The sequence below is a fragment of the Pteropus medius genome, unplaced genomic scaffold (genome assembly GCF_902729225.1).
Source record: "Pteropus medius unplaced genomic scaffold, Ma_sr-lr_union100, whole genome shotgun sequence".
In the NCBI taxonomy this organism is placed as follows: domain Eukaryota; kingdom Metazoa; phylum Chordata; class Mammalia; order Chiroptera; family Pteropodidae; genus Pteropus; species Pteropus medius.
Window position 1 is genome coordinate 5,423,556 of NW_024340700.1, and position 62,985 is coordinate 5,486,540.

Sequence of the window (62,985 nt, forward strand, 5' to 3'; positions counted from 1 at the left end):
CCCGCAGCTCCGTCATCTCGCTGTCCGCCCCCCGCCCAGCGGCTCGTGGCCGAGCTCGCGGCCCCGCGTCCACGCTGGGTCATGTTCTCGCTCTTTCCAGAGTCCTTCCTCTGCAGGCTCCTTGGGTTTCGGCTCCGTGGCTTAGCGGGCGCTCAGGGACGCCCCGTGCCCGCCTCCGTCGTGAACAGCTGCGTGCACAACCTGTGACCGTTAGAATCACACTAAACGCAGCCTTGGGCTGGTCACGGGGACACGGAGTCGTTCTCTGTGTTTGTCACCGGTCACTCGCCTCATGCCGTTCTTCAGGAGCTCTCAGGGGTCCGCGCCCGGCCCCAGCAGGGCAAGCCGCGTGACCGGGAACAAGGGACACGTGAGAGAGGCCTGTCCACGTCGGGCACGGGCCCGGCGGTACGAAGGCCCCCAGGGGCTGCTGCTTTCCGCACGGAGTTCGCTCGCTCCAGCCGGGATCGGCGGGTCCCTGGAGCGAGACGCGGAGGCTCCATCACCCCACCGCGGGCCCCGTCCGCTCGGCTCTGCGGGGCCGGGGCAGAGCGCTGACCCAACAGGAAGGAAAACGGTTTGGAATTCCTGCCGTGACCGCGGAGCCACAGCCCCTGCCCGCCACGCCTGAAGTCCCGAGACTGCCCGGGTGGCGGCCGTGAGCAGCAGGCCCGCGAGGTCCGCGTCTCGGCCCCACACCGCCACTGTGTGACAGCGGGCAAGCCGACCGGCCTTCCCGGGCCTCGGTCTTCTCATCTGCAAAACGGTGCCTGCCTCACAGGCACGTCGAGGCGGTCACATGAGTCCATGTGCGCACGGTGTTTGGCGTCGAGAAAATTACTCCGGTGCCTCGTCAGAACAGGGAGGAAGGCTCTACTCAGGGCACGGCCTCGGGTGTCAAGACTCACAGGACGGGAGACAGTGGCCTCAACTGGGAATACAGCAAAGGCAGCTGGGGACCTAGAGCCGAGGAGCAGAGCAGGGGGAATGATGGGAAATTACTAAGAGGAGGCATCGAGGGGGAGGTTCTAGCTGAGGGCAGGGCAGGCGGTCAGGTGCCAAGGGTGGGGATCTCTCTAAGCTGACAGAGCAGGACACGCGAACGAGGCGAGCCAAGGACAGGACCAGGCGGGCCAAGGCCCAGGACCACGCAGGCCGAGGACCGGACCAGGCAGGCCGAGGACCGCGCCCGTGGACGAGGTCCAGTCTTGTTTGGTCAATAAGAAAATGAAGTCTAGTACACGCCGATACTTTATAAATGTGAGGAATTAGTGTCACCTTCCACATGCTGAATAGAATACTTCTAAAAACCGCAAGGCAAAGAATTTATCGAAGAAGACATACGAATGCTCACCACGTAAAAACAAATAAAAACTTCGACTTCGTTATTATCCAGTTCCGACCAGATATCTTTTTATTGGCCACCAAATTAACATTTTAAAAAGCAGCGATACTGTGCGTTTTGCGGGTGAAGGGAGGGGCGTTCCCAGACCCCGCACTGGAGTGCACCTTGGCGCAAACTCGCCGGAGGAAAAGTCATCAGAACCAATTCAATATATTCGTACTCTCAGCTCCCTTTTCCAGAAGTTTGTCCCAAGAAAACCCGGAGATGTGCACGAACACAGGTGAGCAGCTCTGCCAGCGGAAGCGCCGTTTCCAGCCCGTGAATACATGTGTGGAGGACTCGGCCGCGCACCTGCTGGCGTTTATAACGCCCAAAGTGCGGGCAAACTGAGCGTTTGTTTAGGAAATTAGCTTTAAAAATTATGGCAATGATGGAAAGCTGCACAGCTAATAAAATAATGTGGTAAGGAAATATTTAATAATGTGAGAAAATTCTTATGATAATTTTAATGTGAATAGACACTTTCTATACGAATAGACACTAACCGGGAAATGCATAAAGGTCATAAAGAAGGCAAGATCCAGAGAGTAGAAACATGAATGGTCTTTATTTCCTAATTTATACCTCTCGGATCTGTACAAGCAGGAAAAATCTAATTATTAAGGAACAAAAGCCCCACCGTTCCACTTCGATGTTTAGAAGGAATGATCGCTTTGGGTCAATAGGTCCTTCGCAAGCCTGGGGGCCTCCCCCCCGCGCCCAGAAAGTGAACCATGTACAGGTGTCAGAATGTGGGGGTTGCATTACCCGGTTCCGATTAGTGAATTGAGTGAGACTCATGGACCACGCAATGAAAAAGCCTCCATCCTTCCCTCTCTCCCTTCCTCCCTCCCTCCTTCCCTCCCTCCTTCCTTCCCTCTCCTTCAAGAGATCTTCTACGCACTGATGATGTTCAAGCAAGGACCAGGACGGGTACCGGGTGTGATGATGAGCTCCGGTCCCGCAGCTCCCGCCCCCGGGAAGAGGCGTCCGACAGCACGGAAGACACAAGGGCAGAGACTGCTCCGGCTCACGGCAGGATGTGGGCTACGTGGGGTGAGCGTGGCAGGAAGGGACGCCGGGCGAGGAGGTGACACTGAGTTTTCAGGTGTGACAGTGACTTCAACAAGTCCAAGCGAAGGGCGAAGCAAGGGGGCGCCTTGGCGTAGGCATCACTGCAGAGCCGTCGGTGGCTGCGATGAGGAGTTTGTGCAGGAAGCGGCTGGGGTGACGGTGAGCGAGAGGCTGAGGGGTGGGGACCGACCCCGAGGACAGCCCTGAGACCTGCGCTCACGCCCGTGCGGGGCAAGCCCTGCACACGTGTCCCCGGGCTACGCTCTGCCTTTACAACCTCCACGGACTGTTACGTTTAAAGAATGAGCTAACTGTGAGTGCAAGCATGAATGAATGAGTTTATAGGCGTGAAAAGTGCCAAACAAGGGCTTCGAATATTAATTACAGGGGAAAAAAGAGGGTCACTAACCATTCTTTCTGTCTCCCAAAGCAACGGAAAGATTAGGGACAAATTAATCTGAAGCAGTTCATCCTCAGGACTTAAATGTGCACCACATTCCTGTTCGAATCTGAATTGATGTTTAATTCCAGGCACATAATGCCTGAGGAAATTGCCTCAAATACTATTTCTTTCCCAGAAAAGGGAAGACAAGAGGACACTAATCTTTCAGCCAAGACGACGATGATTATGGAGCTTTCTCATTTTCTTTGCCCCTAAGTGACCCTTCACTTCTGAAGTCCCACTGTTAGAGGCCCCGAGAGGTTTTAAGTGTCACTTAGAGAGCTAGTATTTCAGTTTACCGTAAATCGTGACGTACTCGAAAACTGTGGCGGTCTCGTATCTATTTAATGGTTTCTCATGTATTTGTTTCTATGGCAGCTTTAAGCCAGAGAGCACAGGGTGTGACTTGCCCCGGGCTCATTTTTTATTGTGGTTTTTGTTATTTTTAAGAAATAATTATTTGACTAAGAACCAGAGAAATTTGAATAATGGCAATTATTTTCTCCCTTTGGGTTTATTGTGCCCTGAAAGGTCCCTTATTTATTCCAAATGAGCTAAGAGGCTACTCCTGATGAATGTGAGGGGAAGCTGAGCCTTCTAGGTCCTGGCAGCCACTGGAGGAGGGGACGCCCACCACCCATACTCAGTGCCTGTGACGGCCGCCTGTTGGCTCGCGACGTGAAATTAACGGTGATGTGGAGGAGGATCTTACTGAGCCAGAATCCCCTGGAAAATCTGGAGTTTACGGTCACGCTGACTGTGCAACTTTGCATTTATCTCCATCCAGGAGCGAGATGGCTCATCAAGAGACATCTGAGCGTGGCTCCCAGCCCAGGTGATGCTCACCGCCCCTGATGAACGCCTCGTGGGGAGGCAAGGTCTCCTCACCGTGCCCCCAGGGACTTCCCTTACTAAGAGAAGGGGCCACAGAGCAAGTCACACGTCCATAGTGACACTGACCATGTGCGCCACAGGAAACCACAGGTGTGCAAGCTGCCTGCTAGGAATAGTTTGTTCCCAGGACAGTGGGCAGGTGCTCCTGGTGGCAGGGACCTTGACAACTACTGCTGAGCTTGCCGAAGTCCTGGGGGACGGCCCTTTGATCAAAGTCTTTTTCTGAGTGAATAGGCAAGTCTTTTTTCTACTATCGGATAAATATTTTTAAATAAACTTAAAAAAAAATCTCATTGTCTTCAGTTTTTTTAACTGCAAAACACTCAGTATAATAGGACAACCATCGAGGGTAATAGGCAAGCCGATGGCACATGGAGATGACGTTGGCCTCTTAGTGAGGGGTCAAGGGAGCGCAGGGCACGCGAATCCCTAACTTGTTCTTCAAATATGTGGCACCCCAGGTCACAGTGAGCACGTGTGACTTTGTGATTTTCAGAGCCCTGACCAGGAAGCTTTAATGAAAACCGTTCCAGTCGGCGGCGCCCGACACTCTGCTGCTCGGGGCAGAATGTCGTCTTTCCGTCTGTCGAGTCCCTGGGATGGAAGAAAGGCAGGGGCAGCTTCCGGGTGCCCCAGGCCTAGTGGTGAACGAGCACGTGTCACATCAGCACGACCCACTGCAAACACACCTTCGCGGCTCAGCGATGCCGGGAGCAGATGCTGGGAACGTGCCCCATCTAAGCTTCCTGAGGGGCATCTGGGCGCGTCTCCTGGCTGCACCCGCCCCCCGTCACTGGCACCTGCCCCGGGTGTCCACGAGGCCAAGCACTGGAATTCTTAATCTCCTGCTGTGCTGAACAAGTCAGGGTCAGGGGCACGTTCTGGAACAGGCACAGGCTCTCCGGCCCCCGCGGAAGGACCAGCCCCGCACTCTCTGCAGCCCACGTGCGGATGCTCACGGTTCTGTTCCAGTTTCAGAAGGGGGGGCCTACGGGCCGGCGAGCCTCGGAGGCATGCCAGCTCTGCTGTCCTGTCCTGCAGAACAGAAGAGGGACTCGGGATGTGTCACCAAATCCGGTTGACGTGAAGTGATCTAAGCGCATTCACCCCAGCACGGCCGGCAAAGAACGCAGACTGCGCCCGGCCTCCTCTTCGTGCAGGTCGGCGAACGGGGCCCACAGGTGTTCCTTTTGCTCAGTATGTCTGAGTAGTGACATGATACTGGCTTAGGTTTGCCCCTGGAAAACGGACTCTGGAGGCGTTTCCCATAGAGAAGTATCGTAACTATTTTAAGCTTTGGGGAGTTTGGCTGGACCTACAGGATGAGGATGAGGGGAGGTATCTGGAGAGGGGGCTGGTCTGGGCCCTGTCCCGGAGGGTGACCAAGAGGACCCCTGGCCCTTTACAAAGCCCACACCACGCGGGCCCTCCCCGACTCCCTGCTCACCAGCCCCGCCGCTGCGGAGGTGGAGGTGGGGGGGCTGACCCCATTCCTTCCATTCACATCGCCCCTCTCCTGTTCTGCTACCCCACCCCCGCCCCCTACTCCTTTTCAAATGCTTCCTGCCTCCCCTCTGCCCTTGCGAAAGGCATTCCCACAGCTTTTTCTGGAACAAACGAGCCACCTTCAGTCGGCGGGCACCCATGCCGCATAAACACTCCCTGTGTCTTCGGGCAAAAACAGGACCTTGGTGCCAGTGACAGCAGCGCATGCAGGCCGAGTCCCGAGACAGGTGGCTCCAGAAATCCGGCCACCAGGCCCCCTCCCCGGTCTGCGGCTCGGAGGAAACAGCTTCTGTGGTCAGGAAGCCCAGGTCTCTCCCTCCCGGCCGACCTCACGACCTCACGAAGGGCAGGAGCTCTCCCCTTGCGAGCCAGCGCCTCACCTGTGCCCCTAACAAGGGCGACTCCAGAACACGGGGAAGCATAACGACGCGGCTGCACTCGGCAGAACGTGACACCGTGACCCTTCTCACTGGCCACCCCCGTCCTTGCCCGTGCTGCTGGCGCGCGGACCCTTCACCTGGCTGCACTTGTAACATGTTAACACACTTTCTAGAACTCGGCGAATGTTCCACCGTTTGTGGAAAGTGGGTATCATCTCCGGCTATCGGCACGGATAGGTGTGCCAAGGAAAGGTGCCCGTGACTTTCAGATACACCTGATGTGGAGACGGGAAGCTAAGCGTTCAGCCAGAATCGCCTTGCCGCGGGCGCCCCGTGGAGGCGTCGGGCGCCCCGTGGAGGCCTCGGCCGCCCGCGGGCCGTCGCAAACTCGTGCTGCGGTGCGGCGTCCCGCCGTGGGGTTCCAGCCCACCCTCCCGCCGCTCCCGGTGTGTCTCCGCAGACCCTCGGGCGATTCGGAAGTGGGCGCTCAGGGCACTGAAGTCACGAACGGGCCTTTGTTTCCGTCTCTGTCTCCACAGATGGAGGATGGAGGATGGTCCCGGAACCCCGCCAGCCCCGCACTGCGTGAGCGGGCTTGCCGTCAGGGTCTGAGCCCCGCCGCAGGGCCGACGAGGACCGACCATGGCGAACATCACGTGCCACCTGCCAGGCTCGTCCCCGGCAGCCACCCGCCCCGGGCAGCACCCATCACCCTCGTCCGGGTGGGGACATAGAGCGGAGCAGTGGTCCTCACCATGGCTCAGGTCGACCCTTCGCCTCTGCTTGCTGTGCCCCCCCCCGGTTTGAAATTACGTCCGGTGACAGAAAAATGTTCTAGTGAGCGTGTGCTGAAGGAATTCTTATTCTGGGCCCACGAGCTCCCTAAAATACACGAGAATTGTCACTGTGGTGCGCATTCTCAGGGAATGCCTGGAACAGAGCTCTCGTGGGGCTTCCGACCCGACAAAATGTTAAACCGCGTTGCCTAACGGCCTCGTCACGGTCATGATTACCGTTAGTTTTTAAATCCTGGTTGCTAACGACGATTAAAGCCGGCCACGCCTGGCCGACCCCTGGGGGTCCCGGGCCTCGCGTGGGGTGGCGCCACGGAGATGGCATCTCGGACGAATCCTGAACACCTCGGAGATCTCGTCCTGGCCAATTTTTAATAACTTCCTCAAAAAGCAACACGAGGCAATGAATTTCCGTTTTATTTCAACATTAAGAAATTGCAACACGACTTAGAAAACTTCCTCGGAACGGCGGCGGCAGCACAGGGAGAAGTCGCGAGTCGCCCGTGCGACTTTTTTTTACTGACACAGCCATCGACCGAGCGACGTGAATGTTCCACTCATCTGCTGTTTGAGTGAAGAACAAGGCACACGAAACTCTACTCGACAAACGCAAATGAAAAGAAAGTGCTTAGTGTCATACTGTGGCCAGTTAAGGGATAGAGACGGGGTGCGGGGCCCAGAGAAAGTGGAGGTGAGGGGAGGGAGATGAAGAAAGAGACGGGGACCCCACGGGCAGACCCACAGAGGAAGAGAGCCCCACGCACCGTCACGGCAACAGGACCGGGCAGACACACAAGGGCAGAGACAGAAAGATGCTTTGCAAAGCCCGTGGCCTTAGGAGAGCCATTTAAATGTTATTGCAGCGACGGGCAGAAGCACGGGTCCCCCCATTACCGGTACCTGCGCTAAGTGCAAACGAGACCAAGTTACGACACTGCTCACCCTGAACTCACGGTCAGTCCCCTCTCTACCTGCGAGTGACTGTCCACAATGAGTGTTCCTCCCACAGGACTGAGCTCTGCAGTCTGCACTGGGGACAGCCCGGGCTGTCGGGAGACAGACGTCCCAACGTCACCTCAGGAAGATGGCTAGCTTTGCCTCTCTGGTATTAATGCATCCAGTTCGGATAAAATGCATTCAGACGGGGCCAGAAAAGACACCCTCTTCAGTGGGGAGGCGCTTTGTTTTTGCAGCTCATCTGTGGCTGCCCAGGCGCCCTATGAATCAAACGCTTCATGTCCAAGTACACTTGTGCCTGGCACGAGGTGGGCGGGGATTAGCACAATGATCTTGACAGCAAACACAGAAAACCGGTTTTCAAAAATGTAAGGCTTCAATGTGAAATGTAATTAAGACTTGACACGTTAAAATCTAACAAGGTGAACACTAAACTATTTATCGACCTTTACAAAATAAGTCCCAAACTGAGGTAATACATTATTTTTCTACGGCCAGCCTTATCTGGTTATAACATTTGTTTCCTCTTCAACCTCACGTGAGTTAAGTATACGCGGATGCACGGGGCTGGCCTGGAGTTAGCAGCGGGGCAGGGGGTGGGGGGACAGCCCCTACGAGGCGGAGGGGTTTTACCTTTTATCCAAATGATAAATAGAATTTTCTTTCTTAAAATCACTATATACAACTGTACAAAGCCACCGTGCCACTGATTTCCAAGCAGTGATTAAACACTGAAAACGCACTCGCCTACCTGCGCCCGCCCAGCAACTTCCCAGCTTCTCCCTCAAACGCACCCCGCCCAGAACGTCTGTCCTCGTCTGGGACAGCTTTCTGTTTCCCGTCTGCGCTGGGTCACGCTTGCTTTCCGCAGCACGAAAGGCATTTTGAGAGCAGCGCTTCAAAGACGATGGCCGACCCCTGAATTTGGGCAGAAGCTGCCCCTCACTCTTGCCGACACCTTAGCCCAGCCGTTGGGGACACCTGCAGCTGTGCTTCAGAACTGTACGTGAGGCTGTGAGTGTGCATGTGCGAGTGTGTGAGCTGTGTGAATGTGAGCGATTGTGCAAGGGTGAGAGCATGTGTGAGAATGAGTGTGAGCACGTATGTGCGTGGGACTGGGTACATAAGCGCATGTAAAAGCGTGAATATGTATGCATTTTAGCGCGTGCGTGAGCACGCACGTGCGTGTAGCATGTGTGGCATGTCTGTAAGTGTGAAGGGTGAGAGCTGTGTGTGTGTGCACGTGAGCGTGTATGGGCCTGCACCTGGCTCACAGCAGGGAGCACTGCCCACTGCACCAAGCCAGGATGAGCCAGCTGGTGACAACCGCACTGTTCCCAGGCCAGCTCCATCCACCAGGAGGAGATTCCAGTGACACCCGCCCCTCCGGAGTTGGAAGCTGAGGTTATCTGCTTCCAGGCCTTCCAATTCCAACACGTCTTTGGAGAAACAAAATCCTAAATGCAGCACCACGCCCAGGTCTAGGACAGAGGCCAGCTGCCAGTGCCCCTCTCCCTCCTGGCTGATGCCCACCGCTAGGCCCAGGGCGCCCGCGGACAGACATCAAGAGGGTCTCAGAGACCTGACCCACCTCAGGGGTGGGGATTGAGAGGCATTTCCACTCCCCCGGGCGAGCAAGGTCACCTGCGGGAGGCAGAGGAGGCCATGATGGTGCAGAAGGCAGACCTGGGGGGCGCGGGGGCAGAACCCGGTGTGGGGGATGCGGAGAGAAAAGGTCGTGGGGCTGTCACGGCTGGGGAGTGTGCAGGGCCTGGGCAGGCGGTGGGCCCTGGGGCCGGGGACTCGTGTGTCCCACGCAGGCCCTTGGCTCACTGGAGTCCGACATGTGTGGTGGACGTCAGTTGAGGCCGCGCGTCTCCCACGAGGGCGCCCAGGGGGCCCACTCGGCTCCCAGGTGCCCGGAGGCGGCCGGCGGCGGGCGGGGTCCGGCCAGCCCCGCTCACAGCGTGCCCAGGTGCGGCAGCGCGTCCAGGGGCCCCGTACGGTCCCGCGCGGCGGCCGCCGACTGCACGCCGCGCAGCCACTCGGTGCACTTGCGGACCAGGCCCTCGTCCACGGCCGCGGGCTCCTCCTCGTACTCCACGTCGTCGTACTTGTGCCGGTCGTTGAGCAGCGACACCTTGAGCACGCGGCGCAGGTCGGTGGGCTGCGGGCCGGGGTCAGAGGCCTGCGGGCCGCGGGGCGGCAGCGGGGCACACGGCGGGCGCGCGTCCGGGCCTCCGGGGTCGCCGGCCCTGCACGGGCCCGCGGGCCTGGCCCGCGGACCGGGCACCAGCAGGCGCCGGGCGTCGGCCGAGGGCGCAGGGAGCGGCCGGCGGGGCCGCGCCAGCAGCTGCTTCTCCAGGTGGCGCCTCTGGATGACCAGGACGGCCTCGGGGGTGAGGCTCAGGGAGAAGCGCACGGCGGCGTCGGGCCCGGGCCCCGAGGCGGCGCGCCCCAAAGCCGCGGGCCCGGCCGGTCTGTCGCCGGCGCCGGCCGTGACCGGGGCGCGCGGCCGGCCGGGCGCAGCCAGGACCGGGGTGCGCGGGGGGGCCGGGCCGGGGGCGCGGCGGGCCTGTGGTCTCTTCAGGGTGGCCGAAGGCCAGGAGCGGGACAGCAGCGGCTCGGGACGCTCCGGGGCGCCCCTCTTCTCCCCGGCCGCGGTCGGCGGCGAGGGCCCGGACAGGGCGCAGGCGGGCGCCGGCACCTTCCGGGGGGCGCCGGGCCTGCGGGGCGGCGGGCGCGCGGCGGGGACCCCCGGGCCAGGCGCGGGCGGCGTTGGCGGGAAGGGCATGGTGCCGCCCAGGCGGCGGAGCATCAGCGCCCTGAAAGGAGAGGGGCGGCCCTTAGTCCCAGGGGCGCGGAGCCCGGCGCTCTCCCCCTGGGCGGCGGGGGGCGCCCCGCGTCCGCCATCCGCACCCACCTCCGTCCAGCCGCGGCATCTCCGGCGCCCTCACGTCCCGACGCCAGCACCCGGGGCTGTGAGCCGAGGCGCCCCTCGTCCCCTGCTTCGGGGCCGGGGCGTCCCCCGACTCCGGGGCTCCTCGGCGGAGCAGCCGCTCAGCCCCCGGCGCCCCGCCCCTGAGCGGACGCGGGAGGAGGAGCCGCGCGCCGGCCCGCGGAGGACGCGGTCGCGACCGCCCGCTGCGCGCGGATGCGCGGCGGGTACGGCGGGGGCGGGCGCGGGCTGCCCGCGGGTCCCCCGGCGCCCAGGCCGGTGGCAATCCACCGGTCAGGGGCGCCGGGCGCGTCCTCGGGGCTGGGCGGAGTCCGCTCGCTGGAGCGACAGCCCTGCCCAGCCTCGCTGCGCCTCTGAGATGGTGAAGGGCGGACGGGCGGGCGGCAGGCGACGCGCAGGCCAGCGTCGCGTCTCCGAGTCTCCGGAGAAGCCTGGCTGAAGCCAGGGGTGGGGAAGAGACCTTTCGGTGAATCACGCTGCTTTCGCTTTTACACACTGTTAACGCCACTGCTGAAACAGTCGCTTCAAAACTAAAAACCCAGGCAAAAGAGTCCAGTTCGTTATATGATGGCGATGTAGGAAATTAGACGTTACGTTCTTCTAATGAGTGACTGATGTGAGCTAAGCAATACTGCTGTATCAGTGGTTCAAAATGAAAAGGAGACACCTTCCCTGTCGACCGGTATTCTGGTGGTAGAGAGATGACGACCACAGTCTTGCAGTGGCCAGAGGTCTGCCGAATAACCGAGCAGTTACAAAGTAATGCACAGAAAGCTTCTCCAGGCGGCCACCGCATTTACTTAAGGAGAATTATCAGCTGTCTACATCTCCAGAAAGTCTTTGTCCCTGGGCGATGCTTTTCTGGGCAGACCCAGGAACACGACCAGCTTGTGCTGGCCTCGGCCCAGGTCAGCTAGAAGCATTCAAATACGGGTGAGCTCACAAGTGCCGGCACCAGCAGCCCAAGCTGCAGGACACCACCCAGCCGCTTCCCTGCTGTGCGTGGCCACGGTCCCCTCCTGTTCTCACGTGTTCCAGCGGAGGCGGCTACTGGGTCAGGGAATGAGGCAAGAACAAAACTTGACAGGTGGCCACAACATTCTCCATGACAGCTAGGGCATGGAGGGCAAGGTTTAGGCCTGTAGTCTCCACCAGCATCCCAAAACTACCCCACGCGTTTACTTATTCTCCAAAAAATATGCAAATGCAGCTTCAAGACAAGTCCCCAGCTGTCCTCACTCCCGCCAGGGCCTCAAGGCGGCCTGTCCCTGCCCACATGTCTCAGGCGCGCGTGCCTGCATCTCAGACAGTTTAGGTCAGAGGAAATCTGTCGTAGGTGCTAAGAGCACCCATGCATTTCATTCCAGGTCTCAGCCTCTCTAGGTGGGCATGAGACTAGGTATGTACGCGGTGGCAGTGGGTGGACGGATTCTGCGGAAGTGGAGGACTGGAGAGGACAGAGGGCCAGGAGGGAAGCTGGCCGACACCATTTCCTGTGGGCACAGCCCCGAAGGTCAGCTACTGAGAGAAACCAACCCTTGGACACCCAGAGACTCAGTGTGGACCCCAGCCGTGCAAAAGCTGCGATGGTGTCAGCGATGGGTCCTCTCCTTCCTGTTCCCTAACTCCCAGCATGCTTCACAAACGGTGACAGTTGGGGATGAAGGTCGGGTGAAGGTAGGCTGGCTGTCTCACAATTATGATCGCTAATCTATACTGATTGAAACTCTGCTGGCTCCTATTACTATCTCCATCCTACTGGTAAATGGGGGTGGGGGAAGCACCCCATCTCAGCTCTAGCAATGGGGTCCCAGAGAAGTCTGGGGCCAGGACAGACTAAGCAGTCGTCACCCCCCACGCTAGCAGAAATCGGGCATTTCCTCCAAGAAGACAAAGTGAGGTTCGCCAGACTGACGTACCCCCAGACTGGTCACTGGGATTCTCCAGGGCCCCCCAACATATCCTGTCCCAGCCCAGCAGCTCGGACACTTGGGAAGCGGCACATCGGCTTCCGGGAAGAAAAGCGCTGAGTGGCCGCTGCCCAGGCACCCGCACAGGTCAGGGGCCCAGGAGCGCGTGGCCGGGGCGAGGTGCCCGCAGCTCACGGTGGCTGCTGTCCTGGAGCCACAGAGAGCCCAGCGTTTGTACAGGGCGCTGGTCTCCAGCCCGTGCTGAGGGCCCCACGCAGCATCACTGCCCCCTGCCAGCCGCCTCTCCTCCTGAACCCTTTGGCTCCTGGAAAACGAGAGGCAAGAGAGTCTGGCCTGGGCCCGGCGGGAGCGTGGGAAAGCTGAGCGTCGCCCGCCCTGCCACCTGCATGCTCACCGCTCGGACCCCACAGATATCCAAACAGATTCCTGCTATTACTACTACCATCGTGCCAAGAAATTTTTCTCATTAACTTACTAATTTCTCGGTTTTACTAAGGCGTATAATACTTCAAGGTACATTCATGAAAACTTCAAAAAGGAAAACAAATCGATACATTCTCTAATTATACCCTCTTCCAAAATGCTGTATTTCATTTCCATATTTGATTCAAATAATTTTACTAGATATAGCAACAAGTAGTCAAAGATCCAGAACTAAAACCTATTCTAAATTTTTTAAAACATGGAAAGCTAATTCCAGCTTTAAAAATCCTATTTGCTTACTGAGAAATAAGAGATCTTGGTCAATAACTAAAATATTCCTAAATTTTTTCTTCTAACACTGGTTCGTTACTGTGAAAGGCCTTGGGAGTAGAAAACCATTTAGGAGGAAACTGTCCAGATGTGATTTACTTTAATCTTTCTTTTTCCCCATTATTGAGGTAAGAATCCCTTTATCTGGGTTACTTCATGGCTATCTCTTTTTTTTCTACAGATGAGGAAACCAAGGCTCGCCCAAGCAGCCCACGACAAGGTGGCCTGGATAGGACCCGTCTGGCAGGGGGGCCCAGAGCACACCCCATCCCCGTCCCACGCCCCGCCCCCCCCAGGCTGACGCATCTCAAGATCCCTTTCCACTTAGGACTCAGCTTCTTTTTGTGGCCTCTCTCTATTGAGGTTAACCTTATCAGAAACTTAAGCTGAGACATTAAAACAATGTTTGTTAATACGTTTTAAAATAACCATGAATACATTACGTTAATAAACCCGATGCATTGATATTTTTCATGAAAAATCAGTATTTTCCAAAACAAACAAACCGAAGACGCGTGGCGGGCTCTGCGCTGGGTCCTCGTGCGCTCACGCGTCCAGAGCCGCCACCGTGTGCCGAGGGCAGTGGGACGAGCACAGGTGTCCTGCGACACGATGACCGAAGCGGACCTGAAAGGTTCTCCGGGTGGCGCAGGCAGGTCCCCGGGCCACGCCTGGAGAAGTGCGACAAATGCGGCCGGGGCGCACGGGGCGCTGCGCTCTGACACGGCGCCCCGGTGCTGGCCCGAGGCCTGTCCGCGTGGAAGCGGAACAAGGCCTCGGACCCGGGCCGCGCACGCGCAGACCCAACGGTCACTGCGAGAGCCGAGCCAGTGAGGAGCTGCCGCCCAGCGGCCCGCGCCGTCGGCCTGCGAGGGCCGCGTCTCTGCTGACCACGCGCGGCCTCGCCTTTCTTGGCACAGCTCCCTGAACAGGCCGCGGGGACAGCTGCCCGGACACACAGCGCTCGCCCTGCATCGGGCACCGCAAGAGCCGCAGAGGGCTCTGCGCGCCTTACGTGCAGGTGCAGGTGCAGGTGCAGGTGCAGGTGCAAGTGCAGGTGCAGGTGCAGGTGCCGCGCCACTGACGCGGGCGTGAGCATGCGCAGAACCGGCGCCTGCCGGGGGCCCGGACCCCTGCCCCGAGGACAGTGAGGGATAACTGCCCTGGGTTCTTCCTTCCACAGCCTGGAAACAAGAGGCATAAATAAGAACAGGAAACAATGCCGCAAACGACCGAAAACGATGCCTTTTTCTTCTCTTGCAAAGCTCAGGTTTTTAGGTGCACCGAGCGGGCCCATAGGCGCGCATGCACGCACGCACCCCCACCCCCACCCCATGGAGCCTGTGTGCGAACAAACGCTCCCCTAGAAACACTGGCCCAGGGATGCTCGCGGAAGACTACCCTGGAGAGGCACGAGGCGGCACATGCTGGAACAGACCTCCAACTTTCGCAGAGTGACACCGACGACAGAAACTGAACTGTGTCCAGGGACGCCAGGCTGTGGCCTGCCTGGGCCGCACCGGCCACAAAAGCCTGTGCGAGTGAGGTTGCGGGGACAGCGGTTGTGCCGTCCACAGCTCCGGACGCCCCAAGCCGTCCCATGACTCATTAAAGACAAACTGACAATTCCCCACCGGGGCTGGGAGTTTCACCTGCTCCCTGGCCGCCCCCAAAAGCATCTAGTTGTAAACTGTTCTTTAAATAATTCCCTTGAACACAAGGCACTACTGCCTGGAGCAAGGCAGCCCCGGCCGGGTGTGCTGGGAGGGCCAGGTGGGAACAGGGAGGGCTGGCGTCCAGGGCCCACACGTGGCTCCTGTGCCCAGACAGCATGGTAACCTGGGCACTGCAGGCACAACAGCAGCTGTAGGGCATCGGCGTGCAAGCAGAGGGAGTGTTAGATGCTCTCGCGAACGCGTCCACAGCTGCTCTGTGATTCCAGAGATGATTTCAATTTAAAAACAGAACGAAGCCCAAGTTTTCTTAGGTCCCAGCAGTCCGGGGAGAAAGACCCCGAGGAAGTCTGCAAACACTAATGCTATCGGCTTCTCTGCCTTTGTCCTCTCTGGTGCTGGTCCCTTTCCAAGATCCCCACGTCCTCTGTGACCCCTGTCACATAGAGGGCCCATCATTTCCTCCCGCTCCAGTTCCTGACAGGCCACTAACCGCTGATGCCCCCAGGACCCCAGGAGTCACCGCAAAGCCTTATCATCGCTGCCGTCACCAGCGTGAACAGCCCTCTGCAGTTTCCTGCCACTGGCTGCCTGACCCAGGCTGTGCTGAAGCCTGGCCCGCTGGCCCTGGCACTCAGGGCCCTGGGGTCAGCCGCGCCTCCTCCGAGGGGCACGGCCGGCTCTCTGAGGGCACACTCAGGTGTGAGCTCGTGAAACTGCAACGTCTCGCAGGGCATTTTAAACAGTCTGTCCACTGAACGCCGCCAGCCAGGCACCGTCTCTCACTGACCCCCAGCAGCCCTACCGAGGGATGCAGCAGAGCTAACTTTTAAACAATTTGTGAGGTAAGGGAATGGAAGTTTCCCGAGGTGAGCACTCTGCCCAAGCACACACAGGGTATCCACGAAGTCCCCCCACCCCGTGAACCGGCAGGTGTGACCTCTGCTGTCAGCCAGCTGCAGGGCTGGCCCAACAGGAGATGGGGGGCCCCCAGGGAAACGAGGAAAGCAGGGCAGGGACAGCTGAGGAGTATCCTGCCACAGGGCCTCTCCCGCCAAAGGGACCTCAATCTGGGAAGTCTGGGGGAAACAGCCCGACATCAGTCTTCTCCCATGACTAACGAGTGGCTGATCTGAAACTGTCACGCTCCAAGGCAGGGCCTAGCACAGGCCTCTGCAGACCTTCCACGCCCGCGCGGTCCTGCTGGGGACACCCAGGCCTCATGTCCCCTCACAGGAACCCACATCACAATGTCCCTCCGCCCCTCGCTCCGAGATCCTCCTGCTCCTCTGAGGACCAGATGGTCACCTGAGGGCCACGCGCCTCTACCCGACGGCCCAGCAGGGCGGGGCGCCAAGCCGGCCGCGGCGCCCGCAGCCCGGAACGTCCAGCACCGCCGCGCGGCTGGGGCCCGGGCGGCTCCCGGCCTGACTCAGGCGTCTCTCTCGGTAGCTCCACCTCGGTGGACTCGACGGAGTTCCCCGCCCCCGGCCGCGCTCCCCTCGCGGGGGACACGGGGGACACCTTCCCGCGAGGCCGCCCCGCGCTGCGGCCGCTGCGCCAACGCGGCAGCTCCGGGTCGTTCCGGGCACAGTCGCGCCAAGCTAACAGGACGGGGCCTCCCTCTCCCCGCCGACCACCGCGCCGGCCCCACGGGACCCTTCTCCGGACCCACCCCCTGACGCGGCCCCACCTGGCCGCCCGGACTTACGGGGTTCAGTGACTCCTTTAGTCTGCCGGACCCTACGGCCAGTGCAGGGCAAAGGTCAGCGAGCAGCACGGCTTCCAGCAAGAAAACGAAGGCGACCTGAAAGCAGTGGGCTGGCGACGCTTCTCAGAGACACTCCCGCCTCCTCCCGGGGAGGGGTCCCAGGCACGTGAGACCCGGGCGGCTGCTCCGGGAGAGCCCGCCCGTGGACGCAGGTGGCCTCGCAAAGCCGCCCCAGCCGCGCGGCCACGCCACTCCGGACAGTCCCCTCTGCTGGCTCCAGGGAGGGCTGCCCAGGCCGGACTGCGGAGGGCCTGGGGGACGCTGGCACACGACGGCCCCCCCCAACCTGAGCACTCAGGTCTTTACTGCGATGTCACCGCGGACTGTCCCAAAGAACACTCTTCCTCTTCACGCTGCACCACTCCTGCTTGAGTCCGACTGGTTCCTCCTGAGTGTCCCGTCCCGTGTTCCTCGGTGACACTCTGCCCACGCCATGCTGCTGGCCACCTGCCTGCCACCCCCTCCTCTCCACGCTCTGGCCACAGCGCTAGAGCTACCCCTGCCACACTCCAGTGTCTTGCAACTGTCACCAGTCACATCTCCTTCCAACAACTGGGCCCGTGTCTGCCTCTCCCACGCGGCCCCTGAGGCCGAGGACGTGGCCTTCTCACCCACCCCCACGGCCGGGTGCGGTGGCGGCTGACTGTCCACACTGCGGACTGCGCGGGCGTCCCCTCCAGCTTCAGCGACACAGCGCCCGGTCCCCCGATGCCAGCATCGCCTCCTCTCCTGCACGCTTCTCCATGCGCCCCCCAGAACACTCTCCCAGGACGTGCCCTGGGGTAACGACGAGAGAAGCAGTCCGTCCCGCCCCTGTGCGCCCCGTTCCTGCAGGGCCAACAGCCCTGTGCGGGTCCCTCTCCCTGCAGACCGGGCTCGGGTCAGCCAGGAGGGCAGAGGGGACAACTGGAGAGCGGGGGGTGTGGGTCCTCCGCAGGGGCCCAGCGCCAGCCTTGGGTGAAAGCGGCTTCCTCCTGTGCCGCCAGGGTCCCGTCACTCCGCCCAGCCGCCCTGGCTCACAGCTCTCCTCACCCCACTACGACCAGCCCCCCATATGTCCTCCTCCTGGACGTCCGGTCAGCAGCTGTTTTCAGGGGGACACCCGCAAGGACACACTTCTAAGCGCCCTCATCATTTCGCAGTCCTATTATCTTTTACAAACTTGTACTTAGAAACATTATTAGGGCAGAGACTGTAGCTTACTCATTTTTCTACAGAAAAACTGCAGTGCCCAAACTAAATTTTATTGACTGAACCAAATTACCACCCACTTAAAATATTGTAAATTTGATCCAGAAAGTTAATTTTACAAATATGAGTTTATTTCAAAACTGTAAAGATTCATATATTATTTTTATTACATATAAGAAATTTTTAGTTTAAAATAAACTTTCACATTTAAAGTTTTACAAATACTTTAAAAATCTAGACATTTAAAAGAAGCCAAAAACGATGACTATATCTTGCAGCATAGGTTTATCCTTAAATATTCACATCTCAAGTGCTGTTTAGAAAAGATTAAAAACTGGCTAAAAATCATTTACAACTGGCAATGATTAAAATCTCCTTAGCTCTGGAAGAGCATATTAATGACATATAATGGAATTAACATTACAAGCATTTAACCGTTAAGCGAGCATGTATATTTTACCAACACGCAAAATGGTCTTCGACTGTCACTGCAGTGGTTTACGGAGTGATTACTGTGGCAGGAAAAACATACTTCACCAAAAACATAACATCAAGTTTCAAATGCTCTTTTCTGAAGTTTCAGGTTTTCAACTTAGGAGAGAAGAACAGCATTTAATCACTGCATCCCTGGTGAAAAAAAGGAGGAAAAGACAATGTAATAATCCGCCTCAAGAGAAAACCTTCAGAAAACATCTCTGCCAAGAGACAGATGCATGATGGTCTTCGTACGTCAACTCAGCGGAACCCTAACACAGAAAACTTTGCTGAATATCATCACTTGAGCTCAAGATCTGAGACTTGAAATTATTTCTGAAATGTTGTTTATTTCACGGAAGCTTGCTCAGCATGCACACTAATCTTAATGTGAAGGAATAAATGTAAATGCCAAAAATGGCCCAGCAAAAAACAACTAATTTTAAAAAATAACAAATTGGATTTTAAAATGCAAAATGTGTACAACTGCATGCTAAGGATTCTGAAAAAAAAAAACGTGATAAACTTCACTTATCTTTAATATTTTTTCCCAAAACTATTTAAAGTATTACTTTTATTCGGTGGAAATTATTCTTTTTAGGGACGGTTAAAAGCAAGCACCAGTGAGCTGGAGACTAGTGGGCAGATTCTGCCTGCTGCACGCTTTGGGGGAGGGGCCGGCCAGTCCCCAGAAGCCTCGCCGGGCTGCGGGCTGCGAGCTCACATCGTCATGCGGGAGTGGACGCCGCTTCTAGGTGACCTTCCCCCTTGAGAGAAGCAAGCATGGCAGCGAAGGTCCTGAGGACAGTAAATTTCCTCGTGCTCTCGCTCTACGGCTGTGCTCCTGTACTTGACCCTGGCTTGCTTTCTCTCCTTGTACGTGTTCGTCAAAAAAGAGCTACCCGTTTGAAATTCAAAAAGAAAAAACAGAATTTCTACCCATCTTCTCCATGTTCGCATGAGGCATAAACAACCCATGCTTCCGAAGTCCACAAAGCAGCAAAGCTGAGCTTCGACAGAGTATTTTTATGAATCTGTCAGATTCAAGATTAGTTTTGTTTCTCCCTCCATAACTAAGTGCATTTCTCTGAGAATATATAAATGGCAGTTACCTCTTGACACAGAATAAATACGTTTCCACTGGCTTAAAAGATTCCTGTGTCAGGCCTCGCTTTCGCACTAACGTCCCTTTTTGAATTCAGTATCATCTGTTCTGCTGGCGTCTCCACATCCCGTTTGATGAGCCCTCACAGGCGTGGCAGGAGCCCCGTCCCCCGTGGGACCCCCTAACTCGAAGGTTCAGCGTTACAAGCAGGAGGGAGCTCCCAGCCTCCCGCTGCACATGCTCCCAATGGCTTCGCTTTATGCGCGAGCTTTTATCCACCTCATTTACAATATCATTTCTTTTGGGGAAGAAAGCCAACAAAAAAACAGCTTTTCAAATAACATTTTCATGTGAATTATTGAAATTCCTGTATTTTTGTGCAGATAGCGAGAGGACCAGAAGCCAGACGGAATTCCGACGCGCTTACCTTGCGTAGGGGATGTAGGACAGACTGTACCTGCAAGAAAAAGCCAAGTTCGGTCACCCACCATCTAAGCGGCACCTACGTTCTGCCAAAGGGCCACATTTTCACGCTAACGACAAGGGAAGCGCGTTCCTGCGGCATCCTCACTGTATCACTCCTGACCAGCAGCATCGCCGCGAACTGAAAAATGCAGGTCGCCGGGCCCACCCCACCCCACCCCACACCCCCAAAGGAGAAACTCTGTTCTAACAAACCCTCTAAGTGACCCTGATGCCTGCTAACGTCTGAGCTTCTTGGAATGAAAAGGTTATCCTTTTCAAGGTATTTTTTCAAAAGAAACTATCAAATATCTGAGGATAAACTGCAGTCTCCTTAAGGGATAAATCTGTCATTAACTACAGATAACATGATAAGCTGCAACATATCACAGAACATGACGAAGGAATTCAATTAAAAATTTTCCTTATTTCACTGAAAAAGGGCAAAACATCGCCACAGGGCTCCTTTGTAACACGCAGAGACTCTGCTGGCGGTGCTGGCGGTGCAGCCACGGGAGGAAAGGCAGAAACGGGCTCCGACAGATGACCCCAGACTGGGTGACATCGAAAAGGAGGCCTGACACAGCAGAGTCAGGAAGACGGAGCAAACAAAGCTCGGCTCTGGAGAGAAAGGAAAGACCCTCTCAAAAATCTTTTGCATGTGAGAACGCCTCCTGGTCTGACGTGGACGCGTGCGAGGGACGCGTTCCATTCCAGCGGACCTTCGCGAGGCCCGTCACTGCAGCTGGACGGGGTGTGGCCCAAGGTGCAGAAAGGCCCGTGAGGGGCAAAGTCAGGTGGGGAGAGAGTGCGGGGGGCAGCGGCATCTAACAGCTCCTCGTCCCGGGCGACCCCAGGCAGGGATTCCAGAGCCGGCGCCAGGACGAGCCTGCTCGGTGCTGACGCAGCCACATGGCGCCAAGTCACTGGCAGCCCCACAGGCCCTTGGGCTCAGCCTGTGACATGGCCTCGTGTCCGTGGATGCAAACGGCTTCACCGACATGTCTTATCACCTCTCAAATCTCAGAAAAGAAGTGACTGTATCACGGTGTAACTAAGTAAACATGGCTCCCCACCCTGCCACGGGTCCCCCTGCCTGCAGCTACCACTAAGCCATATTTAAGTCCCATGAGACACACCACACACCTCACTCACCTGACCTCTCAGGAGGTGTGTCCCCTCCAAGGCACATGCTTCAACCACTAGATAAATGCCAACCACTTTCCTGGGCTTATAGTCTCAAAACAAAATGCTTTCACCCTGCTTAGGGAATTTTAACTTTCTAGTTGGTATAAGACTTACCAGGTCATCGACAAGAACTGCAATATGCAGAATAATAAGGCCAGGCCCTTCTTATGCCACTAACAGCAGCAAAAAACAGAGAAATAACAAGTTAAAATTTTTTAAAATACTTTTTACAACCCAGTTCAAGTCTTCCCCTTCAAAAATGTAAGATGACAGTTCCAATTATCTTAATAAACGTTAGTATGACAAACTTAAGATTCAGATCTGAAATTTAAATATCCATAAAGTACATTTCCTTTCTAAAATTCTCGGTATCCATTAATTTACATACTGCTAAATCTAAGGTATTAAATGTTACTGAAGTAACTGTGCATAGACTGAAAATATCAAAACGCTGTATGCTGGGTCCTTAAAGTCAATGTAAATGTTTCTAAAATCAACATTCATAACCCCACTTAGTTATTAGATCTACAGCCTATGTAAATTTACATATTTTACTCATTTTCACAGCTTGTCTTATTTTTTGAAGAAAAACTCTATTTTATTATGATCTTCTAGAATAATGTTAAATAGTCTCCATCACTGTTTTTAAATGACCTATTTTTTAGAATTCCTCGTCCATTTTTGTTTTTTATTTACTTCTTTATTTACTTGTCATCTACAGCTTATAAACGAACGGGCCGCGAGACCATTCCAAACCCGGATCAGTTTTCACAGGGACATGCAAACACTACTCAGGACGTTCTTCTAAGTTACTGGGAAATGAGGGGTAAGTGGATTCCCACGGAACTAACGTTTAGTCCTCACATCAGCCAAAATAAAAAGCGGATCAGGACAGCGTCTGACTGGGCATTTCCAGAACATCGCCCGCCAGCCTTTCTCCCTTAAAATGTACCGTTTTCGAGATGGCTCTAGAACCACCGCAAAGCCTTCTGGGAAGCAGACAGGGAACGGTAACTATAGAAACTACAGAAGCGGGAGCGTGATGAGCCGGCAGAACCGTGACAGGGGCACTTTGAGAGGCTGGTGAAGAGTGTCCCCTGCCCCGTGGTGCTGTGGGGCTCATCTAACGTCGTGTTCTCGGCTCTGCTCGCCTGCCCCGGTCTGCCTTCTGGCCCGTCTGCGTGGTGGCCTCTACAGCCTGCTGCCCCTAGCGGCCCAGCTCATCGGTGCGCCCGCCCGGGGACTGCCAGAGGGACTCGCCTGACCTGGAAGCGAGGACGAACTCACCTCTGTCCGTTTCAGATGCGCCACCTACGGCAAGTCTAGCCACTAGCTGGATGTCGCCATACGCAATTTTAGGGACACCCAATCTTTTGGGGGTTTTAAGGAAGCCAGACTTTGAGCTCCTTTGAGACCGGGTGCAGGGCCACGGCTAGTACCAACCGGCACGGCGGGCGTCACTTACCCAGAGAGCAGCACACAGGGTCAACACGAAACACAACTGGAAGAGAGGAAAGAGCGAGCCACGTCGGAGTCTGCTCCAGAGCCAAGAAACGTGCAGAAGCTGATGTGCATTCACCTGCACGGACAACACGCGCCAGGCTGACCCCGGCTGTGCTTCCACGCCCCACGAGCGTTCCTTTACTTCCAAGTCTATGACCGCACAGTTCCTGGGCAACATGGAAGCACCTAGACAATAACCTGCTGATTAGGTCAACAGGAAGAATGCCTGAAGAACGACTCAGAGGAACAGCCTTCTGCTGAATGACGACAGTGACCTCAGTAACAAGACCAGCAGCCAGGAATGGTCCCGCAGCGCACATGGTAAATTCTACTCAGCTTTCCAACAGGATCTTCCGTGCAGAGATCACACCTTCATTCCTCACCTGTGTCCCTCAAGGAGGCCGTGAGTGAAAAGGAGAGGCAAGTGACACCGATGGGGACGGGCGGGGCATCTGCAGATAGAGACCCAGGCCAGATCCCAGCTCTGACGCCTCCTAGCTGGGCGTCCCTGGTTAAGTGAACCAACTATCTGGTCTAACCTCAGTCATCCTCCCTTTAAAAGGAGGACAGGGTCCGGCTCCCTGCTCCAAAGGGCTTTGCAATGAACAAACCAGAGCACGTCTGCAACGTGCCCGAGTTAGGGGCTGGCGCTTACACGGCGCCGGGGTCGGCACTTCCGTACCGTCATTATTGGGCACAGCCTACGTGAGCAGCAAATGAGACCACCCCAAGCATTAGCTAGGAACGTGATGACTCAAGGCATCACCAAAGTTACACCAGATGAATAACTAACAGTCTCTTTGGGGAACTACTTTACGTTTCTAAATGTTTGCACGGTCTCTCAACTTCATGCCTGTCTAGGTAAGGTGGAGTACATTACTAAGACAGGTTCCAAGGTACCCTAAGTAAAACGAAGCTACATAAAGTCTTGCATTAGTCTAATGGTGTAAGATAATTTCTCAGTAACCCAGACAAAGTTAAATGTTAATATATATGTTGCTATACAAGCTAATAGAGGAAATTCAAGATAACCAGAAAAATTAGACAAGGGGTAATAAATACGATGAATCTGAATAATGACATAAATAAAAATTAGGCTAAAAAGTTCTTTTCTCTGGTAAGGAGGGAGAAGACCCACATGCGCTAGCTGAAAACATCTCCTCGCTTAGAAATCTATAGATTGGCTGTGTTTGGAAAGCTGATTAACAGGCAAAAGGACAAACTAGCTCCAGCTGATATTTAAATTCAAAAACGGGCTTTAAGGCAAAAGAAATCTGCAGGACACGGGACAAGCACGTTAGGACGAGGGGCTTGGTACGGACGGGGACTTGGGTTCCTTCTGCCCACAACACCCAAAACAACGATCAGCCAAGAACCCAGAATGCGTGATGATGAAAACTATATTCGAAGATAAAGACAGCACAGAATTTAGGGGTGGTAACCTGGGAGCCACACACGGAACTAGCAACGTGACCGACGGCTGCTGGAAGCCACACTGCTGGAGGTGTCTGTCAACGAGTCACAAAGGGCAGAGACAAAGCCAGAGGACAAGCTACTTAAATTAATGCCGACTCTCCCCGGAAAGGCTCAAATGGACCCAGAGTGACCTGTCTTCTAACCCACCCTTCAGAAAGCAGACGCAACAGTCCATTAAGAAACGCTCCCTGGGGCTTGAAAATGAGACACGCCCGCTCTCATGTTCGCTCTAGACGCACGGAGCTGCGGTTGCCACGTGCAACAGAAAGTGGCGTTTCCAGGGCCAGTCACGTCAGGCTGACGCTGCGCACTCCACTCTCATTCTCACACAACCTGCGGGATGCAGCTACCACACGCGACAGGAAAACATGACAAAGCACGCACATGAAATGGGCAGTTATCTGTAAAGCAGCAACGCAAAACTACTTTAATAAAAGTTTTCATTTTCATTATTTACTTACGATCATAATAATTGTTGCAAGCAATCTTGTTGTTTCAAACATTTTCTTCAGTTGCTTCATGGGTCCCATTAAAAAGCACGTGCTATTTGAAACAAATAAGAGACCCGAGAGATGGAATGACTAATCTGTCTGATTACGCAAAAATAAATGCTTTCGAGAAAAGAAATCCTATGTTAGTCTATTTAATAAAAATCTCTCACGAGGTCTGCTTTATTTTTTCCTTAATATGAAAAGGAAAACGGCCTTTTAGTTTTCCATGAGACACAAATGGCTTTTTACAAGTTACCTACGGCGTGACTCTATAGCTACAAGTGACCCAAAGTGACCCTAAACCGACGAGATTCTTTGTCACTCCTACTTCCTCGTCTCTGTGCACAGGACACGTCAGAACCCTGAACAGCAACCTCCATGACCAACCGCCAGCGTGGGGCCTCTGGGCACAACACCAAACGGCTCCATCCGGCTCCTTGCAGAGCACGGTCTGAGCGAGAACCGTCACGGCCGTGAGCCAGGAGAGCAGACTGAGCTTGGCCTTGACTCATGCCTGTGCCCTTGACGGGACCTCTGGTCCAGGAAATTCCTGCAGAAACAGACGGTCGCCTCTGAAAGCTGAGCGTCCACAGACGCAGAGCTCACAAGCCTGGTAGGTGCTATGACAGACATCGACCCACGCAAAGATGCATGGGACCCTCAGAGAGGACGCCCCGGGCCCAATGCCCCAGGCCCCCCGCGGCACCGCCCCGTCTGACTTCCCACAGTGGCTTCGCCCAGACCTCCCTCCGCCAGGCGGCTGGTCCCTGACGGGCTCCCTCACTGGGACCCCGGAGGACAGTCTGCGGGAGGCTAGGCACACCCCCGGCTATGAGGGGTGATCACGGTGCCACCTCAGAAACTGGGGGTGATGGACACAGAACACTGAGAGTGCTCCCTGGCACACAGTAAGTGCCCCCGAACGCTGGCCGCCCCCATCACTAACACGCTGGCCGGGCAGCTGGCCCACAGCAGGGGCCATCAACATCTATTAAACGAACACAGGTTTCGTGGCTGAACTCACAGTAGGTCAGCGCTGTAGAAATGTATCCTATTAAGAAAATCCTCATCAGAAAGGAAAATTTTGATAGCGATAGCAAACAAGATATTTTGAGAAGCTAAACTTCTGTACGTACCTGGCTAATGCAGCAATATTTCCAAAGGTATAAAACACTGCAAAAAGCTTTAAGCCACCAGGAAGCCACAGCAATCCAGTCCCCTAAGTTAAGATATTACAGTTATTTAAAAATAATTTTACCATTGTAATGGTTTAAAATTAAATGTGCTACAATAGTAGTAATATAAATACGTAAAATAAATTTTAAGTATGAATGTGTTTGCATATAGTCTCTAATTATAGCATTTTTAAAAAACAGTTAATTTTCAATGTTGTTTGCTCACCTGGATCTTCTGCCTATTTGCAGATAAGTATATATAAATGAGCCATAACACAACTTTCTTTACACATGTGAGTAAATCTCACTCTACTCAAATTAAGTATTCTTTTAAAATGCCAAGTTTGAAAGGTCACTGACATCTAAATTACGCAAGTTTGAAAGGTCACTGACATCTAAATTACGGAGTGCAGCGTTTTTGATTTTTAACAATCCATGACCACCCCCAAAATGTTAACTTCTACATCTCTGTATTGATCTTTACCCCTTTATTAAAATGACTAAATAAGTCCCATCAAAACTGTCTCAGAGCAGATAAACTGGACTGCCCGCTGGGACTAGATGGGACCCCCAGTCTGATGATGCAGAAGTTGCTAAGCAACATAAAGCCTTCACTCACGAGGATGGAGAAGAGCACGCCGCTCACGAAGCAGATGGCAAACCACCTCAGCCTGGTGCTGAAGCTCAGGGACGAGGCGTCCAGGACCTTGAGGAGACGGGGGGTTAGAACGTGCTCACGCCACCGCTCGCCATCGCTCCCTCGCCCTCAACAAGGCAGGGTTTTTCCGTGAGCCCAGACTGCGGCCCTCTGTCACTCTGCATGTGGCAGCGTCAGCTGACAACGCCAGGGCCCCGGGGCTGTGAAGGGAGCTACCAACACGGGCAGGGACAGGACGGTCCCGAGGAACCGCTGCCAGCTTGGGCGGCTGTGACAACGGAACTATGGTCCTGTTGTTTAAACAGCTCTGACCTGCTAAGGACAGCAGACGCACACTGATGTGGGTGAAACGACATCATATATAAGATATAAAAACTTGGAGGATTGAAAAATGGAGGAAAGCTGTGTCAAGACGGGCAAAATGCTGACCCTCGCTGAGGCCGGTGAGGGCCCGGGGCTCGCCGCGCCTTCTCTCAGCGTGCCCGAGGTCACTTAGGCGAGCTGCCCTGCGTGGAAAGCTGGAGACGGGGCTCCCTGCGCAAGGCGAGCAGCAAGAGAAGCCCAGGGACACAAGGGGAGCTGGGCAGAGCAAGGGAGGGACTGAGCAAGGATGAGGTTTCAGCTGGAATTTACCCGGGGCCTGCAGTGTAAAAGGGTTCAGAGTCGGTCCTGCCATGAACAGGGCCACCAGCTAGAGCCCACCTCCTGCCGGCTACTTACTGGCTGTAGGCTGGGGGCAAAGTGGGGGTGACTGCAGGAGCTCCAGGGCCAGCAGAGAGGTACACCCGCCTAACCAGGGGGCCTGGGCAGCCACCCACCTGTAGTGTCTACCATCGGACACGAAGCCTTCATTCGAAACCTGTTCATGAAAGCCTTGGGTTTCTCCCCAACCATTACTAAAAACACAGTTTTGAAATGATGATTTATTCTGGAGCGACAACACTCCTATGTCATACAAATTCCAACCAGATTACATAGGGAAAAGTAGAAATTACTCCACATACTTTACACAGCAGGATAATGCACACACAGTAATGATCAGGCAGGCACATTTAGATTATCAAGTACACTATTAACATTTATTTTCCCAATAAGGCTGAAAAAGTATCAACAACAGCTGTTTCAAGAAACTAGAAATATATAAAAATTTATATGCCAAAATTTAAATTTCTCCCTTACATTAACATACATACTTAAAAATATGACTGCATGCTTAAAATGTTATTTTTAAGAATAATGTAGTTAAAACAAAGATCGAAATACCTTTTGCTACATCCTTACCTGAGTAGATTAATGTGTGAATCCTTATGTAGCATGAAAAGCAGATAAAAATAACTTACAAAAGTTCTGTCAAAGTAACATCATCACTTTTTAATACTTTATAAAATGTGCTTTAATTAGCACTGTCATCTGCTTATAGCAAAACTGATCGTTGAATTTTAAAAAAAGAATAAACTTGCCTATAAAAACATCTAAGTTTCATTCTTTCTGATCGAGAATACCCATCAAGTGTATTTTAACTACAGGGAACAGAATAAACCCTAAAGACTACATGTTACATAGAAAATGACCTACTGGTTTGTGACGAACGGGAGCAGAATCGTAAGAAAGAACAATTTCTAAACGGTCAGTGTGAGTACACAATGACGTGAGGGCTTAAGCATAAAGGAAAAAGCATCCATTTTTACTTCTTTTCACAAGTTTAAATCGCCCCATTGTTCACAAGTTCTACTGTTGGTTTGCCAGTTTATTTTTCTCTCAGCGTGCTCGCTCATACAACAGTCGGGATTTCCCCCTTATTACATCTTCCACATGATGATCTTTAATATGAAACATACGACGAATCATTCCATTAGTAAATATGGAATATTCAATCCACAGGCAAAAGACCTGTCTCGAGCCCTGCGAATTGTCCTGGACACAGAAACGGAGCAGAGTTCCTAAGCCCTAACCGGAAACCTACACGAAGCTTCGACACGCGCGAGCCGACACGCATCCCTCCCCCCGCAGGACACAGCAGGCGCCCTGACCCCCAGAGCCGCCTCAGCGCAAGCATGGGGTGCCACGCGCCTGTCCGACGCGATCAGAAATGACCCCGTCCAAAGCAGCAACCGTGCCGATTCCTTACACGAGTCGCAGAAAAGCAGCACACACTGACGTCGCCGCCGATTACGTGACTTATTAGTTATGTGGGGAAGAGCAGCAAAGAGGAAACGCCTGGGGAGTGGGGGCCACTCTGCCCTGCTCTGGTGCGCCCCGCTCCCCGCCTCCCTGCGCCGCTGCCAGAACCAAACGGCACCGCCCGGAACCGGAACATGGTTCGCTACACACCTGGCTGGGAAAGGTACAGAGAAAAGCGTCCCCGCGGTTCCTGCAGTGACGGAGGAGCCGGGAGGGACCTGTCCTGGAACAAGGGGCATGGCTGCGGAGGCCCCGCTCCACGGCCACCGTCCCTGGCACACAGGGAGCGCGGGGGCTGCCGGCTGGTGAATACACTGCCGCCGCGCTCCCCGGACTCAGACCCGCAGCGCTGCACGGAAAGGGCGAGGGGAGAGTGAGCCCGGAAACGGGCGCCCACAGACCCTCTCCCGGGGCTCCCGGGGGTCCCGGGGGTCCTGCCCCTTGCTCGGAGGCTCACACACTCACAGACGCGCTGCCCTCCTCACCGTCCCTACAGCTCTCCCTGTCATTCCGTCCCTCAGGACCTCCGATCCCAGGTCCCCACCACCCCTGGATCTTGCACACCATCCACGTGGACAGCCCAGGCTCTCGTTCCTCCTTCCGACCTCCATGGCCACCCCCGCCACTCCACTGAGTGACCAGGGCACTCTTGGTACCCAAAATCACTCCATCTCCGAACTTCGAGCTGCCGCTCCCGACCCGATGGCCTCCAGGGCCCGCCGACCCCACCGCTCCTGCCTCCGTGCCGCGTCCGGCCCGCCAACCCTCCCCTCCCTCTCCGGGGGCAGCACAGGGCACTCGGGTCAGAAGACACCCGCAACTGGCCCTGTGCTGCGCCCACCTCGGCCAAGCCTGCCGTCCTCCTCCGGGCGGAGTCGGGTGGCAGGACAGGGGCACCGCAGCCTGTCGTCACCCGCCTGACGCACTGCTGTTCCTAGGACTGCTGTTCCCAGGACTGCTGTTCCCAGGACTGCTGCTGCCAGGACTGCTGCTGCCAGGACTGCTGCCAACCTGCTCTCTCCCTACCGTCCGCCCTCTCCAACCACCTCCATTTCAGACGCCCGGCTCCTGCCTGGCGCTGCCACTCTGCAGCTGACCTCCCTGTCTCGCACAGAAAGCAGAGGCCATCGCTGGGAACGCCCCCACTGCTTGCTGCCACCAAACCACCAAGCCTGTGGCGAGAACATCCTCTCTCCAGCATGAGCCACGCTCTCCCCGAGTCGGCCTCACCAGCCTTCAGAGGCACTTAAGCGTCCTCCACCTTAAGCAAGCACCGCGCTCGCACGGTCTCACCCGGCAGCCACTGGCCGACTCGCTCACTCACTCAGCAGCGCCCCGAGCCTGCCCTGGGTGCTGCGCCAGGAGCCTGGCCCCTGGTTCAAGGTGCGGGGGAGTGGCCCACGCAAGTGCGCTTCGTGCCAGCCCGAGTGTCAGTGCGGGAAATGAGCTGGGCTGGAGGCCTGCGCCCTGCCCGGGCCCACCAGGTCCCTTCCCGGGTCTACTTAGCTGAGGCCTCCTCACAGGGGACCGGGGACCCCGAAGACACTTCTCCCCTCTGACTCAGTCCCCTAGGGGAGCCCTCCCGCTGGCCTCCTCCGACCTCAGGGTCCACAGCCTGCTGGAGGGGCCCGGCCGCGCCCACTCCATTGTGAGGGGGGCGTGGGCCGAGCAGCCGGTACGGCCTCTAGTGCTGGCCTCCTGCTAATCCCACCGCAGGAAGTGACTTGGGGCGAAGCGGCCCTGCTCTAATCCGCTCCTCTGATGCTCACAGCCCAGGTCGCTCCTTCCCAACTCGGCCACTCTGGACACCGGGACAGACACCAGTGAACACAAGGTCGATGCCTTCAAATAAGCAAGTGCCCATATGCTGACCACCGGGTTCAGCAGGCCCTGCCAGGGGCCGGGAGCGGGGCGACTTCAGTCAGTCCATCCTGCCCTCCAGCCTCAGGCCTTCCTGGGAGGTAACTGGAAGGGATCTGGACGAAGTAAGGGGCACACAGGAGGGACAGCCCCCCTCAGACAGCCTCCTACAGACCGGCCCAGAATCCTGCCCACAAGATATGCTGAATAAACATGGCAAGGAAGGAACTCAGGCAAGGCAAGGGGGCTAATTAAAGACCCTCATGTAACACTATCCGAGTTTAAATATTCCACTTCTGTGACAGGCAAACAAGAATTTGTCAGCATGCAAACAGAACTACTAATAACGCTGTCGCTGCACCACTCCTATTGTCAGCCCTCTCGATAGAGGAAGTAACCCTTATCGAGTCTCGTGGGTAAAGCAGAAACAGGCCTTTGGGGGGAGGGGAACCTCTTATCAGGATTCAATGCCTTAACAATCTTCACTTCGGTGAGATCTCACTTCTCAATGACCTGGGTTTTTAAGCTCCAGTGTCCCCACTGCCAAAGACACACACACCCTCGCAGCGCCTCGTTTATCCCCAGGGGCACCCAGAGGCCAGACACTCTCACAGGTGTCAGCTCGCCGCGGCTCGCAGGCGAAGGGCCCGCACCCCAGCCGCGCGGCGCAGGTCGGGCTCGGCCCGCAGCAGGCGCAGAGGCGCCAGGAGAGGCTGCGCGAGAAGCGCGCGGGGCGCACGGGCTGTTCGCGGGAGGGAAGCCGGCCAGCGCAGCGGGCTCCTCGGCCAGAAGGCCACACGGGTTAGGGGTCTCTACGTGAGCTCCCGTGGACTCCACCGAGACCTGGAAAGCTCCCCACGCTCTTCCCGGGTAGCGGCCCCGCACCCCGCGCCCCCCACACGTTCGCCCCCTCCGCCTGTCGCCGCCGCGGACACGCTACCTGCGAGGTCAGGCCCTGCTCCTCGTCGTCCTGGCCGCTCAGGACCCGCCGCAGCTTCTCCATGGCCCTGGTCCCGGGCCGCACGCGCGGCCACCCGTCCCCTGGCCGCTGGCGCTCACGGAGGAAGCCGGAACCGAAACCCGCCGGCCGACCGGAAGTCCGGGCCGCCGGCTTCCGGCGCGAGTTCGGCCCCTGGCGGCCGCCGTAGCAGCGCGCGCATGCGCGCCGGGGCTCCGCCGGCCTGCGGGGATCCCAGCCCACGCCCCGGGCTCGTGGGGGTCGGAGGGCGCGCCGCGCTCGTTTCCCGCGGGCGAGCTGGGTGGGGGTGGTCACACCGGAACGCAGCGCGACAGCGGGTCACCGAGCTCGGGTTTCAGCAGGCGCTGCTTCCCGTTACCAGGGGTCAGGACATAGCGGGCTCACAGCCATTGCCTGTTGGCCGAATGGACCCACGAACGCAGGTCCTCGTGACGTTGGGTGCCGCGGACGCACGTCCGGCGCTCAGACCCTCGTACAGGCCCGACACTGTGAGAAGAATCCTGGGGGCCACTGTGGAAATACTGGCAGACGGGCTCAGCTCTCAGCGGAATCAAAATACCCTCGCTAGGAAGGAGTCGGAGCGAACGACAGGCTTTGGGGACAGGCCGTTCCGTGCGGGTTTCAGCCCTGCCACTGCCCTGTGCAGTGGGAACCAGCCCGCGCCCTGCCCGGTCACACCAGGACATGACACCTACTTTTAAGGTTACATGAGGATAGATAGATATACTTAAGATTCTTTCCGAAGAAATAGAAGGAGGCTACCTTACTCCTTTTTAGGTTGTGAGGGATATTTATTTCCTTAGCTCATCTTTCAACTAGGAATTTGCAAGAGTGAGCCCCTGCTTATAAGACGAATGGCTAATCCATCCCATGTGCCCAATGTCGCATAAACACTGCAAACCTTTGAAGTGTTTACTGTTCTCTGGCCAGCGGTGGGTGAACAAACGCAATGGGGAGGTGGCTTTTTTTCTCTCTCTTATCCTCCATCATGCCAAGGAGAGATTAAAAATTAGGACTGCCTGTACCATATGAATTCAAGAGAGTCTTGCAGCTTTCCAGAAATGTACTACGAGGTCATCAAGTCATAGGTTCTGCTTGTTGGCTGGTTAAGATCGTAGTGAAAATGTGTATTTTATTACATCACCCACACTAGTTCTTGCATAAATTCTGACAAAATGTGGACCCCTAAAGACTTACTGTCTGTCCTGCTGCCTTCAGTACAGATCTTATCTAATCTCAGGTAAGAACATATTACGGAGACCCCTAAAAAAGCAGATCTTACACTTCTTCTGATAAAAGTTCAATACTCAGCACTTTTCAGGCAGAAAACACTTATACTTGGCCTATTTGTACTTAAGTGTGAGATCTTATCCTTTTGTCCTTAACTGAAAAAGATCAGAAAATAGATGATAAACATCTGTAAAATCATAAACCTCTGTGCTTCTGTTTAATAAAAGTACATCTGTAAGTTTTTTAAGGATTTTCTTTTTGAAGCAGAGTAACTGCCGTTTTCCATATGCATCAAGTTGAAATAAACTGATTCCTCTAGTAGTAGAGAGAAAGCTTTCCAAGGATGTATGAGGCTGTATCATGTGAAGCGGTCAATGTCCAACTATTTTTAACAAAAAAGGCCAATTCTATATGTTTTAATCTGTACTTAGATATAAGAACTGTTAGAAAATAATATTGAAGGTTTAAGGATCTTTTGGGCTTTTTACTTCCTGCGCTCTAGGAGCCAAGTTCAGTTTCCTGCACAGTTTTTGCTGCAGAGTTTACGGAAGGCGTATCCCTGACCCAGATGATAAAATGAGTAAAAGTCTGGGCTCCAGAGTCAGCCTGGATTTGAATGCTGGCTCTCCCATCTGGTAGCTGACGTTTCCAGCAAGTCAACTCCAACTTAGGTTTTACTTTCTCGTGTGAAAATCAAGGTGATAATAGTTCCTACCTTCCAGGCTGGTTATGAGGATTAAACAAGATGATACTACCGTCGACCTCTTTACTCACAGGATCTGTGTTCGCCTACTTGCCAGAATTTACTTGTAACCCCCAAATCCGTACCCGCAAGCTCTTTCACAGTCATTCAAGGGGCGTGCACAGAACACTGAAACATCTGAGTTGTCTGAGGCACACGGTCCCAGGCGAGGTGAACGAGGCCCCGTGCTGGCTTCTTAGTGCAGCTCCTACCATGAACAAGTGTCCTTTCTGCGATCCATCGCGTGTCGCATTGTGGCATTTTTGTGCTTTTTGTTGGTGATTTTACTGTCAAAAACAGTTCCCTCGCCTCGTGCTGAAGTGCAGCCTTGTGTTCCTAAGAGCAAGAAGGCCATGCCGAGCCTCGTGGAGAGAGCATGTGTGTTCGGGAAACTGCTCAGCCCGAGTGATGTGCTGTTGGCCACAAGTTCAATGTTAATGAATCAACATCATGTCCTAAATCAGTGTCTTTAAACAGAAACACAGCACAGGCTCAGTCTTGACCAGAGGCCCCACCCCTGCATTTCCGGGGGAGGTGGGGTAGCACTAGCTGGTGCAGCGGTCCCTGGACTTCCTGGGACAGAGCTGCTGCGTGACCATGATGACTGCAGGGCCTGCCACGTGCTGAGCACTGAGTAAAGGCCGGTTTTAGTGATTGTAGTAATTACTGTGTTTCGTCATATCATTTCTGCTCTGGGCCCCCATCTCTCTTCCCAGCCTAGCGAACTGTTGAGGCCTGTGCCTCTTGCCAGCTAACTCAGAAAAAAGTCCAGTAGTTTCCTTCTTCCTCCGTCTGCCTCTCAGCTGTGGGACTCTCCAGAGCCAGCAACTTTCACAAACACCAGGCAGCCCAGGCACAGAACAGGGGTAGGTGCCGCGTGGCGAGAGGCCAGGCCCTTGAGAAATCGGTGCTGCCGGCGGGCCCGCTGAGCCGTGCTGGCTGCGGCCACTGTCCTCCGCCACCGAGGGAGTCTAACGCTGTGGGACCCCCACAGCCCATCCCCGACCCCACCGCAGGAGCGTGGGAGTCAGCCGAAGGCTCTCCAGAGAGGCCGGCGACCAGGGAGGGGGCTGGCCCTGGGAGCTGAGAGTGTGGCCCTCCCCGCAGGCCAGCCCAGGCCCCGCCCACCCGGGATGCGACCCTGCAGCCCCCTGGGAACTCTGCCGGAGGGACCCTCAGCGCGAAGCACACCCCTTACACCTGCCGACCGGGCGGGGAGCGCGGCAGAGGCGAGGGGCCCCCTGTCCCGGCTGCGTCCCCTGCCCCAGTGGCAGCGTGGCGGTGAGAGGAGATGGTGCAGGGCCGCTGGCCTTCGCCCTTCTACGATCTCACACGGTGCTCGCTGGAGGATGGCGACTGCACAGGTACTCTCAAGGGAGAGTGACACTTGCCACGAGCCGCTGAGCGGTTAGAAGCACCGTGGACAGTGCGAACCCCACCGTGCGGGGCGGATCCAGCAACACCTAATCCTCCGCCATTGCTGTCGCAGCAGCGTGAGGGCAAATCTTGGTACGAAAAGTCACACACGCGTCACGCGAGCCCAGAATGCTCTGTGAATGAACAGCCAGCCGCCTACCCGGTCTGTTGCCATAGCTACCTGAGCTGCACAGCAGAGGAGCGGAGGATGGAGGCGCTGGGCGAGAGGGCCTGGCTGTCCGGCGTGGGCGGGAAAGAAGGATCAGGGACACCCGCGCAGAAGGAACGTGGCTGGCATGAGAGAGGCGGCAGCCCTGGAGAAAGACAGTTTTAGTTCTAATCGTGCTGCTCGTCTTTGCGAGGCCTTAACTCTCTCCCACTGCATCTCGGTGCTTCCGTTCCTGATGTCACCCATAGGAACAAGGTGACCGTTCTGACGGAGGTGATGGGCATGGAGTGTCCATAAGAAAAAAACAGGAAAGTAGCAGCACCCCAGTTTCCACGCCAACCTGGGGCCAACCGGGATGATCAGGGGACAGGGCGGCCCTAAGGGAAGGCAGACATGGGGCAGGGCCATCCCAACCCGGTGGCACGTTCGGCCTGGCCCCCCTGGGGCTCGCAGGCTCTGCAAGTCACTTTAAATCTGTCCACCTCACTCCTCCGCTTAGAAACGCTCAGGGACCAATCATGTCCTCAGAGCAGAGGACGCATCTCAGCAGGTCCCCACAGCTGGCCGGGGCCAGCCTGGCTCTCCCCTCCAGCCTCGTGCATTACCACATCTTCCCACAGTACAAGCGTGCACACACACACGTGTGCACACATGCATAAGCACACACACGGACTCACATTTAGCCAGACCGCCCTGCTCAGAGTCTGTGAATCCACGGTCCCACCCACGGGCCTTTCTACACGTGGGTCTCATTGCCTCAAATCCTGCTCCCCAACCCTGCCATGTCCCCCACCCCCAACTCCTCCAAGCTTCCTTTCTTGGCCAGTTCCCGGTTGACCTAGGGGTCTCCTCCTCCGGGGAGCCTTCCCAGACCTCTTAAGACAAGGCCAGGGGCCCCTGCCCCGTGCCCTCCTCGCTGCTCGGTCCACCCCGAAGCGGACTCACCAGTCACTCTGCTGACCTGCCTGGCCACAGTCAGTGGTCCCACTCGGCTGCCTCGTTCACGTCCAGGCCCTATCCCGAGGTGCAGAGCCTGGTATGTGATAGCAACTCAGCAGATATTTCTAGAATGAACAAATGAGTAACAATAGGTAGAGCATATTGAAGAATCTGAGACATAAATTGCCATATGACGTCTAGGGTTAATGGTAGGGGAGAAAATAAATCTTGGTGTCAGTTAGCTAACAGTTACGTGCTGAGTGTGTCCTGCGTGGCAGCCACGTGCGTGGGTGAGTGGGACCGGCTGGCGAGAGAGGAGGCTGAGAGATCGTGGGAGAGCAATTCCAGCCCCGGGGGAGGAAATGAATGGCAACTTTGTTACGCAACCTGTGTGTTCAATCCAAGGGCACAGAGGAAAGAACCGTTCGGGCTGCCGCCCAACAACCACGTCCCGGCCGCGTGGACCGTGAGCCACTCGGCACGCGGCCCTTGCTCAGAGCCGTATGGCGTTTGCCGGGTGAATCGCACGCCGTCTTCACTCCAGGACAATCTACACTCGAATGTCAGGAAACACACTGAACATCTGACCCAATCGTCAAGCCTGTCTGTCTCCGCATCAGCAGAACGGGAAACGCTTTTTACAGAACTCGACAGGGACTGCGCACTTGCCGCCCAGAAGCCCCGACACGGTCAGATGCAGAACCGCCCACTGCGGACGCAGACGTGAGTTTCCTGTTTCTCTTAACATAAACGAGATGATGTGTGACAACTATTATAAAACCAGGGGAACCCAGCAGCGGTGCGGACCGGTTTTCTGACTGGCCTCCCTGAATCTCTGCAGCGGGAGCACACCTGATCCCGGCGTACGAAGTGTCCAGGTGGGCGCTCCAGCGTTGCCCGAGGTTGGCGCACAGCAGTTTTTAGGGGGCGTTTTCCAAATGCTGTGAGGCTCTCAGCTGACACACTGATTTCTTCAGCCCTTTGCATGGTTTCCCAAGTGTCAGAGTTTGGACTGGCCGTCGCTGCGTGGTGGTGAAGTAACGGACATTCCTGCCCTCCTCCCAATGCGAGGGTGACGTCCCCGCAGGATAAGCTCCACATCTGGCTTCTCTCTCTCCACGTATTCCCAGAGTCCAGCTGAGTCACATGACATGGAAGATGCTCCATAAATATTTTTTGCATGAATGAGCAAAAAATCGTACCTCCTAAAGTTCGCCTAGAAATTATCTTGTCTTTCCTCTTTTTTTAAACAAACCAAGGGGCCAGACACATTCACTGACCTTCTTGCCGTCTCTCGGCTGGTTTGTTAACGACACCCAGTACCCAACACTGTGACCAGAGACTTAGTCACCATGACCGGCCCAGGGGAGAGGCCAGGACAAATCCTCAGCACGCCCTGATGTGAGGTCTCCTTTGCTCCCCGCCTGTGTTTCCCTTTCAGACATGTTTATGGGGCAGAAGTCACTTTGGGGGTAGGTTTTTTGTTTGTTTGTTTGCTTTGCATCAGAGTCATTTGTTAATCACTCCTGCAGAGGGGTCGGTTACAAACAAAAATGAATAAAAGCTCTACGATTTCCAGGTGTGCCCTGGCTGACCGGCCAGACATGTCCTCGCCTTCGCAACAGTGGGTCCCTGGGGTGACCTCCCAAGGACAATGTACGCGTCTGAGAGCCGCTGGGATGTTTGCTGAAGCCACGACCAGAACGGGGTTCATTCACAGCGTGCGCTCACGACCTCAGCGTCTGACTCCCAGGAGGCCACAAGATGGCATCATTTTGCCACAAAAGGGTCTCAACCCCAGGGAAGGTCACAGGGTGTGAAGTGCTGGGCGCTGCTGCGGGCACCGGAGGGGCGGGGGCTGCGGGTGTCCAGGTTGTCGCTCAGGGCCTACTTCCGGGAAGCCGTGGCGCGGTCTGTCCCAGCACAGCCGCCCAGTGGCTGTCAAGGCCTCGACTCACAAACCAGAGCGCATTATCCACGCAGATTCGCGGATGGCATGGATCTTACTGATTTGTTTTCCGCAAACTCAAAATATTTAATCGGTTGCTAAAACTGACAAAAAACTGACAAATTTCTTTCCCTCCCCGTCTGTGCTCCAGAGACTCCTGCTCGGATTTTGTTCCCAGATGCTTCTATTTTTGTCACAGGCAATCGGGCATCCTGCCGACAGGCTCTGTTTTCTCCTCGTGGGACTTGTGTTTGTTACTGCGGATTTTAAGGAGCCGTTTGGTTTTACGCCTCCACCCCCCGGACATGTTAGTTTTTGAGAGCTTGCACAGCCTCCGGTCCGGCACTGATAACAGTCTGGGCCTAAGAGTCAGGGACCTGGTCCCCTGGCTGTCCCTAAGAAGACACCACAGCGATGGTTAGCAGACATTTCCAGAGGCACATGGCCCTCATCAGGAACGGGGACATGAAGACTAAGAAGTCAGTTCCTTGTCCGATGTTGATGAAAGGCCTTAGTTGCAAACAGAATCTACTCTGGCCAGTTTAAGCAGGAAAGGGACTAAGGGCTGCGGGTCGCCCACAGTCACAGAGCCGAGCGTATTGGAAGCAATTTTGAGGCTTTGCTTCTAAGACCAACGCCCAAACCACACTGTGGGACTGGACGGGTGAGAAGGCGGCCATCACTGCCGCCTCGGCCAGATTAACGCCCGGGCTTCTGCTGCCAGAACCGACCTGTGGTGACAGCTGCCTGTGGGCCAGCAAGGCGGATGTTTTGTTCCTTAGAGAGCCTGCTTCCTGAGTTCACATCCAAATACCAGGGAGGCCCCACCTGCTTCCCAGCTGCTGGGGAGGGAGTTGGGAGACGGAGCTGATAAACAGGAAGTTGGGGAAGTTGATAAACAGGGAGTCTGGGGACCTTCAAATACATAAAGGCTACCTAAGTCATTATGGGCCTCAAGTCTGACAAAAGCTCACCCAGCAGAGGAGAAAAAAGCAGCTAACATTTTCAGAACTGCCAGAGGGCCAAGGATGAGATAATCCAACAAGTTCTATGTACTCAAAGACAGCCCCAACACATCGTTTAAGTCCCCCCTGTAAATGCAAAGGAAGTCTTTTAAATAAAATGTGCAGAATTAGCCCTCAGAAGGTCAAGAAATTTCAGACTTTTAATAGCCCGGTAAGCTTGTTCTTGTAACTGGGACGTTATCTCCCGGATCCAGAGAACTGTCAGAGCTTCTGTGTAGGAAAAGTAACAGCTGAGACCCATCCCCAGCTGTCCGCCTACGTACCCCAGGTGTTTTGAAAGAGTTACTCTTTGGTCTAAGCGGCAACTTAAAAAAATAATAAAAAATTGTGAAGTGAGTATTCTTAATGAGAAAGGCCTTGAGAAGAAAGTACAACGTGGCTGAATTCAAATGAAGCAAAACTTAAAAAGCGGAGACCCGCTGGTTGTCAGAGAGGAGAGGAGGCATCTGAAAAGAGCACAGGGAGGCTCGGAAATGGCCGACTCCGCGGGTTACAGGTCACCACACCCTGCAGATCTCTGAAGAGCCTCTGGAAACCCTTGCCGCACCCACCAGACAAAGGACCAGCGGTCTGGGAATTCCTTCCCCCTTGCAGCCCCCACCCGAAGCTCCCCGTCCCCATCCTGAGTCACAAGCTGGTGTAGTAGAACCTCAAAGGACTCACGCGCTCCTTGCACGGACACTGCAGAGGTTTACAAACTGTCAGAAATCTAACGGAGAGGAGCTCGTGCTAAGGTGCTGTCGAGCCCCACGCGCTCCGCCAGCTGACAAAGTCTCCTCCCTCTAACCGTCGTCTGAACGTCCAGTTTCCTCCGTCGGGTGTCGCATCCAGCAACAGTTGGTCTGCTACTGCAGCGGTCCCCAACTTTGTGGCACCAGGGCTGGTGCTCCTATGAGAATCCGATGTCTGATGAGGGCCCGGTGCTCCTATGAGAATCCGATGCCTGATGATCCGAGGTGGAGCCGAGGCGGTGATGCTGGCGCTGGGGGTGGCTGCAAACACAGGTGAAGCTTCGCTCCTAACAGGCCACCACCAGTATCGGTCTGCAGCCTGGGGTTGGGGCCCCCCGTGTTACTGTCTTTGTCCCACAGAGACATCTACTCTGACTTTTGGCAAAAACGGTGCCGTTGTGATGTTGCTAATGTAAACTAGGCAAGTTTGTACACGTATAATTCTTTTTTTTTGTTTATATTTTGAAATAACTGTAGTCATTAAAAGCTTTGCGGTGGGTGAGCTGCTTGAAGAGTATTTAATTTTGCTAGAAAATATATAATTAAAACAAAGTTGGCATTTTGACTTCTGAGTAAAGAGAAGATTGGACAGAACCCTAAATAAATGTGCATTTACCTGTGTTGTCTTTGCTTATCTTGTATAATCTGGAGATGCCCTACATGCCCTTACGAACTCCCTGGAGGGAAATTAAACACTGACACACACAAAGTTAAGAGAACGTTCACTGAGAATTATTTCAATTTATACAATGTAGGCCTTAGTAGGAAAATATGTAGCATGGTATGTAGAAAATTTGGACATCAAATTTGGATAGTCATTATTTTTATTTGAAAGTTATAACTCGAAATGGGCACAAGCTAAATCCTTCACATCAGGGCAAGATTGAGTAGTTAAACAATGTGGGTTGTAAGAGCACTAGAAATTCGACAGTGTGAGGGAAACTGGTCTGTTAGCCCAAACTCATCGGCGCAGACAGCCGGGAGCACCGCGGGAGGCTGGCCTCCAGCATCCTGTGCTGTTAGGTAGTTAGGGTGCTGTGAGCAAAGGGCAACAAGAAATGAAGACCCCCCGCCCCGAAGACCTCCCTGAGACACCTGTTTGATAGTTAGAAATCACCCCCCGCACCCTGAGGAACAAAGAAGTAGAAAGTCCTAAAATGCCAGCCGGCTTAATCCAGCACAGTCTGTCATACCCTAACCACCCCATGACCTGGCCTCATTATGCCACCGTTATAATATCATGCCTATGCCCAGACGCTCATGACGCTAATTGTAAGACTGAATTCTGGGTAACCACATGTGCATGGGCAAAGGGTTATCTTACAGCCAAATGTCAATCAAAATGACCTCTCATGCAATAATCTAGCACCGGCCCTGGAACCGCCCGCCACGGCCCCGGCGTGAGCTCACTTCCTGACTTCTACACTGTCCCTCTTCGCTGTCCCTCTTGGAGAACACTTTCATCAAACCCGTTTCGCTCTTGAAACGTACCTTACAAATCTTACTTTCTAATTCTCACTGATCGGTCGTTCCTTACCGTATCAGTGGGGAGGAACCGAGGTGCCCCTCAGGGCTAGTGGGTGTGACGATTTCAGGGAACGGCGCTGCCAAACCTATCACCGCCTCAGACCTCCGGAACGCGAAGCCTTCACACCGGAAAGAAAGGGTTGCAGTGCGCTCTGCACTGGATTACGTGCTTCTGTAAGAGTAAAATTATTTTAAGTGAATTTAGAACTGTTACTCGGAACTTACATACTTGGGACACTGAAATGGCCAAGGGTGACGTCACGCAAGCAGCAAGAGTGCCAAGAGCCTGCGTGTCAGTATAAAGGCCGCTCCTCAGACACGCTGGGCACAGGGCAGGGGGCGGCACACGGGGCACCATGTGCCGGGGCACATGGACCCTCTCAAAGCTTTGTCATGTCACATCTAAGGGGACCCTGTAAAGGGACTCCTAGCAGCCAAAGGAATGACATTTAAGCCAAAAGAACAATAATCGTAGCTGATAAAAACACGTTAAATCTATAAAAATTCATGAGTCTAGTATCATCCACACACACACACAAAAGCCAGAAAACATTTCAAAATGATTTGTTATAACTGAAATAGCTATTGAGCCAACCCCTCACTTTTAACCCCAGGTAGGAAAGGAAGGAGCTGAGCTGGCCTGCCTTGCCAGCCGGCCCGTGTGGGGGGACGAGGTCCTCGTCGGGGGAGGTGTCTGCCCTGCAGAAGGCTGCCTGGGACCTGGAGACGCTCCGTGTCCCACCGCCTGGCGGAAGCACACGCCTACGTGGGAACGGATCCCGCTTCTGCATCCTGCCTCTGGTGGCCCTTCGGAGCACCTGAGGGCAGTCTGAGCTGGAGTGACCAATGGCAGCGCTGCATCCTGCTGCCCGGGGACACTTGCTTAATACTTGTGGGTGAGCCAGACTTTGGCCCGAGACCAGCTTTCGTAATGAAGTCAGGGGGCAGCTACTCCCCACTCAGCTTTTCTGTGGTCACTGTCACATCCTCTGCCAACAGCACCCCTGGGAGTCCTGAGGGCCACCCTGGCTCAGGTCACCCTATCACCCCAGGCGAGGACAGAGGGACAGCACGTGCTGTCTGCTCAGCTCACTCCCCGAGGCCACTAAGCAGCCCAGGGCTGCATCCCAGCTCACTGGGGCTTTGCTTTTGAGGATGCAGTTTTGTGAGGCATTCGAGCGGATCAGCTGACTTCTAAGCAGTCTGATGTCATGTCAGGGAGGGTGTCAGGACCACAGATGCTGTCGGACTGGTGCTTAGTTCTCTCCACCGTCTGTAGTGCTAAGCACGTGCACACGCGGAAGAACACTTGGGCCTAAAAGCAGAGTTTCTTCCTGTCTACAGGGGGGCAGGGGGCGGTGTGGGGGGGGGTTAGGGAAGGAGGCAGTAACCCTGACCCACTGGAGGGGAGGGGAGGGGAGGGGAGGTGACTTATGAAACAGAAGGACAAAAGGCCATTGACTTCTCAACTACTTCCTGCCTTGGCAATGCTCGCCATGCAGCCCAGGAAGTTCCTGCTGCAGGGTGAGGACGCACAGCCGTGCTGGGCATTTTTGGCAGGGAGGAGGACTTCACTCGCCATTGTCACCTCTGCCCGCGAACTTAATGTAACAAAGACACCAACATGGCCCTTCGGGGTCGACAGTTGCTGTCAACTTCATCTTGAAAGTTAGTCACAACTCATTTGTGTCTTTGAACTCTCAATTTGAAATAAAAAGTATTCGGGGCCCTGGAGTATGATTTTTAGAGAGTGTTCTATGGGGAAATTTAAAATTTTGGATACGTGTCATTGGGCGTTTAAAGTAACAAGGTTTGCGTCAGTCCAACCCTGTGTCCTCACATAACTTCAGTCCAGCGGCTCCTGCAGCTCCCGGCGCCGACGCCCTGCCCTGGTGGCCGCACTCGCGGGGCCGGCAACGCTCCGGCGAGGCCCAGGTGCTGACCGCGTCTGGGGCCAGCGGACCCCCCGTGTCTCTGGAAGCCAAGTGCTGCGAGCCCAGGATGAGCGAGCAGCCCAGGGCCTCTGCCCGCGTCCGGCGAGCGTGACGCGGAGCTGCCGGCCCGTCGGCTGCGGGAGGCCGTCACTTACACGCTGACCGCCCAGGCGGTCTCAGCGCCCTGTCTACCAGTGGACAACGGATACGGCAATTTTAAAGCAACCAAGAACCTTGAAAAAGCCCTGCTGTGCAAGAACATCTCGCACGTGGGTGTCAGCGACACCCGGACGCCCCCCCCACTGTGTTCCATCGTCCTGGGCCTAGGCTTTGTCCCTGCCGAGTCCCCAGGCCCCGCACGGGGCCAGGAACAAGCCGTCTGCCTCAGCGCCCCGTGTGCCTGGGAAGGGCGAGCTCGAGGCCCGGCACGCGCACAGCTGCGGCCACACCTGCTGCGGCCACACCTGCCGCAGCCACACCTGCCGCGGCCACATGCGTGCGCTCGCCGGCAGGCTCCCTCACGTCGGTGGCAGCTTTCACAGGGCAGAGAGGCCCTTCGCTGCCTCTCGGAATCTTGTCAGGCGAACCAGGAGAGGGCTCTGAGCCGGCCCGCTGACGCCACCCTCTGCTCCTGGGCCCCTCGGGTGACACCCACGGGCCTGCCCTTAGAGAGCTAACCCACCCTCCCCGTGGAGGAGGGGAAAACTCCTTGCTCCTTGCAGGTGGGACGTGGTTTCTCCAAGGTGACCAAAGGAAGAAAAATCCCGAACCGCAGAAGTCACAGTGGCTTGGGTGGCAGTGTCAGATGCCACTCCAGGTGCCCTGGGCAGCTGGATTTTTTACAGGTATCGTTGCTCGCGGGACCAACAAAGCAGAGCACACGGTTTTAACGTAATAAACCAGCCGAGGCTCTGACCCCGAGCTCCTTTTCCCCAGCCTCAGCTTTGGCTGGCCGTGGAGGAAGGAGACTGGGGCTCGGGACCACACCGTCCCGAGGGGCCCCAGGGACCAGAGGCAGCAAAGCAACAGGGCCGGGCAGGAAGGGGCCCTGGCCTGCCAGCGCTCGGTGTCTCCCAGCCTCTTGGCCCTGGCAAACGGAAGCGGCCAGGCCCGCTCCCCTCCTAGGGCTGTGCAGGGCCCCGAGGGAGCACGCCTGGACGTGCTCTGTAAACCACCCAGCATCCTCGAAGGGAAGAAGAGAAAGTGACACGGGGAAGTGTGCAGAGGGCTCGGCAGACTGAGGGTGCTCCCAGCAGGTACACACCCCGTCGGCTTCATGTCTGCTGCCCCCACCGTCACGGCCACCGACGAGCAGGTGGTGCCGATACTCGCAGAGAGGCCTGACCGCGTACCTGTGCTCAGGGACTGTGGGCCGCTCTGCGCACTCCCGGAGCCGTCCAGGTCCACAAGCTCCATCGCTTCCAGGTCCTCGACCTGCTGCCCAATGCAGTGGGGTGATGGGACCGCCACCCTGACAGCTTTCTCCCGGAAGCGGAAGTGCAGGGCACTTCCCGGACTGCCGGAAGCCAGGTGCTTCTGCTATCTGTCAGGAGCAGTGTTAGGGTGCGTTTCCTGCCGTCTGCCCCTGAGAGAGAGGACGCGCTCTGGAGAGCTGGGACTGTCGGCGCAGCCCAGAGACTGCCCTTCCCGGCGCCTTTCCCGCATCGCGATCATTTTCAAAAGTTCATTTTACACCGTAACTATCTTTTTAGGAATCTAATTCTATGATTTCTTAAAAACGTGGCAAGATATTTAATCATTCTCAATGGACAAATGTTTCAGTCGTTTATTGCCATTAAGTCAGAGCACTGCAGTACACGCACTGCGTGGAAACACTTGCTCAAGCAGGGGTGACGAGCGGCTGCATGCGGCCAGCTGCCAGGCGTCTCGTGATCGCTAAAGTCAAGAGCTCTGAGTGCTTAAGAGCTGAGAGTTACAAACCTTGTTCTCTTCAGTTTTCATTAACGAATCCTGATAACATACATGTTACTGCAGATAAAACCATCATTGGGAATTACTAAAATCATTGCATATTTCGAGCTAGTCTTTATGAGAACTAAAACATTCAGTACTTGTAAGGCAGCCGAGAACTGGCTTACGGACTCTCAGCCATGTCTACAAAAATGGTCTGCTTAGTAAAAACAGCCTTCCGCATGTCTTCCTCAGCAACCCCATCATGAAGCAATCCTGACTCAGCAGCAGCAGGTCGCAGCCTCCCCTTCAAAGAGTCAGTTCTCCAGGTCCATTGTTACGCTGATGCCTTTTTAGTCAACCTGGAAATAAACACAAAGAAAACTTCAAGGAGAAGGTTTCACTGCCAAACCTCAAAGGCCTTGGGCCACTTTTACATAGCATTCCGACATACGATCTTACATAAACGGTAGCATCCTACTTCGTGTTTTAATAAGTGGATCTGCACTGCATTGCATTAGCTGCCCAGTCACCTTTTCAAATTCAACAGCATGTTTTCGATCTGAATCAGTTTCCCCAACTGCTCGCACACATCTGTGCACACTCGCTCTCGGCCCAGCCCCTAGTGCCTCTTAAGATGAGATTTGGCTCCATTCTCCCCAACCCCTGAACAGGAAGGATGCGCTTGGCATGGCTTACTCGTGCTTGATGAGCCGTCCGCCCTGGATGAGCTGGGCTACTTCATTTGTGGCATGGCACGCAAACAGGAGCCAATTGCGAGGCTGCACCTTGTAGGCGAATCTCATGAATGCCAAGGAATAACAGCAGAGGGCTGCCAGTCGTCAACCGGAAGGAAAGCAATCATTTACAATTTAGAAGACTCAGAACAGACAGCACCCAGATCAACTGTCAACTGCCTTAATCAAAAAAGGAATCTCTCCTGCGGGTCAGTGCCTCGTGCTGAGTGGGGGCTCATCCAACACTGACGCTATGGCAGACACTTTGTACCTGTGCCCGGACGTCTCGGAAACGAAGCGTCAGAGGGAGTGGCACACGGGAGTGCCTGCCACTTCACTGTCCCCTAGAGCTGCTTACAATCCCCTACCTGAAGGAAATGCTATGTAATCCCCTCAACAGTTTTATGGTTAAATATCAGGGTTTCAAGTAAACCTAATGACACTTTTTCCAAACAGAGTTCAAGGGGACACATTTTTCAACCTAAAATCTAAAAGGCGAAACAGGACCTTAACTCTTTCTAGATAATCGCCGTTTTTCCTTACTGCGGAGAAGTGACACTTCCAGTGTGTCATGTTCTTGGTTACTTTCTCACGGTGACTGTACTACCTGACCTGGATGCAGGAGCTGTCACAGTTACACAGACAGAAGTCCTCGCAGGTGCTCAAAGGCGCACTTACCGAATGTCATCCGCCCACTGATGATCTCTGGAGACTTCTTCATGTCATTGATGGCGGCGACGGGAAGGCCCCAGTTGGCTACGGGGCCCCAGAAGTGCTGCAGAACACGACACAGGGGAAGAGCAGGCAGAGGCGTGAGCGGCCGCGGCTCCTCGCGCCCCCCACCCCCGCGGCCCGCCGCTGGACCAGATGGCATCCCACTGCTCGCAGGCTGCACTGTGAATGGGCAGTTCCCACAAGGTGAGCCCAGAGCTAGAAGGATCTGGCCTTTTACCAAGGTCCTACTGACTTTCAGATTACCACCAAGTAATCTGATTGTCCCATTTAGAGAATTTTAAAAGATTAACTTCTTATACGATTTACTCCAGCCGCAATTTAAAACCCGTGATAACTAGTCTTCGTAATGTAATGTCTAAATCAAAACTTTTTTTCAAATTTTCATTAAAATATTTGTCAACATCTCTTAAAATGCAGACCTAAATTGGACATTTTTTCTGAGGAGAGGAACTTAGTAAGGGAAAAGTTGTTTTTAGCTCAGATCAGAAAAACTGCAAGTGTGCAGTCAGAACGCCAGGCAGCTAGAAATCGAGACTGGGAAACTTTTTGCAGTAACAGCAATGACTTAAATTTAAGAAACGGCCGCGTTTCAGAAAACGAAGCCGCGTCTGTGCAGTGGCGCCCGGCTTCACGCAACCTGCGAGGCTGAAACAAGGCCGTGGCTTCTCCAGCAAACCGAACGGTGTCTGTCAACGCAGGACTTGCTAACGCAGGACTTGCAAATGCCTGAAGAGATCAAGACCGTACCCCGCGGGCTGGACGCCCTTTCCCGCATCGGGGCGTCAGATTTGCAGCAGCTGGGGCGGGTGGGGGCTGCGGAGTGCACGTTCCAGTGGTGCATTTTTAATACTGACCAGTAATCAAAACCCCAAATTCCGTAAATAGGAAACCAGGGGAGATACAAGAAAATAAACGAGAAGCACGTTTGGCGTGGTACAAGGAGCCGGTTACGCGTTTACCTGACGTGCTCCCACGCGCGAGGCCAGGCCCGACACAGCCAGACCGTCAGCACCCCGGGCTGACCCCCCAGCAGGGACCCTGCGCGTCACACCCAGCTGGCACGGACAATCTGTGGGGTTGTGGGGTGGCCAACTAGCCCTCCTGTCGTCCGGCTGGGCGTGTTCGGAGCACAATGCGCCCTGCCGGGACTGTGACACTTCCCACGCCCAGGAGCGGGACCCTCCCTTCTGCCTGCGCCCCCCACCCCCCGTGTCTTCTGGGGTCGCTTCGCCTTCAGCTCTGGCTACTCTAGAGTGACCCCCCTTTCCTCCTTTTCTGACGAGGCCTTTGTCCACCTGGGCCTCCTGTCACTCTCCTCCAGGTCCTCTCTTCCCACGGCTCAGCCCCGCACGGGGGTCCTGGGCCTACTTCGCGTGCACAGATTCCCATCTGTCACAGAGCCTGAAGCGGGACTCTCGAGGGGGGACAAATGCTCTCCTCTCACAGGGGGGCCAGGCATAGACCGTGCGTCGCGTGAACACTTAAGGAGCGCTGGGGGACTTGTCACATGACGGTTGAAAAGTTTCGGCGTGATGAGCATTGGCGTCGGATGAAGCAGGCCTCTGCAAGGTGAGGACTGGGCGTGCGCTGTCCTTAAAATACACTTCTAGAGAGCGCGCCCGGGTAAAATGATTTAAACGCTGATTTACTAAGATGTCTAACCTCAGAGAGCTCACCACATCCTCTCTATCTAGCACAAGTGCCTATTCTCTCTCCTCTCACGAAGTGCATGTTTGCTCTACGCTGTCTGATATTCCTCAGTCAGTTTCTAGAAAAATAAGAAATTTCATGGTTACTATCTGAAAGGAGAAAATGAACACTTCGGATTAAATGGGCAAATACTTTTGCTCCGTTACGACTCTTCACCGTGAATAATAGAACAGGGCCGTGAGTGAGCAGCACTGTGGTCCACCCCCAGGTCGGGGACCTCTGTGTCTGTGTCGTCAGTCGTCAGGCCAGGGCCGGCACTACCAGTGAGGACGTCACAGCACGCGCGTGGACGCGCTGGTCCTGCAGAGACGTTCACTCTGCAGTGCACCGGGAGAACCAAGGGGACACTGGGGGCGCACTGGCCCCTCATCACTGGTCACGCTGGCTGGTCATGCCACCCCAGGGGAAGGGAGCCAGGGCTGCTCCCTTCTTAGTTACGCGGGAAGTCTGCGAAAGCCCGAAAGGGAGGAGAAACACGCTTCTTACCGTACTACGTGTGAGAATCCGCCGAGGTGCGCACGGGCGAACATGCAAGGAAAAGAGAGAGAAGAGGTCAGAGGTTTTCAGAGGCGACGGTCCCGCCACCACCTCCGAGTTCCGGCTCGGCACGGGACGTCGGCGTGAGCGGCTCACACCTCCTCTTTTCTCTTAAAAATGGCTAGTGCTATTTGTAACGACAACTTAGCCCTAAGGAAATTAAACCTGAATTTCAGGAAGAATAACCTTAACCCTTAGAGCACAGTCCTCCGGCGGAGACACAACACAAGTCACAAACAGGCGCTACATATGTAATTTTAAAATTTCTGAAAGGAAAAAAGAAAAACAGAGGCCAATTTTATTAAGTTTATTTACTCCGACCTATCAAAAGTATTTTCAATTGAACGCATAATCGATGAAAACTTATTAACGAGGCATCTTATATTCTATTTGGTACCGAGTCTCCGAGGCCTGGTGTGCGTTGACGCAGCACATCTCAGTCTAGACTGGCCCCGTTTCAAGCGCTCCACTGCCATCGTGGCTTGTGGCGCTCAAACTAGACAGCACAGGCTTACGGGAACCATTTCTTTACGAGTGACAAGCTGGAGAGAAGCATAGTGCTGCGGAATTCCAGGACGATGAGCTTCCCCTTTCCCTTGCCCACGGGCACGTAATTCTATTTCTGTCTTCTACGGACTCTGGAGCCTCAAGCGGCGCCCCCACGGGGCATTCGATACAATGTCTGCTGCACGAACTGAACAGAAAGACTTTCAACGTGAAGTGAACTGTTTTCCTGAACATTGAACTTCATACCATTCAAAAAGACATCGAAAGTTTTATAGCGAATTACTTTTATTTCTAAAATGCTAATTATTCTTGCCAGGATATAGCTCGATTGTCCTGTTAAGGCGAACTCTGAACGTTTAGCTACTGAGTTACTGAAATAAAACGGTGACATCTCTCACGCACACGCTCACATCCCAGCGACCCTTCCGGATGTTTTCAGAGGTTGTGGAGGTTCTGATGGACAGCACAAAACTATCTGCTGACGGTGCTAACGACATATACGCTTCGGACAGGCTCCGGCATGAACTGTCAAAAGCCTAGAAAGGGCCTGTCTCACAGATTCCGTTCCCAAGACTGCGTTTACACAGCGGGTCAACAGCCCCACGGGCCAGAGGACACCTACCGTGTCCTTCTGCTCAGAACACCTCGGTTCGGGACGGGACACAGGCCTTTTACCGAACTCTAAGTTAGCAACAGCACGTTTTTTTTTTCTTACAAAAATATATAAAAGGATGTAGTACTGAAAATCTAAAATGTCAACTTGGAGATAATTTAGTTTTCAATTCAAGACTCTGAATTCTTCTTGAATTGTACGTACAAAAGTTTAAATTCTACCCTATTTTACAATAGGTGATCTCAGTACGAACATAAAGGGATGTGGAAAGGGGCCTCTCTGCATTCATGTGCCGCTCAACTGAAAAATCCTACCTGAAAACGATCGCAAAAACGTCGAACACTTTACATCAATAGTGATTTAATGACTGTAGAACGACTTGAGAATAAAGTCATTTTCTAAACATCCCTGGTAAATACAAAACCCCACAGTTCAACAGCCCTTAACTCTGTCAGAGCTGTCTAAAACATGAATCAACTACCCGGTCAAAAAATCTAAAAATCACACTTGTGCAGAGCCAAACTAGGAAAAGAAAAAAAACAAGCTTCTTAGTACGTTAAGTGTCTGTTCCAAAGAAGGATAAATTTATAAGCAACGCGCAAACTGCAATTAGAGGACAGTAATGCAAAACTGTAAAAACATCCTCATTTTCCATTTGGTACGCTGCCTTTATCCCACTGAAGGTTAAACGAGGATTCCAAAACCCTAAACGTATGGGAAAGGTTTTCCTGAATTCACTCGTGACCCGAATTCTCACGGAGGAGAAACGGACCTTCCCGGCTGAGAATGACCATGGAGGTGAAGGAGGAAGCACCATAAAATAAACTCGAGCTTGTTTTTCTCCTTAACTTGCAACCATGACTGGTGGGTTCAAGGTCTCTTCTAAGGTCATTTTCCTTTCCACAATGTCGCCTGGGCACTGCCGGTCTCGGTCTCTTATTTCCCTAAAATTACTGCCAGTAATTGTTAGCTTTCTCTGACAGCACTGTGAGTAATCTGGGCAAATTAGAACTTGCTTGTGCAGTGCTAACTGGATCCCACTGGCGGCCTAGCACAGTCTATTTATAGCACCACTTAAAGTGGGGCAAGGCTTTGACACATTCCAGATGCAGGCCTCTTGCAGGCTGACGACGTGCACCTGCATTTCACTTATTTGCACCAAGTTTTGTCTGATTTTCTAGTTCAAACTGAAATGAGAGAGAACTTTAACAATCAACCGGGTGACATTCGACTGTACTTAGCTGGTCAAACCAAACTGGATGACGGGAAAGGGCCTTCTGACAGCCAGTTCTGCTCCAACACCTGCAGCTTCGTTACCTCGTGACAGCCAGTTATACTGCGGCTGCAGGCCTAGGGCCGGGCGCGGGAGCAGCACGGCGGAGAAGACAGCTCGAGCGGGGAAGGCGCGCGAGGAGGACCTGAAACTCGCTTCCCTTCAAAGCCACGCCGTGCACTACTATTTCCTGTAAAGTCTAAAGCCACATTTGTTTTGGCCTCACGAGCTGGGTGTGCAGAAGGCCTCAGGTTTTCTGGTGGCCCAGACACCAGTGTTCGTACGAGGCAGGTGAGGCGCTGAAATCAGGATCTGGCTTCGAGGGTCGAGGGTCAGTTCCAACTCTAACAATCAGGGAAAGGTCCCCTGGTCCTCCACTGCGACCTCCCACCTGGTTCATAAGTGTAAGTCCCGAAAGCGCTCCTGGAAACGCGGACGTTTAACTTGGAGCAGCACTCCCTGTCAGCTGGGGAACGTTCACTGAGAACGCCCTAACGCAAGGTCTCGAGCCCGCTGGGTGACTGGCTTTAACATACTCCATGATCCGGGTTCTGCTAAAACGTTCTTTGGCCGTATGTCCGGTCACAGCCCTCACCCTCAGAGGGGCAGAAAATCTCTAGAATCAATCCGGACAAACTTGATTGACTCGATCATTAAAATATTATGTCCTGCCTCAAAACGAATTTGCTCATTCTTACTTCTTCTTAACCACGATTCGGGAGAGAGAAGGAAAGGAAAGGAGAGAAAAAAAGAGCTCTCTACTTCTACTCCATCAGTAAGATATGGGAGGAGATAGTTTCTTTAAAACTATTTATGTGAGAGATCCAGGAAGTTCTGGATTCAAGATCCTCAATGAGGTAGGAAGAAACGAGCGAGCAGAGGTGGAAGGCCCCAGCGAGAGTACCAGGAACCAGGGTACTCTCTAAAGTACCCTGCACAGACTACTAAAAAATGGACCGAACGCGTCCTTTTGTCAAGCACAGTGCTGTGTCGCTAACTGCTGAAGCACAAAGGCTCAGTCAAACGTGACCGAGACCACACAGCTCAACAGCAACAGGGCTGGGATGCGACCTGTCACTCAAACTCATCCCTAGGTTTAACAGTACCATCATCGCACCTAACAAAAACTGTCAATAATTACTTGGCGTGACTTAACACAGATGCCCTGTTCAAATGTCCCCAGTTGTCCTGGTAATGCTTTCGACAGCTTTTTTTTCCCAGAACAGATCCAAAGTTCACACACTGCCTTCGGTTAGAGCCTGTTCTCTTAACTCCTGTTTCTTGGTTAAAAAAAATTATCGACGTTTTAAAAACACTTGGAAATCCACTTTAATAAGAAAGACATTTCAATCTTATTCATAAATATGATTAACAGTTTATAATCTGTGTGAAACTGGATTTTAAATTTTTGCTGAAAAACTCAACCACGTTGCTATTAAAATGACTTTTCTGAATTCCAGAAGGGCTTCAGTGCGGCGAAGCCCTCCAGCCCTGGAGAGGCGGGCTGGCAGGGAAGGCATGGCACAGAGCAAGGCGCCCACGGGGGGAGGGGACATAGAGCCTCACTTGACATTTCCTTCTTCATGCTTTATTCTCCTCTGCAAAAGCAAGCAGGGGCTGGGAGCGAGCATGGACAGGCAAAGGGAAACGTCTCCTCTGATAAGTTCTAGAAAGAAAGGTTTCTCTTTCTAGGGGAATAAAGCTAAAAACAAAAGCTTCTGGTGAGAATTTTGATACCAGAATTCAAACCACTCTCAATCTATGATTGGCAGCCACAGTGTGAAATTCCGTTGCCAAGGGAGGCAGGGAAAACAAGGTCTCTTAAAACAATTAAGTCGGTCAAAGCTTAATTCAATTAAAGTAATACTGGAGGAAGAAAGTACACAAATATTAAAGCTACGTGAAGTGAAGTTAACCTTTACCTCTTTACCACACTATTAACTACTGAAAAAGACATGCTTCCTACGTTTTAAAATCGCACTAGGTAAAACCAACTAAAAACCATACTCCTAAAATAAACTACTTAAAGCTGTTTCAAAGTTGTATTAAAATTTTGAAATAAAAAGAATTATCTCAAGATGAGAGGTGAAAATAAAATGCAGAAATCGTCATCAGGCCTTCCGGCCGCGAATGCCCTCACTCTGAAACTAGAAACTTGGAAAACAGGTTAGACCACGGATCAAAGCTTTCTAGTGAAAGCCTGTCTCTCAGAAACCGATCTAGCGGAAAAAAAATTAAATTCAGAGAAGCAGGGCTAACTTTCTTTCTTGAATAGATATTTACCAGACTCTTCCTATGTAATACGATGTTAGCTAATCATCAGCGTGATTCTTACGGGAATAAGGCATAAAAATTTTAATTATACTGGACGATTTTACCCTTGGCTGTACCTAACTGTTAGAGGGATTCGTTACACAGGGAGGACACGCTGATACACGATGGAGGTGAGACTCGAAGCCACAGGGAAATTTACCTGCAGGGACTGAGAACATAGTCTCACATTACCACTTGGTGCAACTCATCAACCTAATACACTGTGTGGCTCCACGGTACTAAACGTGTCTCAATCACAAGTCTTGCATAAGTACTTGAATCTTCTTTTTGTAAAGTCAGGAAGAAAACTTTTCTTTCCAAATTTACTCTACCACATGGCAGATTGCTGCTCTGTGAAATTAGAAGTGAATGGTATTTGCATAAAATTCGGGATTAATATAATTAATCTTTTTTATACTGGTAAAAGTTTAAGTTGCCTTCACCCTGTACCTCTGGATGGTCATACTAGGATTTATTTCTCCTTGGCTGTCAATGCTTTACCCCTTTACCACACTATTAACTACTGAAAAAGACATGCTTCCTGGGTTTTAAGATCGCACTAGGTAAAACCAACTAAAAACCATACTCCTAAATAAACTACTTAAAGCTGTTTCAAAGTTGTATTAAAATTTTGAAATAAAAAGAATTATCTCAAGATGAGAGGTGAAAATAAAATGCAGAAATCGTCGTCAGGCCTTCCGGCCGTGAATGCCCTCACTCTGAAACTAGAAAGGAAGAGTGAACGGAAAATTGAATAAGAACAAGAATGCCCTTGAAGACACAGTATTTTACCGTGCTTGGAAGAATATTTGCATATGAAAATATTTTAGATTTGATTCCCTCCCACTCTTAAAGTTCTTAAAACGAGAATCCCGAAAGGTGAAGTCAATCCAGTCCGGTTCATTGCCGTGGTCACAGAGGGCCTCGGGCGCACCTGGCGCTCACCTGCAGCAGCGCGCAGCGTTAAGCCCAAGGGACGCGCCGCTCTCGCAGCTCCCGCCCCTACCACGGGCGTCGGGCGTTTCTCAACCCCACACCCGGGCACAGAGTCCGCACACCTGGGCGCACACCTGCCCGGCGGGTGCACCGAGGCGGAGTCCACGCCAGCGGCTGGCGTCCTGCCTACTGAGCTCCCGGTGCGCCGCTGCCCGGCTCCCTCGACCCGCTGCCCCGAGCCCATCCCGCGCCGCGGCCCCGAGTTCTCAGTCCTGGTGCCCCGAGCTCTCGGTCCCGCTGCTCCGAGCCCATCCCGCGCCGCAGCCCCGACCCCGGCCCTCGGTCCCGCTGCCCCGAGCCCATCCCGCGCCGCGGCCCCGACCCCGGCCCTCGGTCCCGCTGCCTCGAGCTCCCGCTGCCCCGAGCCCACCCCGCGCCACTGCCCCGGAGCTCCCGGCCCCTCTCCCCGAAGGCGCCGACTCCGGCCTCCGGGAACCCCGGTGGCTGCTGCCCGGGGCACTCGTCACCTCATGAGGTAGTCTCGGAAGTCCTTGCTCCGGACATAGTCCGCCGCCTTCCGCACCAGCGCGCCCGCCATGGCCGTGCGGGACCCCAAGCCGCCCGCAGTGCCCTCGCCGCCGGTCCTCGGAGCCCAATGACACCGGCGGAGCGGACAGAGCGAAGACAGCACCTGCTCGCCGGCTGCCTTACGACAGCTCGGCCCCGCCTTACGGCTGCGGCGCCGCGCGGCTCGCGGCCAGTGGGCGGGCTCAGCGCGGAGGCCACGGAGACGATTGGCTCGCACGCGCCGCACACCCTCTCCCCGCCCCTCGGCGCGTGGGGCGGGGCCTGCGCCGTAAAACGGCCGCGCCCGGCCGCGATTGGCTGGCGGTTGCTAGGCACCCACGCGGCCTCAGGGCCGGTCAGTGGCACACCTGGTCGCGCGTCCCCCCAAGGGCACTGCGGCCGGAATCTCGCGGAGACCTTTGCCGCCCCCGGGAACCTCCGCGCGGTCGCCCGAGGCCAGCAGGTTCTAGACGGGGAAGTGGACGCAGGGAGGAGCGCAGCAGGGCAGCCTCAAAATTGTGCCCCGCAAGCCCGAGGGAGCTGGGTCGTTAGCCCCGGGCGGACGTGGACGCGAACTGCGTTCATAACGTTGCGCATCTTTGCTACTCTAAATACGGAGTAGGCAGTACAGTCTGATGGGTAGGAGAACGTGGGAGTAGATAAGGAACACAGCAACGGGATTTCATAAAGCTTTAGGAAGGCCCAGCCCCCGCCGTCCATACCTGAGCAGTGTACGGAAGGTAAAAACGCTCACGTCACTGGCTGCTATGAATCGCAGGTTCATGGAAGTGTCTCCAGAGGGCTAGCAGTGACCCGAAACCTCTCATGCCCATCGAAGTGCAAAAGTCACAGTCACAGAAAGGCTACACTCAGAGCTCTCCCTCGGTCTGTAAGGAACAGAGCCTGTAAGCTGGGACAGACTGCTGAAGTCCGATTGGATGTTACAAAGCACCCAAAGGGGCCAGCGCCCGAGTAGGCAGTTTAAATGCACTACATGTGAATGACAGTGCCTGTGCTTGTAGAAGTGTCAGGTGGCCCCCTGGTTGGGTCTCCCATAGAGACCCTCATGGCAGGCAGCTGAGGAAGCCACAAGGAATTGAGCAAGACACCGAAATACAGTAGAAAATAAGTTTTATTAGAAGAGAAAGTCCACTTCCACACGTGCTGTTGTAGCCGCCAGCCCCTGAAACACACACAGACCGCCAGAAATCAGTGAGTTATAGGAAATACACTCTTTATTCAGCTAGCTAGATCTGCCAGGGGTACGCAGACCCCAAATTAAGCAGCCCCGAAATGTAGAGGTACAGGGTTTTTAAGCCCTAAATCCCATTCCTCGTTCTGTCTTAAACACAAAGGTCTATTTTTCTCCTATTCACTACCTGTCAACACACAGGTCAGGTGTGCAAGCGGGGGTACAGAAGCAGAAAGCTTATTGCCAGCGCATTCCCCACTGGCCTTAGCAGAAAATCAAATCCTTAATTCTTCATGTGGAATTTGCTCATGGCCTCTATTTCGCAATACTAAAAGTTTAATAGAATTAATTCTCTTCCTTATATATGCAAACAAGAAATTGAGGAAACATGGGCCAAACGTTAACAAGAGGAGGAGGATTAAAGGTCCAATTATAGCAGATAGAAGGGTTGTTAGCCATGGGGACCAACTAAACATCCTATGAAACCAGTTATCTGATTCTAGTCTTTTTTTTCCCTGGCATCTAAATTTCTCTGTACTAGTCATAAGCTCTTTCTAATTACTCCAGAGTTATTAGCATAGAAGCAACAGGTTTCACCTAGAGCCATACATAATCCATCTTGTTCTAAGAATAAATCTAAACGTCTTCTATTTTGGAGGACTACTTCTGCTAGTGAATCAACTTGAAGTTCTAGCCTGCTGAGCTCAGTTAAGTTTAAGGGAGTTCCTACCCCTACATAGTAAGGGGGTTTTTGGGTTTAGGCACAACCCGCAATCTTGTCCTATGTCTGGGGTGGTCTTATTTAAGACCTTGTGTATTGTTGTTAGCAAAGTTATTAATGCTCCTTCTGGTTTTGGTTGTGGCTGGTCGAATGCCTGGGCTAAAGAGGAAAAAAGGAAGAAACAGGGTTAGACTTATGTACGCTTGAGTCTTAGTCTTAAGGGCCCGTCTTCCCGAACTGTCCACTCTCGTGCTGCCTTCACGTGGGAGTGATGAATCCATGATGGGATGCCGTCCACTTTAACTGCGGTGGGCATCGTCAGGTAGACAGTGAAGGGTCCTTTCCATTTGGGTTCTAGTCTCTTGGAAGTGAACTTCCGGATCCACGCAGAGTCCCCAGGCTGAAACTGATGGGGAAGTCTGTCCCCTGGGGCTGAGTGGGCAGCACGAACCCCAGACCAAATCTCCTTCTGTACACTTTGAAGGGCCTGTAAAGACTTAAGTAAAACAAGGTTACGTAGTTCTGCCTTTTTCTCATCTTCTATTCTAGGTACTAAAGGTGGGGGTTTTCCAAAGAAAATCTCAAATGGGGTGAATCCATTAATATATGGAGCACACCTGGCTCGGAGAAGAGCAAAGGGGAGAAGTTCTACCCAGGTCCCACCAGTTTCTAATCCTAACTTGACTAATGTCTCTTTTAGGGTCCGATTTATTCGCTCTACTTGGCCCGAACTTTGGGGCCGGTAGGCGCAGTGGAGTTTCCATCGCAAATTTAGGCAGCTAGTCAATTGCTGTGATACCTTTGCTACGAAGGCTGGCCCGTCATCCGACCCTAAAGTTCCGGGGAGACCAAATCGAGGGAGAATTTCTTGTAGTTGTTTTTAGTAACTACTAAGGCAGTTTCTTTCCTGGTGGGGAAGGCCTCTACTCATCCTGAAAAGGTGTCTATAAAAACAAGTAAATATTTGTAGCCTCCCACAGTCGGGGTTACCTCAGTGAAATCGACTTCCCAGTGGTCTCCTGGATAAGTTCCTCTTTCCCTATGCCTAGGTTCTTCTATCTTCCCCTTCTTTGGATTAATTTGGGCACAAGCCGGGCATCGCGAGGCCATCTCCTCTGCAGTTCTTCTCCCTTCTAACAAGTGAAAGTAGAGGTCTAAAGCTTGGAGCATCTTAGTTCGCCCTAGGTGTGTGGTCTGGTGTAGTTGGTGGAGGAGAGTCCTTCCAAGGGCCGTGAGAGCCCGATTTTTCCATCTGGGGTCGTCCGCCACCCCTATTGGTTCCAAGTGGCTCCCTTATCTTGAAAATATATGTTCTCTTCCACCATATAGGTCGGAGACGGAGGCAGTTCTGAGTAAAGGACAACAGTCAGTAGATGTGGTGCGGGCCCCACTGGCCGTGTGGCCGCTGTTCTTGTCTCTGCATCGGCTCGTCGGTTTCCCTCAGCCTTGGGACTATTCCCTTTTCGATGCCCTTTACAAAGGACAATAGCAAGAGTCTTGGGCATCTATATGGCTTCAAGTAAGGCTAAGATCTCCCCCTTGTTCTCTATGTCCTTCCCAGCTGAAGTCAGAAGCCCTCTTTCCTCGTAGATGGCTCCATGTACATGTGCAGTGGCAAAGGCGTATCGGCTGTCAGTGTATATTGTGATCGCCTTATCTTTTCCCCATCTTAGTGCCTTAGTGAGGGCGATGAGTTCTGCCTTTTGAGCAGAAGTCCCATGGAGAAGAGCCTGTGACCAGATAGTGCCAGTTAGAGTTACGACCACTGCTCCAGCGTACCTCCTTCCTTCTTGCATGAAGCTGCTCCCATCCATGAACAGAACTTCATCGGCCTCAGGCAGAAGGGAGTCCTTGAGGTCTGGCCGTGAGGAACACACATTGTCAGTGAAATCTGTGCAGTCATGAATGGGGGCCTGGGGGTCTGGGTCTGGCGATAGATTGGCAGGGTTCATGACAGTAGCTTTGGATTTTAGCCATACGTTTGGGGTCATCCGGTGCCTCCCTGTTGTTGAGCACCTTCTGGGCTATCTTGACAAGTTGGGACAGGTTCATCCCTGCAAAACCTTCTAATTTTTTGCAATTTACGCTGGATATCAGGGGCTGCCTGAGTAGCAAAGGCTATATGCATTGCCTGCTGGTTCTCAGGGGCCTCAGGATCAATGGGGGTGCATACCCAGTACACCTCATTCAAGAAACGCTCCAGGGGACTCCTGAGGTCCCTTCCTGTATAACTTCAGTTACCTTAGAAAGGTTAGTTGGCTGACGAGCAGCCATCCTAATTCCCTCAATTAGAATCTGGTGCTGCCGATCTAATGCCGTTCTCCCTGCCTGAGAATTGTGTCCCCCGTCTGGGCGGGCGGAGGGAAATTCCTCCTCAGTCTGGTCCCGCTTCTTCAACTCTCCTCCCTCCCGCAGCTGTCTTTTGTTTCAGTCCGAATGCGTCCCCGTGCTTCCTCGGTGAAGGGTGTGATTAAAAGCTGTTGACAATCGTCCCAAGTGGGGCGGTGAGTCTGAAAGCCACTTTCTAAGAGTCCCAGTAATGCCTGGGGTTTCTCAGAGAAAGGCGGATTCCGTGCCTTCCAGTTGTACAGGTCACTAGTCGAGAAAGACACGTAAACCACAAAGGGCCTGTCTGCGTGATGCCCCCGGGGTGGTGCTTCTCGCAAGGGGAGGATGGCCGGGGTGGTGGTATCGGCTGGTACCCCGCCCGGAGCAGGAGCAGGAGGCCCGTAGGGGTTACCTGCCCGCGTCCGAGGAAGTGAGGCGGTGTTATTGGGCCTCTGTTGTCCTGGATTACAGGGTGGGGGAAAGTCACTGTCCTCCGGTGGAGGTTGGAGGACTGAGGGACTGGGCTGTCTTGGAGATTCAATTGCTGCATGTTTCGGGGTGCCCACAACTAAAACTCGCGTCCCCAGAGAAAGGGCACACCGGCGGAGCCAAGGAGGGGGTGTCTGAACAAGGTTTAACCATTGATTGATGTAGGGAAACTGATCGGGATGTCCCTGGCCTCCCGTGAAAATCTTCCAAACATTCCTCACTGAACCCCTGTCAAAAGAACCCTCCGGAGACTAGTTTACATCAAAAGACAGCCACTCAACTTCACACAATGTCCTTAATCTGCCTGGAGAAAACTTTATGCCATAGTCAGCTCCTTCTACAAACCCTTCTTCGAAATGTCGCAGGAGACACCCCAAGGGTGTCTTTGTGAACTCAGGCTTCCCCCCATCACTTGCGCAGAAAACACGAAACAGACACTCAGACGAGAACAATCAGACTCTCAGACAAGAACAATTACTGGGGTGTAGGTGGACCCAGAAAAGTCTGCCACCTACAACCTAGACAAGACCAAAGACAATAGACAGAACCTGAAAACAGGGCACAGGAAGTGGCATCCCGCGGCCTGGCCACAGTCCAGAGGATATGACTGCATCCAGTCTCTCTACGGACCCCCGGTGACCGGTCAACAGAAACAGGAACAGAAACGTACCTTTTATCCAGATGTCGAGGCCTCAGAGATTCCAGATTCCCGTCGGGACCAAGAACAAAGAGCATGTCCGAAAGGTTGCATCCTTGACGATCATACTGACCCCATCACGGCCTCCAAGGGCCCTGGAACGTCTCGGGTTGGCCACCCCTTTGAATCCGCAACAGGGACGGCAACCAGTTCGGAGGCCGGTCCGGTCTTAGATCCCAGGGCCACTCCCTGAGATCTCGCTGGGGCCTCCAAATGTTGTAGCCGCCAGCCCCCGAAAGACACACAGACCACCAGAAACCAGTGAGTTATAGGAAACACGTTCCTTATTCAGCCAGCTGGGTCTGCCAGGGGTACGCAGACCCCAAATTAAGCAGCCCCGAAATGTAGAGGAACAGAGTTTTTAAGCCCTAAGTCTCATTCCTCATTCTGTCTTAAACACAAAGGTCTATTTTTCTCCTATTCACTACCTGTCAACCCACGGGTCGGGTGTGCAAGCGGGGGTACAGAAGCAGAAAGCTTATTGTTAGAATGTTATGTTCTCTTGGGCGATAGCCAAGCAGTATTTTTCCAGCCAGCACAGTGGAAGCGGCCTGAGCAAGAGAAGCGTGGCCCAAAAGGCCTGGTAACAGAGCCTTCGGGGTTTTCATCCCTCTTTGCTGTGGGTGCTTACGTTTTTTAGAGGAGTCGGCCTCCTCGATTGACAACTACGATTGACAGGACTCAGTGAGTCATCATTCTGCATTCTGCGCATGTTTGTTCCCAGAATTCAGTTTGTTATAATGATGTTAATGAACTTCAAGCATATGCGTCATATTATAATGAAGCTCAGGTGAGTTGAAGGTCATTGGAGTCTTCATCGAGCAGGTGCGAATGACTGGTTTAAACTGGTACCTAATTCTCTGCCTACTGGTTTCTTTGTGTGAGTTAAAAAAGGCCTTCTGGCTTGCTTAATTGTGGGCGGATTAGGGCAGACCCCTTCTAGGATAGGATGACCTCAGCGTCTTTGCAGGCAGACCAGAAACCCCCTAACTAACTTTCCTGCCTACGTCTTTTTCTAAGAGTCTTAAACCCCCTTGTTATCAGTGTGGATGTTGAGGACGAGAGGTCTCTTCTGTATCTGCTTCCTGCTGAGAACGGTCTCAGTCCCTGCCCACAGGGGCTTCATGGAGCGCTTTCCCTTTCTGCCTCAGTCAGGGTGGGGTCTCGGGTTTCCTGCTAAAGTGCCACCTCAGTCTCTAGACAAGGAAAAGAAGATACAAACGTATTATTTAAACCATATATCTATTAATTTCTATTATTGGTTTGCCTATTACATGAGTAAAGGGAAACAGGTTTGGTGAATATATTTCTTAAAGAGAATTAAAAAAAACCCTTTGGCCTAAGGTCCCCTCCCCTCCTCAAACTCTAAGGGCCGTCTGACTTAACACCATTTCTACTAACAATGGGCTGATGACTCTTATGATAGCCAGAGGATCTGAGTCACCAGTTTGGGGCAATTATCAGGATTTGAGGGAGAGGGCCTTTTTCCCAAAGAAAGGACAGAAGAAAACTTAACTAGGTTTACTAAAAAAGATTAAGAACTCTGCAAGAGACGTCCCATTTCATTTCCTGCTAAAAGATTAAGAACTTTACAAGTGATGTCCCGTCTCGAAATTGTGTGAGGCTTCATATGATGGAAGAAAAGCTTCTATATGGTAATAAACTAGCTGAATTTTCTCACTTATCAAAATCGGAAAAAATGAAAAAAGGAAACAGTAGTTCCCGTTACGAGCCCAAACATTTCATTCCACAAGTCACTTATCTTATACCTTCCTGTCACTTTTCACATGGCGATGGGGATGTAATGACCGTCTTCTCTGTCTTGCAGGGCTGTGACGGACGAGGCCGTCGCTGAGTGGATGATAAGAGTGTTGTGTAAATGTAAAGACATTGCCATTCCTATTGAAATGAGTGATTCGGGCCACAATTATCTGCGGAGGCGGAACTCGAGCTTCGAAAGGCAAGAGGGAACTGGACGGCCGCAGGATGGCTCGCTGCTGGTGTAAGGGGCTTCACGCTCCTCACAGACACAGGCAGCGTTGGCCGACCCTTGTGTTCTCTAGCATTTAGGGGAAATAGAAGAGATTTTCTTGGTCAGATGTATTTAGGGCACTTGTTAGACTCCGACAAGGTTAATTTTTTTCTGCAGCTCATCTGAGGGACTTTACGAAGCTCCCGAGAATTGCGATGTGATAGAAAGATTATTCTATGTAGCATTTCTCAAACTTCCTTAACCACGGCGCCCCGTTGGAAGCAGCATCTCGCGGGCCCGGCCGTCCAGGGGTTCCATCCAGGGCTTCCACACCCTCTGAGCCAGGGTGCGTGGTAGAGAAACTGACCTTCCAGTTAGGGAAATGAACCCCACCATTTTGGGGCCAATCACATTTGACAAGTTATTAAGACTCCCTAGGCTTCGGATTTTTAATCTATGAAATAGATACAGTAAAAAAATAATATAAAAAGGATGTCACGTCCCACGTAAGGGGAAAGTGGTTTTCTCGGAGCCTCAGGCGCAGCGAGCAGCATGGCCTCCAGGACAGAGGAGTGTGTTCCTTTACGGGCGCATGTCCCACGGTTTCTTCAGGTTTCTCGTGTGGAGTCTCACAGGCCTCTGCCGTCACCTGGTCACAATGAGGAGCAGTATTATCTGAGAGTGTGGAGCTATGCGAAATAAAGTTTATAACAGTAAAAGTTCCTGTAAAAACAAACAAAATGACCTGCGAAGTGGGTTTAAATATGATGTCCGACGTCGAGTTACAGTTGCAGGCAGAAATCAAGAAAGAAGCCGGGAACAGAG

At 53.7% G+C, this 62,985-nt stretch overlaps 3 protein-coding genes and 1 long non-coding RNA gene across 5 annotated transcripts; 1 reads left to right on the plus strand and 3 right to left on the minus strand.

The window, feature by feature from the left end:
* Positions 1-6,873: 6,873 nt before the first annotated feature.
* On the minus strand, positions 6,874-10,534 carry PRR18 (proline rich 18). Its single transcript, XM_039881392.1, has 2 exons — positions 10,355-10,534; positions 6,874-10,256 (listed from the first exon to the last, which is right to left on the minus strand). The coding sequence occupies exon 2, from the start codon at positions 10,247-10,249 to the stop codon at positions 9,392-9,394; it is 858 nt and encodes a 285-aa protein (XP_039737326.1). The 5' UTR covers positions 10,250-10,256; positions 10,355-10,534; the 3' UTR covers positions 6,874-9,391.
* A 7,443-nt stretch (positions 10,535-17,977) lies between these two features.
* Positions 17,978-31,384, minus strand: SFT2D1 (SFT2 domain containing 1). 2 transcript variants are annotated; one of them, XM_039881407.1, is made up of 8 exons: positions 31,223-31,382; positions 26,203-26,289; positions 25,545-25,627; positions 24,379-24,460; positions 22,404-22,439; positions 21,053-21,111; positions 19,716-19,745; positions 17,978-18,336 (listed from the first exon to the last, which is right to left on the minus strand). In XM_039881407.1, exons 1-8 carry the CDS (start codon positions 31,283-31,285, stop codon positions 18,297-18,299), a joined length of 480 nt encoding a protein of 159 aa, XP_039737341.1. In that variant the 5' UTR covers positions 31,286-31,382; the 3' UTR covers positions 17,978-18,296. The 2 variants fall into 2 exon arrangements, with proteins under 2 accessions (XP_039737341.1, XP_039737350.1); XM_039881416.1 differs by lacking the exon at positions 22,404-22,439 and having other exon boundaries at positions 31,223-31,384.
* Positions 31,385-31,447: 63 nt separating this feature from the next.
* LOC120617640 (uncharacterized) lies at positions 31,448-40,175 on the plus strand. Its single transcript, XR_005656981.1, has 2 exons — positions 31,448-37,229; positions 37,857-40,175. It is a non-coding gene; the product is annotated as an uncharacterized LOC120617640 (long non-coding RNA).
* A 4,509-nt stretch (positions 40,176-44,684) lies between these two features.
* Positions 44,685-54,927, minus strand: MPC1 (mitochondrial pyruvate carrier 1). The gene is made up of 5 exons (XM_039881439.1): positions 54,722-54,927; positions 48,502-48,505; positions 46,249-46,345; positions 45,533-45,665; positions 44,685-45,195 (listed from the first exon to the last, which is right to left on the minus strand). The coding sequence occupies exons 1-5, from the start codon at positions 54,790-54,792 to the stop codon at positions 45,171-45,173; spliced, it is 330 nt and encodes a 109-aa protein (XP_039737373.1). The 5' UTR covers positions 54,793-54,927; the 3' UTR covers positions 44,685-45,170.
* Positions 54,928-62,985: the final 8,058 nt, after the last annotated feature.

Bases quoted from the DNA above. Each gene is read 5' to 3' on its own strand.
- PRR18 (XM_039881392.1), bottom strand. From the start codon at position 10,249: ATGCTCCGCCGCCTGGGCGGCACCATGCCCTTCCCGCCAACGCCGCCC.
- SFT2D1 (XM_039881407.1), bottom strand. From the start codon at position 31,285: ATGGAGAAGCTGCGGCGGGTCCTGAGCGGCCAGGACGACGAGGAGCAG. The intron at 26,290-31,222 runs GTAGCGTGTCCG...CGTCTCCTCAAG, and splicing joins AGCAGGGCCTGACCTCGCAG to GTCCTGGACGCCTCGTCCCT. The intron at 18,337-19,715 runs GTAAGCGCGTCG...TTTTTTCACCAG, and splicing joins TCCTACATCCCCTACGCAAG to GGATGCAGTGATTAAATGCT.
- MPC1 (XM_039881439.1), bottom strand. From the start codon at position 54,792: ATGGCGGGCGCGCTGGTGCGGAAGGCGGCGGACTATGTCCGGAGCAAG. The intron at 45,666-46,248 runs GTAAGTGCGCCT...GACGACTGGCAG, and splicing joins CAGTGGGCGGATGACATTCG to CCCTCTGCTGTTATTCCTTG. The intron at 45,196-45,532 runs GTAAGCCATGCC...GTTTATTTCCAG, and splicing joins GGACGGCTCATCAAGCACGA to GTTGACTAAAAAGGCATCAG.